This window comes from Phyllobates terribilis, unplaced genomic scaffold (genome assembly GCF_046119375.1).
Source record: "Phyllobates terribilis strain yellow unplaced genomic scaffold, ASM4611937v1 Scaffold_5__5_contigs__length_657084704, whole genome shotgun sequence".
NCBI classification, from domain to species: Eukaryota; Metazoa; Chordata; class Amphibia; order Anura; family Dendrobatidae; genus Phyllobates; species Phyllobates terribilis.
Genome location: NW_027362765.1, coordinates 226,073,345 through 226,133,631, shown reverse-complemented (window position 1 = coordinate 226,133,631; position 60,287 = coordinate 226,073,345). Strand labels below are relative to the sequence as shown.

Genomic DNA, 60,287 nt, shown 5'->3' with positions numbered 1-60,287 from the left:
TACAGTCCAGCCCCTGTACAGCAAAATCTAATTAGCAGAAAACTTCAAGTGGGGATTAAAGAAGAACAACAAAGCAGATTTCTTCACCAAAGCTATCAATGTAATCAGAATTACAGCGCCATTGCAGCCATGTCTTTACTTTACATTACAAAATCGTGCTGACACGGTCTCTTTAAATTATGACTCACAAATAAGTATAAGATTATAATACAGCAAAAGTCATACAGCACAATCTTTATTAGGGTGGGACATTTTTTTACATGATATCTATTGTCACTTTCATTGATATATATGTTAAATGTTTTCTTCAGAGTCGATTATTTGTCTGGGTTACTTCACATATTGAAGATCACATGACATAACAGCGTAATCCTGTGAGACAGGAAAATAATGGAAATGGTTAATAGTGACGAATGTAATAAAACATAATTATTCCAGAAGAAATAAACCTATGTATAATCAGTATCTGACTTGGCCATAGACTTTAGGTGCTTTCCTTGCCTTACCACATGCATTATCGTGTATGTATTCAGACAATTTGGATCTGTAATTACTACTGTCATCTAACAGCATGCATCAGACAACATTGGGCGCAGGCCCAATCTGGCATTTCACACATTTCAGTGACCAGGAGCCATTCACAGGTAGGACTAGAGCAGGACTAGTGTATTTATCCAGAAAAAATGTAGCATACCCTGTTATTTTATAGAAATGACCAGATCATTAGCTCATGCCAAACACAATCTAATAACATGGCTATAATGGGTAGATGCTTCGGAATAAACTATAATACTTACTTCCTTGACCTCCATAACTTCATGGATAAACTGCACATTAGGTAGCGATGGCAGAGCTACTCCAACACTCAGGTCCTCTGCAAAATGAAGGATATTTATTTTTAATCTTTTAATCTGCAAATTTTAAAAAAAAAAATTAGAGTAAAAGGTAAACATTAAGCAGCTTACTGAAGGGGGCCGCAGTTTTGCACCTAGCAATGCTGCACAAGTTTTATATATTATAATTACCCGCCTACTTCTTTTATCATTACTGTACATTTTAATTTCTTAAGAACATTTTTTCAGCCATACATTACATTGATTTAATCAAATAAAATTTTGAGAATGCCCTTCTAAATGTATTTTTCTGTTACAAGGAGTAGTCGATATGCCCATTTCTACTCATTAGACGGAGTGGACTTTCCATCTCGTTACTGACACCATCATGGACAGTGAGCGCTGTTGAAGAAACATTACTTACTATTAATCTGAAGAAGGTAGGCCTTCTCAAACACTGTATGCATGTATCCAGCCAGCAGGGAAGGCTATGGTAGAAGCATAAAGATATATTAGAAATAGTATAACATATTCAGGGTTGCCTATATCTTGCTCACTTTTTCATAAAGCACGTTCCATAACTGGCCAAAAATGAATAAACCCACTTGAAGTGTAATTGCAGCTTCATAAAACTTTTGAAGTATTATGGTGACATGCCAAAAGTTTTGATAGCTGTGTATTTGGGTGTTCAGATCCCCAACTGTTACTACTGACATTAAGGAGAATGCTGCTTTGTGTGATTAAAGGGGATGTCCACTACTCCAACAACCCCTTCTGAATGCCTATGTTTCCCTCCAGTAAAATAATAACACTTATACTCAATTCTGGTGCCATGCCATCAGTGTCAGCACTGGGGCTCCCTTGGCTTGTGTGACATTGGCTGCAGGGCTCTCATGGCTTAATCAGTTCTGGCTTCACTCTCCCCTCCTTCAGACATAATTTACATCCAGAGAAAGTGAGATGGCATCTGGGGATCTCACTTCTCCTGGGGCTGTCTGAGAAGTGGACAACCCCTTTAACTGAAAAGTGTCTCAAAGGCTATGAACTTGGAAAGCATAAACTTCGTCTACTCTACATTTCTTATATTAACTAACCCCTTTCTGACATTGTGCGTAATAATACGTCCCTGTGCCTTGGGCCTTATGGCCAGGTATGTATTATTACGCACAGGCAATCGTGCCCGCACGGAGGCTGTGCAGGAGTGAACACCACGGGGTGTCAGCTGATTCTGACAGCTGACAACCCGACACTCAGTGCCAGGAGCAATGCCGGCACTGCTCCCAGCACTTTAACCTCTTAAATTCTGCATGTGAGCAGAGGGACAAAAGCCACTCTGCTCTTGGATCGGAGACCACATGCTGTCAGGATGGAGTCCCGATCATTGCCATGGTGACCCGGCAATGGTGACATCCGGGTCACCAGAAACCAGCAAGTTAGTTTGATCATGCGCAGAGCATGGTCAAACTAACTTGTGTCTGCAGGGCTGACTAAAAAAACACTCTCGGGGATTGCCTGCCATACACGAGCGATTCCCGCATGTTTTTTTTGAGTGTCCAACAACCGTGAAACACGCGGGGCAAGGACTCGAGCATGTCACTCGAGCACTCGCGATACTTGGTACATACCCGAGTACCCGATGCAAACTCAAGTAGCGAGCACTTGCGCTCAAGACTAATAACAACTTATTCAATATGTTGACCTAATGTTATCAAATTCTGTATCATACCTCTGGGTTCAAAATGTTCAATTTACCCTTTGATAAAATCTTTGCGGGGTCTAGTTTCCAAAACGGGGTCACTTGTTGGGGGTTTCCACTGTTTAGGCACATCAGGGGCTCCCAAAACGCAACATGGTGTCCGCTAATTATTCAAGCAAATTTTACATTCAAAAAGTCAAATAGCGCTCCTTCCTTTCAGAACCCTGCCGTGCGCCAAAACAGTGGTTTTCCCCTACATATGGGGTATCGGAGTGCTCAGGAGAAATTGCACAACAAACTTTGGGGTCCCTTTTTTCCTATTATCCTTGCAAAAATAAAAAAAAATGTGAAAAAAAGTTAAATGTTCATTGTTTTCTTCCACATTCCATAAATTCCTGTGAAGCACCTGAAGGGTTAATAATAGTGTTGGGTGAACCCGAACAGTAAAGTTCAGCGTCCATACCGAACATCTACTGTTCGGTCCCTGACCCCGGACTTCCTCACTTGCATGACAGCACAGGAAACACAGCCTCTAATCCGTGGTAATTGTATTACCGCGATCAGAGCGCTGTGGCATCATGCTGACAGGTGTTTTTAGCCTGGGAAGGGGGTAATACCCATGGAGCGTCCCAGGCTATTAATATCAACCCCCAGCTGTATACATAGCCTTTACTGGCTATTAAAATGGGGGACCTCAAAAAAAAAATGACATGGGGTCCCCTTATTTTAACATCTAGCAAAGGCTATGCAGACAGCTGGGGGCTGATACTAATAGCCTAGGAAGGGTCCATGAATATTAGTCCCATCCAGCGGCGCCTGTGCTCGCTGTTTCCAATGGCATGAGGCGCCGGCTGCTGGTGGTAGTAGTACCATCAGCCGGCGGCTATGACCCACTGTAAGCTTTTTACCGCGGGTCACTGCCACAGCGCTCTAATCGTGGTAAAGAAATTGCTGTTGATCAGAGCCTGTGTTTCCTCCGCTGTCATGCAAATGACAGTGTGGGAAACCAGGTGAGTTCGGGTCCCCCATTCAAATGAATGGGGTCCGTGCTCGGGTTCGGATACTATTCTGGTACTCGAACCCGAACTTTTAAAAAACTGTTCTGTGTTCGGCTATATTACCAGAACAGTGACGGGTTCGCTCATCACTAGTTAATACACTTCTTGAATGTGGTTTTGAGCACCTTGAAGGGTGCAGTTTTTAGAATGGTGTCACTTTTGGGTATTTTCTGTCATAAAGGCCCCTCAAATTGGCTTCAAATGTGATGTGGTCCCTAAAAAAATGGGACCTGCCTCCGAGGACGGTGAAGGAGGATCGGAGTCCGGGGACGACACCGCGGAGGAGGCTGCAACGACCGAGGCAGGTAACGGGGACGTCACCACCCCCAGCACTGAAGCCGCGAGCCTGCCTCAGCCTCCCGTTGCGAGGCCCGAAACCCCGGGGACCGTACCTGTCACCACGCCTCCGCCGCTACTATCTAGGCCTCAGGCTGCAGGCGCTGTTGTCATGCTCCGCCCTGCGCCGTGCCCTTTAACCCCAGGCGCGATAAAGAAACAGACGCCACAGGCCGGGACGCAAGGCCTAGGACTTCTGGGCACCACTACCCCGCCAGCGCCCCTTGCCTCGGCTGTGCCACTCCTGGGCATGACTGGAAGACGACCACCAGCCTGGTTCCAAGGCCAAGTGCCCCCGGGCGCCGCTCCCCCACCAGTGCCCCCTTCCATACAGCCCCTGGGTGCGGACTTGTTCGCCCAGCACACCGGACCAGACGGGCAGCCCTTCATCTGGCCGCCCGAGTATGTCAACCCCCGCCTCCAGAGGAGCCTGTCTGCGGAGGCCGGAGCCGCACCTGAACCCCTGATACCGGTTCCGGAGCCCAGGGACGTTGACCAGCCCCCGCTCGAGGATACCCAGTTTGAATGGGACCCCACCGGAGAAAATCTGATGGGGTTCACCCAAGAAACCCGGGCTGACGCAGCCCGTCGACGAGAGTCCTGCCGTCAACAGTTGGAGATGTTTGAGAGAGAGCGGCGGGAACGGCGTGTCCGGCAAGAGCGGCTCCAGGTGCAAAGTGTGGAGCAGAAAAGGAGAGCCCGACAGAAACCCCGAGCCGCCAGCGGTCCCAGAGTCACCGGGACCGTGGTGAAGTTCCAAATGGAGCGTGGCTGGGGCTTCATCAAGGATCCTGGGACCATCAGCGACGTCTTTGTGACCCGGAGGGACGTCGAGAGCCACCTGCCAGAAGGTCATCGAGGGCGGGATCTGTATCCTGGCGACGTGGTGTCCTACTCCCGACACCAGGGCATGAAGGAGTGGTACGCCCTCCACGTCCATAGAGTAGTAGAGGAGGAGGAACAGCACTACTCAGATCCAGAGTACCAAGAGGGCCCGGACGGGCCTGAAGATGACCAGGAGGAGCAAGGCGCATCAGGAGGACACCGTTACCAGTAAACGGTAGAGTGTGACTGTATATAGTTACCCATCAGGGTAAAAGGAACTGTTGTGGGACTGTTTCCACTGAGAGTGTGGTCCCCATTGAGACTGATATAGAACTGATAAAAAGTTGCCCCACCCCCTAAGTTACGTGGCTGAGGACTGAGAGCAGCCATCACCTTCTTAAACTGGCCGAGGACTAAGAGCGGCCGTCCCTGTAAATAGTTGCGCTTCCTAAAGCGCCCCCTACTGGTTTTATAAAAAGACTGCAACGTCTACCTCAAGACAAATTTGCTGGACTGTTGCACCTTTAAGAAGAAAGAACACCTGGTCGCAAGTTGCACCACGGCCAGTACACAAGAATATATCTTACTTAAAAATGTTTTATATAAAGAGTTTTATATGCTGCTAGGTGATAATGCAAATGTTTTATACAATGTTTTATATGACAAAAGAGTTCCGGTAGTATTAACAGTGACAAAGAAAAGTGTTTCCCATAAAGGGAATTGAACAATGTCGTCCGTTTTCTAATGTGAAAAGTTATTGAAAAAGTTGTGCATGTCTAGTAATCAAAATGTCTTTACTCTTTTCCAGCCCGAGGACGTGCTGTGGTTTACCAGGGGGGAATGTAGCGCCCCGAGGGTTCGGCCGCTACAGGGGTATTGCACCTCTGCCAGAGGTGTGGTATTCCACTCCCGGGTAAGGATGGAGTATGGACCAGGGCTCAGTTAGCTGCATGCATCACACACACCCCATTTCCGGGGGACAGCTCAACAGTGCTCCCATTTATATATAGTAATGCAGGCACGACAGACCATGTCCCTGGCTGGAGTGGGGAGGGGGGAGGAAAACCCAGTGATGTAGGAGCAGAAGGGGACGGTTTCTGTAGCATAGGTAGGAGCTCATTGGTTGCTGGTCACCTGAGCTCACACACTAGGGGAAGGTATATAAGGTGGGCACCATCTTAGTTCTGGGTCGTTCAGTCAGAGAAGAAGCAGAGTGGAGATGTGACAGGGAGCTGTGGCTCAGCCTCAGCCCAGCTCCACGAGGCAGGCCTAGGGTGAAGGCCGGAGCCAGGGGAAAGGAACAGAAACAGAAAGGAACAGAAACAGAAAGGAACAGAAAGGAATAGCAAAGAAAGAGAAGTACCCAAAGTGTAGAAGGGCTCAGAAACAAGAAGGCAGAAGGAACCCTAAGAGCCTAAAAATGTTTTATATAAAGAATTTTATATGCTGCTAGGTGATAATGCAAATGTTTTATAGAATGTTTTATATGACAAAAGAGTTCCGGTAGTATTAACAGTGATAAAGAAAAGTGTTTCCCATAAAGGGAATTGAACAATGTCGTCCGTTTTCTAATGTGAAAAGTTATTGAAAAAGTTGTGCATGTCTAGTAATCAAAATGTCTTTACTCTTTTCCAGCCCGAGGACGTGCTGTGGTTTACCAGGGGGGAATGTAGTGCCCCGAGGGTTCGGCCGCTACAGGGGTATTGCACCTCTGCCAGAGGTGTGGTATTCCACTCCCGGGTAAGGATGGAGTATGGACCAGGGCTCAGTTAGCTGCATGCATCACACACACCCCATTTCCGGGGGACAGCTCAACGGTGCTCCCATTTATATATAGTAATGCAGGCACGACAGACCATGTCCCTGGCTGGAGTGGGGAGGGGGGAGGAAAACCCAGTGATGTAGGAGCAGAAGGGGACGGTTTCTGTAGCATAGGTAGGAGCTCATTGGTTGCTGGTCACCTGAGCTCACACACTAGGGGAAGGTATATAAGGTGGGCACCATCTTAGTTCTGGGTCGTTCAGTCAGAGAAGAAGCAGAGTGGAGATGTGACAGGGAGCTGTGGCTCAGCCTCAGCCCAGCTCCACGAGGCAGGCCTAGGGTGAAGGCCGGAACCAGGGGAAAGGAACAGAAACAGAAAGGAACAGAAACAGAAAGGAACAGAAAGGAATAGCAAAGAAAGAGAAGTACCCAAAGTGTAGAAGGGCTCAGAAACAAGAAGGCAGAAGGGACCCTAAGAGCCTAAAAATGTTTTATACAAAGAATTTTATATGCTGCTAGGTGATAATGCAAATGTTTTATAGAATGTTTTATATGACAAAAGAGTTCCGGTAGTATTAACAGTGACAAAGAAAAGTGTTTCCCAAAAAGGGAATTGAACAATGTCGTCCGTTTTCTAAAGTGAAAAGTTATTGAAAAAGTTGTGCATGTCTAGTAATCAAAATGTCTTTACTCTTTTCCAGCCCGAGGATGTGCTGTGGTTTACCAGGGGGGAATGTAGCGCCCCGAGGGTTCGGCCGCTACAGGGGTATTGCACCTCTGCCAGAGGTGTGGTATTCCACTCCCGGGTAAGGATGGAGTATGGACCAGGGCTCAGTTAGCTGCATGCATCACACACACCCCATTTCCGGGGGACAGCTCAACGGAGCCCATGAAAATAACGGGTGAAGGGTCAGGCAGATTAAGGGTACCGGATCCCAAGTTGGTGGTGGAGAAACTACCCTCAGCCAAAGACCGGAGGTCGTGATCATTTATTGGTGCGACACCTCACCAAACCTGCTAGGAAGGCACCATATAGGACAGCAGGGAACGGGGCCCACGTTTACCCGCGCAGATCCGCGGCAGCTGGACAGAAGTTGGTCACTGGTGGGGCAGGCCAGAGAAAGGATAGAAGGGAGTCCTGTGCCATATTCCTGAACTGCCTGGGGGTTGACCGAGCACCTCACCTGGTGGACGCAGCACGGCTCGGGCGGTCATTGCTGACAGAAGTGACTGGGAATATACTAACTGTGAGTAAAAGACCCTGGACTGCAACACGTTGTCTTTATGCTTTTTTACTTCGCCAGCACTAACGGTACTGGGACGTCCTGCACCATCACCCTCATCATCAACTACACTGCCCTGGGGCTGCACTCTTCCCGTGGGGAGTTACACTACCTCAGCTGCATACACCATCAGCCTCAGCGGTCTGCCTTGCAGCGGCGGTTCATAATAGCAGCAATCCACGGGTGGCGTAGTCGGACATTACCTACAGCACATAGCAGACTACCACTGGTCTGACCACCCTGAGCCACGGAACCGGGTCGCCACTATTACTCCCAGCGTTGCCCTGAAGGCCGGTTCCGAGTGCCCCACGGCCCAGGGGGCGAGTCATATACATGTGGGAAATGTTATTTATTAACTATTTTGTGTGACATATCTCTCTGATTTAAGACTATGAAAATTGAAAGTTTGAAAATTGAGAAATTTTCAAAATTTTTGCCCATTTTCCAATTTTTTCACAAATAATCGCAAGTGATATCAAAGAAATTTTACCACAATCATGAAGTACAATATATCACGAAAAAACAATCTCAGAATCAGTGGGATCCGTTGAAGCGTTCCAGAGTAATTATGTCATAAAGTGACAGTGGTCAGAATTTTAAAAATTGGCCTGGTCATTAACGTGCAAACAACCTTCGGGGGTAAAGGGGTTAAAGGGTTTCTTGCATTTTCATTCTTCAGTAGTGCACTGTTTTTTTGCCTCCTGCTTGCCAGGGAAACGTGCTCTCCTGATGACAGACAGTTCAGACTAGCGGCATGGCTGATCCACTAGCGCAGTGTTTCCCAAACTCCAGTCCTCACGGCCCCCCACACATCATGTTTTCAGGATTTCCTTAGTATTGCCCAGGATTATTATTAAGGCATCAGAAACTTCCACAGGTTCTCTCGCCTGTGCAATACTAAGGAGATCCTGAAAACACGATGCGTTGGGGTCCGTGAGGACAGGGTTTGGGAAACACTGCACTAGCGCTAACTGCTGTCTTTGATGCTGTTTGCAGAGGTATCTCTGTTTCTGCAGCATCACAGGAGTGCAGTTGCACTGAAAGTGACCAGATTCAGTGACCCTGCCAGCTTCAGCACAGTGCTTTGATGCTTTCTAGCAAAGAGCTTGTAAGCACTGCACTCCTTGCTTATTAGTCACTGATACACTGCAGAAAACTATAAAATTATTAAAAGATAAAATACAAAATTGGTTGTTTTTACAAGAGCTTACACACTTAAGAAGATGAGACAACCACTTCGAACTATTAAGGCTTATTTAGATAAGACAATAATTGAGAACGAGCATTTGTTAGAGTGTTTGTTTGCAGATTATTGGCTTATTAAGACCAGGGACAGTTGAGCGTATGAAAAATCATACAAGTTTCATACAGAAAACTCCAGCAATTTTCATCTGTGTCCATTTTAAATGTCCATGTGACATCTAAGGGTGACCAGTATACTATCCATTTTCATAAATCTACATTAAAAAATGTATTATCACATACAGTTTCCAAGATTAAAAGTGGAAATGGATCCGTAAATATAACACCCATTGACTTGAATGGACAAGTCTCATCCGAGGCTCAGAAGAGAATAGTGCATATTGTGATTTGTTTTCTCATGGACACTAGTCTGAACAGCATTACTGAATAACATGAGTCAATGTGCTATCTGGTCACAAATTAGATTAGATAGCACATGTCCATTCATGGGCTCATCTGCACAAGCCCTTACATTGTTCATTTGTCCACTTTATTGTCTTAGTCTCTGTTCACACTACTATCATCATACAAGTCATGAACATACACAGGGGTACAAGTCCACAAGTCCATGGAATAAGGTCTGACTTTAAACTTATATATAGCCAGTCATATACCAAAAGGTTAGTCTTTTTATTAACCAAGTAGAGCACACTGACTTACATTGCATTTTCCAAAAGAAGAAGACTTCATTACCAGATTAAGATCTCTATAATGAAACACAGAAATGCTTATCAAAATGAATTTATAAAGCATAAATACATAAATGACTGCATTAGTGAAATAAATAACTGGAGTCATTCACACCAGAAAACAGATGACACCATATCATACCCTTGCAGTGACACCGACGTCTTGAGATTTCCTCCTTTAACATCCAACTTGGCAAGCAAATTGGCTCCCTAAAGTTTTAAAGAAGTTGAAAACATATTTATTAAGGCAGTGGCTTCAAGAAAAGTTAAACATATTTTATGTATGTGTAAATAATAATAATAAAAAAAAAATTATATATATGTATACAGTATATATCTATATATATAATCGTCTTATCCCGTCTGTCTGTCTGTCTTTCTGTCTGTCTTTGTCTGTCTGTCTGTCTGTCCAGGAAATCCTGCGTCGCTCATTGGTCCGGCTGCGGCCAATCAGCGACGCGGGAAATCAGAAAAAGATGGCGGCCGTTAGCGGCCCATCTGCCGGATAGAGGTCAGCGGCGATGCAGCAGGGAGATGACCAGCACTAGCCGCTCATCTCCCCGCTGCTGGCAGCACAAGTACCCCGACAGGCGGCGCCGCTGACCTCCATGCGGCTAACGTCGGCAGATCAGCGGCTTGATCCGCTGATCTCCCGACAGCAAGTGTGAACGGAGGACCGGGGAGCGGCGTTGCTGGTCGGGATACTTCTGCTGCAAGCAGCCGCTCATCTCCCGGCTTCTCGCAGCGGAAGTAGTCGCACAAGCAGCACCGCTCCCCGATCCTCACTAATACGACGCTGATTGGTCGCAGCCTCCTGCCGCGACCAATCAGCGATTTTGGCGCCAAACTTAAACAACGCTCTGCTGATTGGTCGCGGCCGCCAGCCGCGACCAATCAGCTAGATTGGTGCCAAATTTAAACACTGCTCTGCTAATTCATCGCGGCCGCCAGCCGTGACCAATCAGCGAGATTGGTGCCAAATTTAAACACCGCTCTGCTGATTGGTCGAGGCCACCAGCTGCGACCAATCAGCGATTTTGGTGCCAAATTTATACACCGCTCTGCTGATTGGTCGCGGCCGCCAGCTGCAACCAATCAGCGAGATTGGCACAAAATTTAAACAACGCTCTGCTGATTGGTCGCGGCTGCCGGCCGTGACCAATCAGCGAGATTGGCGGCAAATTTAACAAAGCTCTGCTGATTGGTCGTGGCCGCCGGCTGCGATCAATCAGCATTACGGGCGCCAAATTTAAACACTGCTTTGCCGATTGGTCGCGGTCGCCGGCCGCGACCAATCAGCATTATTGGCGCCAAATTTAAACACCGCTCTGCTGATTGGTCGCGGTCGCAGGCCGCGACCAATCAGCATTATTGGCGCCAAATTTAAACACCGCTTTGCTGATTGGTCGCAGTCGCCGGCCGCAACAATCAGCATTATTGGCGCCAAATGTAAACAACGCTCTCCTGATTGGTCGCGGACGCCGGCCACGACCAATCAGCATTATTGGCGCCAAATTTAATCACCGCTTTGCTCATTGGTCGCGGTCGCCGGCCACGACCAATCAGCATTATTGGTGCCAAATTTAAACTCCGCTCTGCTGATTGGTTGCGGTCACCGGTCGCAACCAATCAGCATTATTGGCGCCAAATGTAAACCCCGCTCTGCTGATTGGTCGCGACCACCGGCCGCGACCAATCAGCGATATTGGCGGCAAATTTAAACACCGTTTCGCTGATTGGTCGCGGTCGCGACTAATCAGCAATTTTAGGGCCAAATTTAAACGAGCTCTCCGGTCCTCACTAACACAGTACGCTGATTGGTCGCGGCCGCCACCCGTGACCAATCACCGATATTGCCGCCAAATTTAAACACCGTTTTGCTGATTGGTCGCGGTTGCTGGCCGCGACCAATCAGCGATTTTGGCGCCAAATTTAAACAACGTTCTGCTGATTGCGCCTGGTCGGCTGCATACATATTCTAGAATACCCGATGCGTTAGAATCGGGCCACCATCTAGTATATATATATATGTGTATATATATATATATATATATATATATATATATATATATATTTATATATATGTGTCTATTTGCATACAGTGACTGAGTGATTGAACAATCTAGTGTGCGTGTGTGTGTACACACACACACACTGTAGGTTGTTCAATCACTCAAGCCCATTCAACTGGAATAGTCACTAGATAATATGCTAAGTTTTTACTATTGGAAGACTAGACCAACAAGTGCTTTTACCTCTGCCACGAGTATATTCACCTTATGAAATCAAAATGTTATCTGTGTAATGCATAGATTAGACTAGTCCTCAAAGGGAAGCCAGTTTTGGGGGTAAATTCAGTTAGGATCATAGGAATGAGCAGTGGTCTATCCCTTAAAGATGCTTCATCCATAGTTATCTAATGCCCCTTGGCAGCCACTAAGGCCAAGAGATACCTCCAGGGATAGGATTATTTTCTGTCTCTTACTTGAGAATTTTAAAAACTTTTGTTACTTTTCATTCTCTTTAACTCATTCCCTATTAGTCAGCAAATGTTAGTGCGAAAACCATTCAGAACACAGAACTTTCAGCTCTCCAGATCATATTCATACTCACCACATTGATGGTCATCAGATTCTCAATACGTAAGTTGGGCTGGACGACAAACATCTCTATAGATGGAGAAATCTGGACTAATAACTGGTTGGACTTGAAAGTGACTATAGGTGTTTGGCTAAGCACAATATTTATCTTCACAGGAAGAGATTGAGGGTATTTCACACTGATCTAAAATAAATAATAATAATAATAATAATAATATATATTACAGATATAACATCACAATTTAAATGTACAAAAATAATTATTTTCACCTATTTTTGTATTTTTCTATACTTGCAATATATACACATATATATACAAACACATATATATATATATATATACATAAACATATACATATACACACACATACATGTATACATACACATGTATGCATATATATCAATGCCATATTGATATTTTTATATACAGTGCCTACAAGTAGTATTCAACCCCCTGCAGATTTAGTTGGTTGACACATGCGGAATTAACTTGGCATTGTGACATTTGTACTGTAGATCAGCCTGGAAGTGGGAAATGCACTGCAGCAAATTTTTTTTTTGTTTGTTTGTTTTTTTTAAAACGTAAAAAGTTAATTCAGAGTGTCATTTATTATTCAACCCCTCAAACCACAAGAATTCTGTTTGGTCCCCCTAAAGTATTAAGAAGTAGTTCAGGCACCAAGAATAATGAGCTTCACATGTGTGGGTTAAAGATCTCTTTTGCCAGCCTTTTCTGACTATTTAAGACCCTCCCCAAACTTGTGAACAGCACTCAGACATGGTCAACATGGGAAAGACAAAGGAGCATTCCAAGGCCATCAGAGACAAGATCGTGGAGGGTCACAAGGCTGGCAAGGGGTACAAAACCCTTTCCAATGAGATGGGCCTACCTGTCTCCACTGTTGGAAGCATCATCCGTAAGTGGAAGGCTTATGGAACTACTGTTAGCCTTCCACGGCCAGGACAGCCTTTGAAAGTATCCTCCCGTGCCGAGGCCAGGCTTGTCCGAAGAGTCAAGGCTAACCCAAGGACAACAAGGAAGGAGCTCCGGGAAGATCTCATGGCAGTGGGGACATTGGTTTCAGTCAATACCATAAGTAACGTACTCCACCGCAATGGTCTCCGTTCCAGACGAGCCCGTAAGGTACCTTTACTTTCAAAGCGTCATGTCAAGGCTCGTCTACAGTTTGCTCATGATCACTTGGAGGACTCTGAGACAGACTGGTTCAAGGTTCTATGGTCTGATGAGACCAAGATCGAGATCTTTGGTGCCAACCACACACGTGACGTTTGGAGACTGGATGGCACTGCATACGACCCCAAGAATACCATCCCTACAGTCAAGCATGGTGGTGGCAGCATCATGCTGTGGGGCTGATTCTCTGCCAAGGGGCCTGGCCATCTGGTCCGCATCCATGGGAAGATGGATAGCACGGCCTACCTGGAGATTTTGGCCAAGAACCTCCGCTCCTCCATCAAGGATCTTAAGATGGGTCGTAATTTCATCTTCCAACAAGACAACGACCCAAAGCACACAGCCAAGAAAACCAAGGCCTGGTTCAATAGGGAAAAAGTCAAGGTGTTGGAGTGGCCTAGTCAGTCTCCTGACCTTAACCCAATTGAAAACTTGTGGAAGGAGCTCAAGAATAAAGTCCACATGAGACACCCAAAGAACCTAGATAACTTGGAGAAGATCTGCATGGAGGAGTGGGCCAAGATAACTCCACAGACCTGTGCCGGCCTGATCAGGTCTTATAAAAGACGATTATTAGCTGTAATTGCAAACAAGGGTTATTCCACAAAATATTAAACATAGGGGTTGTATAATAATTGACCCACACTTTTATGTTTAAAATTTAATAAAATTCAACTGAGCAACATAACTTTTTGGTTTGTAAGATTTATGCTTCTGTTCATAAATCCTACTCTCGTTTGCAGTTTGAAGGCTCTAACTTTTTTGCATCTTATCAAACCAGCTAAATCTGCAGGGGGTTGAATACTACTTGTAGGCACTGTATATAAACTTTTTTTATTAATTCTTATTTTTGCCTCAATTTGTTTTTGCTATGAAAAACAGCCACAGGCAGCCATGGGGGTCTTTAGCAGGTCCCCAGTTGCCATGGTATCCCATTGGCACCCTGCCATTGCATTGTAGGGGGCTAAAGGGAGCTGATGCATGTATCGTATTATTTAAATTCCATTGTCAGTGATTGACAGTGGCATTTAAAAGGTTAAACAGGAGTAATCAGAGCAAGCTACAGTTGGTGCTTATTAAGGAAGGCGCCAGCTGTGTAACACAGCCAGCATCTCCAGAATATGGCACGGAGTCCGCTCCTCAGCCCACTTCATACACTGGCACCTGACATGTTAAGTACTATTATATTACATGTCAGGAAGGGATTAAGCATTACATAGATGTTTTTAAAATGCACAGACATGCCAGGGCACTCCTGTGTAAAAAATCTCTTTATATCCACTTTGCCACACAAATAGATGATGATTCTGAACAGAAGAACACTTAGAAGATTTGGAAATGGGCTTACTTAAGAATAATATTTGTTTTTTGCTTATGCTCACTTAAAGCAAGTTAAATGTCTTTAAAACATGGATTCGCAAGATTATAAATTACTTTTTTAAAGTGAAAAAAGCTGTGAAATTTGTAAATACATAGCTTTGATCTTAGGCTGTGTTCACATGACCAGTAATCATCAGTTAGAACCGATCCAGCAGCAATCCGTTAACAAAATAGTTATGCAGACATATATTTTTTTGTCCAGCTAAAAAAAATGATTTCAGTTGGATCCATTTGACATTGAAGTCTATGGAAAACAGATCAGTTAAATCCATCAGTTTTGTTTAATCTGAAACTGACCCAGTAAGCAAAAACCATGTGAACAAAGCCGTGCTCCATGCTCATTGGTATATAAAGTCTGCACTTTAAATCACCTAGAAGGGCCAGATTGTCTTCAAGCAAACATATTATTGTATGCGATCACATTGTTGAGAATTCAGAAAGCCAACGGTAATGTAAAAAATGAATATGTATAATGAATGAATGAATAAATATATATCTATATATGCATAATAAATATATACCTCGGAGATATAAGATCCCAGGACAGATGTTTTCAGGTAACTACCGACAGTCGCCTACAGAAAAATTAAGCAAAAATAATTATTGGGTTAAAGTACAGGTAACTTACAAGACTTTATATCAATCAGAATGTACTTTAAACATATTTTTTTTCTTTTTACATACAATCTAATTATGATATCAGGTCAGAGATTTTTGCAGTCATCATCATATGGCAACTACTATAGAAGGAAATATTCTTGTTACAAAGCTAAAGGCAATCTGCAGCACAAGATTGACCATTGACCAAATGCAAAGGGGACAGTTCAGCTTTCCTTTTCCCCCTCTAATGGGTTCATTATTCACTAGATCATGGCTAGTTAGTTCACATTTGTAACTAGCTGTAAATACAAACCTATATGATAATTCATCTGAAAATATTCTAGCAGTCTTGTAAATGAGCGCATCAAAATTTAGGGACAGAGGTAGAGGAAGTCAATAATAGGAAATGTCTAAAGAACTTTTTTGGTAGGTATATGCTCTTTAAATTATGTGTGTGACCACCCCCTCCTTACCCCAAGCATTTTTGTTGGGTTGTTGAACAGGTCTAAACTTAAAGTGTTTTGAAGCTGTATTTCCATACATAAAACAGGCTTGGGTAACTGACATAAAGATTTCTATCAGCACTTACAGAGGTAGATAAAATTTCGAGATCGAATCCTTCTGAGGTCTGAAATGCTGCAAACATAGACATGAAGAACTCTTGTGAAAAGCCCATGTTGACCATTGAGTTCTGGTCTCCAGCTCCAGGTGGCAAAGTGAATTCATTCCCTCCGGTTGGGAGGTCAACAACTTTCTCATGCACGGTATATTCCACCTAATCAAACCACAAATGAATATACAGGTGAAAAAATTGACATTTTTGTATTTTTTTCTATCCTAATTATTATTCCTAATGTTAGCTCATATAATATACTGTATTACTGAATGTATTGACCATGCTTGGATTGGCCTACCAGACAATCCTCATTTGGACCTGGGTGTGACACAGTAATGGACTGTAAAGGTTCAGCAGGAGACAATACCACTGGACGCTAACTCTGAGCCAATCACTTGTCACTAGAGTATACTTCTTACCGGTTTATTTACTGATAACCTATTAGGCCGTATTTGATGATGTATGCACAATAAATTTATGAAGTAATAGAAACGGCGTCATAGTGATTCCTAAAATCATTTACTTTGGTGGGCCCAAAAAAAGGATCCTAATCCAACATAGGAAGATAAATTCCGGTTGTCCTAAGGTGGTCCACTGGATTCTATGTATTTTGGGATTATTGCTTGGGTCAATTCTAGCTTCAGTGATGACTGTATGATTGTGAGATTGCCAGTACTATAGAAAAGAGATCTGCTTTCTTAGAGTATGACATTTTCCATGGTTAATTAGATAATGCGCATATCATCCTATTACAATAGCATATGTTTTTGTTGTGGTAACTCAATATGGTATTGATGAATATTTTGTAAACATATTATTGGATTAAAATGACATGATGACATGAATTACATGCAGGCATCAGTGCCATCCATTCCATGTGTTTACATCAGCAGCACTATAAGCATGTAATGTCAAAAATTGGCAAAAATTAAATCACACTACATTTTGTAAAGTAACACATCAACTTACATTCATATCCATGTCCATGTAGTCATTGTTCACTACAGGTGGGGTGGGCATAATGTATTGCATGCCAAGGTCATTGCCGATTGTCTTTGCACCTTAAAAGACAAAATACAAGGACAATGTATCAGCCAAGTGGGGATGCCGTTTTCGTTACTGTATTTGGATGAATCAGTTGGTGGTTCCATAAAATCTTTTTGTAGCGTTCCCTTCCATACTGTGCTACTCACCTACAAGCAGGCCAAGATCGGCATTCCAGCCCAGGAATACATTTGAAGCAGATAAACAAAGCTGTAGAGAAATAACAGGAAATATATGTTTATCATGTCATAGGTAAAATAGTTGGATTAGCTACAAAAACACATTTTAAAATAGAATTTTACAGCTTTGCAGTTTGTTAAAGAGAATGGGGTTGATTCATTAAAGTCAGAAAACTAGTGTAAAAACTTTGAAAAGCCAAACATTTTTTGCACAACGCGGAGCTGGAGCTGAGGAGGAGCCAGGCGGGACATGGCCGCTCCAACCTGTCCCAATTCATTCAAAGTGCTGGCGTTTTGTATGCCAAAAATTATACTTCAGTCTCGTGTTTCTGGCCCTTCATTTAATTCAGTGTTTTGTACTCCAGCAAGACTGGCTGAGCACAAACATGCACTAGACCAGTCTTAATGAATCTTCCCCATTGTTTCAGTAGAAAATACCTAATGTTTAATTGTTTATTTTATGCTAAACATGTTTTTAAAGAATTTTTGCAGATTTTTTTTTATTTTTTATTATCAATCTATAAAAAAAAATAATCCTGAAATCTTTCCCTGTTCTGTAGAGATCGGTTCTCATTAGTCATCTCATTATCATGATAAGCAGGTATTCAATGAAAGTTAACACCAATTCATAAAAAGTCTGTCACACCCAACCTTACCTCCTCTCCCTCCCTGCACAGTGACCTATGCGCAGAGCACAGAGCATGCTTAGAAAACTCTCCCATAGAATTCAATGAACATCTTTAGTGTATGGTTTCCTATGGTCAATGTGGCTGCTGTAAATCTTATCTCTGAATGCTTGTAAGAGCAGTTCAGGTAAGATGCCAGTCACCATAATCATGTTCAAGAGAATTAAAAAAAAACTACAATAAAATAAGAGTAGATTTAAAACATATATATGTACCAGCATATGGTTTAAATTACTTAAAAAAAGTATAAGGACTATATTCCTTTCAAAAACATGTAGATTTTTAAAGGCAAGAAATTAAAAACAGGCTGTAATCTGCACTTACCCTGTCACTGAGAATGGCTTGTATGTGTCCTTTAATTGTGTCAACTATTCCTGGAATTAAACTAGGGAAAAGAAAAGTGATTAGTTAATTACTGTAAAAAGTAAAATAACTGAGAAAAGTTGAACTTGATGGACCCATGTCTTTTTTCAACTTGATTATAAATGATTTAGGATTACTAGATTATCTATAACCCACAATGCTATCTGTTGTCAGAAAAGCATCCAACATTTTTTGAAATGCCGGTATAGTGTCTGTCATTACCACTTCTAGCGGTGGGACATTCCACAATCTGACTGCTCTAACTGTAAAGAACTCTTTCCTATTTAGATGCTGGAATCTACTTTGCTTCACATGTAATCAATGCCCCCTGGTCCTTTGCAAAGTCCAAGGCAGAAATAATTGATGTGTATTATATTGTACAATAATTATAGTAAAAATCAATTATTCCTATATCGATGTTCTCGTGACATGGATATATATGAATTCTATTTCTACATTCTGAAAGCAGGAAAAATAGCAAGCAGTATCTGACCTAGGGGCACTTTAGTTCACATCACTGTGCAGGATACTGCTGCTCAGCTTCGGCATTGTCATACTGAGTTTTTCTACAAAGAAAACTTTATCACTTCTCCGCATGACAGATAATAAATGTTCAATCACCTTATAAATCGGACTGAGATCGGATCGCAATGTACGGACTGGACGGCGGGTCTCCCCAACAGAGTGTGATAGCTTCATATATTTCTATGAAGCTGCCATGCTCGAGTCGGGAAACCCGTCAGACAGTCCGAGCATTGCGATCCGATCTCAGTCCGATTTATACGGCTGTCTAACTGCGTCCTTATTACCAGAGTATCAGTTGAATACTGTGTTCCAGATTGGTATCTAATGTTTGTTAAATTAAAGGGGTTTTCCCATGAACAAAAGTTGCTTTTAATCAACAGATCTTGGAATAATAATAATTTCCACAAATGGATCTGTTTAAATAAAATGTTCCTGTGCTGAGATAATCTTATAAATGTGTCCCTGCTGTGTTCTGTGTAATGGCTGTGTCTGACCGTACAGGAACATGGTCTGATCATACCACATCTCCTGGGCAGGAGGTGGGGTGGGGGGGGAGTATACATACATTACAGCCGGGGAAAATGAATGACTATTTCTTTGAAGTAAAACATTGTTTAAAAACAAGTGGGGAAATGTTTTACCTCACAAAAGGAATTATTTGCAATTTCATGCTGTAATGTCTGTATACGCTTTTGCGTCCTCCCCTGCCCAGGAGATGTGGTATGATCAGACCATGTTCCTGCACGGTCAGACACAGCCATTACACAGTACACAGCAGGGGCACATTTATAAGATTATCTCAGCCCAGGAACATTTTATTTAAACACATCCAATTGTGGAAATTACTACTATTCCAAGATCTATTGATTAAAAACAACTTTTGTTTGCGGGAAAACCCTTTTAAAGAGAACCTTTCAGGTGATTTTTTTCTTATTTATTTAAACTGAGTACATCCTCCAAGTTCCGCTGCTCCTCTGACTCAAGAACAGTTTCTCTTTTTTTCTGTGCCCCTCCATTCCAAAGTTAGGCCCCCAGTAATAAAGAAGAAAATTTTCCTTTTAACCAACTGGGCATATTCCACAGAACTTCTGTCAAAGAGGAGAAAAAGCAAACACCCACAGAAAAGTTAGTGTTGGCTAAAAGGAAAATTTGCTCCTTTATTACTGGGGGCCTAACTTTGGAATGGAGGGGCACAGAAAAAAAGAAAAACTTACAGAATCAGTGCAGCAACACAAATTGGAGAAGGCACTCAGCTAACTTTAAAAAAAATCGATGAAGGGTCCTCTTTAAACAGTCTACATAGAGGAAAAAATATTAAGACTGATCCTGTTCACTGACTTTACTGCCCTTATCTCACATAGCCTCAAGTATTATGAACAATTTGTATTAAGACTATGATGTCTGTCTTGTACCCCATTCCTCCTGCAGTGATCTGTATGCCTCCTAATAAAGACTTGCAAGCAGAAACTTCAAGAATAGGGAATCCTTTGGCTGTACTCATGACCTTCAGTTCTGCGATTACTCCTGCTCCTGCTTTGATAGCAATTTCTCCAACAACGATTCTGGTAAAATAATAATAAAAAGAGGACATAAATAAATGTAGTACAATATTAGAAGTGAGCGCAGATAATGTAAGACATGTACTTAACTGTTTGTATTTTTTCTTATAAACTTTTAGGTTTAGATGGCTGCCAGCTTAATGAATTTATAAAATGCCTACAGCAGATGAAGTTTGTCACTGTATAGAAGTATTGTGACGATAGCACTTCTAATCTTAATCAGCCAGACGTCTAGATTTGTTAGGCCAAGAGAAATACACTATGGTGTTTGTGTTGACTTGTGAATGTATGTGTATTTCTGTGGCTGGTCAAGGACATACGATTATTTGTAGAACCCTGATTGTTGTCTTCTCTTGGGTCTGTGAACAATGAAGATTGTTAATACGCTAATTACATATTATACTATAGCCAGCTGAATGTTGATTTAAAGAGCCTTCCTGCTATACCAACCATGTAAATTGATTAGCTCAAACAAGGAGACATGTATGAGCCCTGCACCTTTATCTCTGACCTGTGACTGATGACCTTAGCCACATATGTAAATATAAAAAAGGGGTTTTCTATCCTGCTGCAGGGATTTGAAACAGAGAATTGAAAGAGAAACTTTACAAGGAGAATCAAAAATATCAAACTCTCTCAGACCATCAGCTTGGAAGCATGGCTTTAACCAAAGAGACACAGATTTGGATTTTACATGATTACGGCCTAAGGGTATATGGCCCTGACTGGATCTTCTCCATTGATCATCAGAGAGCCCATGGATACATTTGGGGAGAACAGGTTGGGATGATGAAGTCACCTGGCCCCATGGATATGCTGTTTGGGGTTGCCGGGTGGGACCCTCCGGTTGCCTGCAACCCATGGAGACATTCGGAGAAGCCAGATTGGGACCAGCCAGTTATCTAGCCCCAAGGAAACTCTCAGAGGCCAGGGTGGGATCATCAGGTCTCCTATTCTTGTACCTCGATGGACTGCTAGCTTCCTAAGCTTTCCGCTACCTTCTCTCTGTGGGAGCCCGCCAGAAGCGGGGGGCCACTGCTTGAGGTAGTTGGCCCTGGAAGTCCCAAAGTCGCAGCTGTTCTATTCCAGGCCGGCCAGCAGAAGGGTGAGGACTGTGTAATGTTGTACCATCTTGGGTATTAGCTGGGACTGTTCTGTGTGTATATTGCCCATTTTGTGGTTCAATAAAGTTTTCCACACTGTTTTACCCTCACCGTGTTGTCTGAGTAGTTGTACGCCCACGGAAGACCCCATGTCTTCACAAGTATTAAGCCCATAGATCATGCTCAACCTATTAGCACATAAGAAACCAAATAAAGTCTCATAAGCTCCATTTACCATGTTTCCCCACCCCAAATACACCTCTAGAATTACATGAAGGGATAGAAGGATTTGTATTGGCCAACATCTAAAGATCTGTGGTTAGTTCTCCAAGACACTTGGAACAACTTCATTATGTATACATATAAAAATATATATCAATATATCTGGTGATATATATACAGTATTTGCATATAAATGCAAAAAAACAAGCATCAAACTGACAGTTTGTTCATTTTTTTGATATTCCTACAATTTGCCATGAGTGCAAAAAAAACGTTTCTGCTCCAAAGAGCTTGACAAAGACTCTTTGGAGCAGAAATGTTGCTTTTTTGCCCACATGGCAAATTAAAAGTTTGTTCACTCTTCTGATATTCCCACAGTGTGGTGCCCGTTTTTTTTTTGTATTTATATTATTAGGTTACTGGGTTGTAACCTGCAGGCTGCAGTTTGTGTATGCTTGTGTTGCCTCATCTCTTGCTTTAATTATATACAAATATACATACATGTATATACACATACTGTATAATATAATATAATATATATATATACATATATATACACACACACATGTATACATACATACATACATCTCAAAAAACACGACATAAAGGATCACTAAAAATACCACATCCTAGATATCACTGAATGAAATATTCCAGTTGCAAATCTTTATTACATAGTGGAATGCATTGAGAACAATAAAACATAAAAATTATCATTGTAAATCAAAATTAATATCCCATGAAGGTTTGGATTTGGAATGATACTCAAAATCAAAGTGAAAAATCTATTTTCAGGCTGATCCAACTTCCGTGGAAATGCCTCAATACAAAGAAATAATGCTCAGTAGTGTGTGTGGCCTCCATGTGCCTGCATGACCTCCCTACAATGCCTGGGCATGCTCCTGATGAGTGGCGGATGTTCTCCTTAGGGATCTCTTCCCAGACCCAGATTAAAGCATAAGTCAACTGATGGACAGTCTGTGGTGCAACTTGCCGTTGTCGGATGGAACAAAACATGATGTCCCAGATGTTCTTGATCGGATTCAGGTCTGGGGAATGGGCAGGCTAGTCCAAAGCATCAATGCCTTTATCATGCAGGAACTGCTGCCACACTTCAGACACATGAGGCCTAGCATGGTCATGTATCATAAGGAACCCAGCGTCCACTGCACCTGCATATGGTCTCACAGTGGGTGTGAGGATCTCGTCCCAGTATCTAATGGCAGTCAGGGTACCTGTGTCTAGCACATGGAGGGCTGTGCAGCCCTCCAAAGAGATGCCTGCCCACACCATTACTGACCCACTACCAAACCGGTCATACTGGAGGATGTTGCAGGCAGCAGAACATTCTCCACGGCGTCTCCAGACTCTGTCATGTCTGTCACATGTGCTCAGTGTGAACCTGCTCTCATCCGTGAAGAACACAGGGCGCCAATGTGGAATCTGCAAATCTTGGTGTTCTCTGGAAAATGCCAATCGCCCTGCACGCAGGGGTGGGATTCGGCCGGTTCTCCCTGGTTTGATGGAACCGCTTGTTAGAAGAGCAGCCGGTTCCCCAAACTGGGGAAATTCAGAGCCATCATCCGGTTCAGTGACTTCGAGTGGGGCCCGTGAGCCGGGAAGGGGGACCCATAGCAGCGGGGGAACGAGGAGGATAGGTGAGTATTGGGGCGGAGGGGAGGTTGCGGCGGTGGAGGAGTGGGCACACGCGGTAGCCGCTGCTGCAGTTACAACGTGTGCCCGCTGCTAAACAGACATGAATATTCCCTCTTCTCCACACCCATGGGCGTGGAGACGAGGCAATATTCATTCTCTTTAGCAGCGGGCATGCAGGGGCGCTGAGCTGCGGACCCTGCAGTTAGTGCCCGCTACTAAAGAGACTGCATATTCACGATTCTCCACGCCCATAGTCCCGGCGTGGAGAAGAGTGAATGTGCCGGCATCTCACCTGCTCAGATGCCGACATGAGCTGCTCGCAGACAGGACACAGCAATGCTGAAGCAGAGGTGAGGAAGGAAGGTGAGTATAAGTGTTTTTTTTTATGTGTAAAGTGATTGGGCCACAAATATCAGGATTGGGGGTTTAGGGGGCCACACATACCAGAATTGGGGGATGAGGAGGCCATACATACCAGGATTGGGGGATGATGGGGGCCATGCATACCAGGATTGGGGGATGAGGGAGCCATACATACCAGGATTCAGGGGATGAGGCAGCCACGCCTACCTGGATTGGGGGGACGAGCGTGGCCATACATATCAGGATTGGGAGGATGAGGGGGGCCATACATACCAGGATTGGGGGATGAGGGGGCCATGCATACCAGGATTGGAAGATGAGGGAGCCACGCATACCAGGATTGGCGATGAGGGGGGCCACACATACTAGGATTGGGGGATGAGGGGGGTCATGCATACCAGGATTGGGAAATGAGGAGACCATGCATACCAGGATTGGGGAATGAGGAGACCATGCATACCAGGATTGGGGGATGAGGGGGCCATGCATACCAGGATTGGGGATGAGGGGGCCATGCATACCAGGAATGGGGGATGAGGAGACCATGCATACCAGGATTGGGGGATGAGGAGACCATGCATACCAGGATTGGGGTATGAGGAGGCCATGCATACAAGGATTGGGGATGAGGGGGCCAAGTATACCAGGATTGGGGGATGAGGAGATCATGCATACCAGGATTGGGGGATGAGAGGTGCCATGCGTACCAGGATTAGAGGATGAGGGGTGCCATACATACCAAGATTGGGGATGAGGGGTGCCATACATGCCAGGGTTGAGGGTGAGGGGTGCCATACATACCAGGATGAGGAAATTTACTAGTAGCTGCAGCATTTCCCACCCTAGGCTTATACTCAAGTCAATACGTTTTCCCAGTTTTTTGTGGCAAAATTAGGTACCTCGGCTTACTGTTTGACTGCGCCCTTACTTGTATATGTTTGAGGAAAGGGTGTGTGTAAATGGGTATGGCTTAAAAGGGTGTGGCTTGAAAAAATGGGTGTGGTTTACCAACACACAAACACAGAACCTGTTGTTAAAAATTTGAATCCCACCCCTGCCTGCACGGTGTTGGGCTGTAAGCACAACAACAACTTGTGGACATCGGGTCTTCATACCTCCCTCATGGAGTCTGTTTCTCACAGTTTGAGCAGACACATGGATGTTAGTGGCCTGCTGGAGGTAATTTTGGAGGGCACTCCTCCTCCTTGCACAAAGGAGTAGGTAGCGGTCCTGCTGCTGGGTTTATTGTCCTCCTATGGCCCCCTGCATGTCTCCTGGTGTACTGATCTGTCTCCTGGTACCAACTCCATGCTCTGGACATTGTACTGACAAACACAGCTACCTTTCTTGTCAGAACTCGTATTGATGTGCCATCCTGGATGAGCCGCACTACCTGTGGGTTGTACTGTAGACACCGCCTCATGCTACTGTACCTCTAGAGGTGAGAGCAATGGCAAGATGCAAAAGTGACCAAAAGTGACCAAAACAACAGCCAAAAAGGATGAGAACAGAAAAATGGTCTGGGTCACCACCGGCAGAACCACTTCTTTATAGGGGTTGTCTTCCTAATCATTTCTACCGTTTGTCTGTTCCATTTGCACAACAGCAGGAGAAATTGATTCACAATCAGTGTTGCTTCATAACTGGCCAGGTAGATTTCACAGAAGTGTGATTGATTTGGAGTTACATTGTGTTGTTTAAGTGTATATACATAAATTAATGTAGGGATGTGTTTTACAGTTACAGGCACAGTTTTCAAGTCTTTTTTTCAATCTTTAAAGAGGCTGTCCAGCCTTGAGTACAAGTCAGCAGTCGCTCTATGTGACTGAATACAGACAAGAAAGTGATTTGGACAAATGCGGTCAGTTGTTGACTAGAGATGCGTGGTCATACACATCTAGTCGCAAATCGCACACTTGCGGTCTCATGGCCTCCCGATCCCAGCACCAGCACTGGAGAATCCTCACAGCATGCAGTGTGTGCACTGTGAAGATTCACAAATCTGCAGTCACATAGAGTGACTGCAGACTTGTACCACAAGACAGAATAACCCCTTTAAATTTGATTTTGAAATGATTTCGCAATTGAAAGGGAACATTTTTACATATAAACTATAGGGATTGTAACATTTTATAGTAAGAAGGCTTCTCTACTGTACAGTAAAAATGTGAACAATTTTTGAATATACTTTAATCAACTGCTGACATTGAATAGGAACAATTTTGCTCATCAGAAGCTGAAAACTCATCTTATGGTCTGTTCAGTTAGGCAATGTTCGGATCAGAAAAGGTAATGCATCCCTGATTTAGAGTAAATGTAATTTGTAATATTCAACACAGGATGGCACCATTTCATTATCATTTTTACATGGTTCTGTGTAAAAATTATAATGAAATGGTGCCCTCTTGTGTTGTAATGTCTCGTTACACTTCATAGTTCGCACAATGTAACACGACAACCTTACAGATTGGTTTTAATCTCCTTGGTGGTTTTGAGCAAGACAAGACGTCTTATATTCTCCTGCTTTCTTGGTGTATTAAAGCATTGTATAGGACATCATGATTTTTATCTATAGTGGATCTTAGCTACTTACAGTTTTGCACTGATGTGTAGATTAGTGTCTATGGAAACTTGTACTCCAGTATGTGGCATAAACTTCATATTGATTTCTGGAAGCTGGACATTATGAATTTTTATCCTGTATTTGTATGAGAAATTCAATAAAAGATAAATAATAAAGTAAATAATCGTGCACTTTTTTTCTTAGGACTTTTATAAATGGTATGTTTTTGTAAATCACAGCATAGAGACATGTTATATGGTTGCAGTTTACATCTAATTAAATGTTATGAGCAAAATTGATACACAATATTATGCCCAGTAGAGGGTTAGTTTTATGTAGGATATATCTTTAAAGGGAACCTGTCAAGTTCCCAAATGCAATTAACCTGCAGTTATAGGGTTAATCTACAGAATAATAGCGTTCCTAAGATGTCCGGCCGCCTTACTAAAAGTGCAGTTACTGTGAAAAAATTAACTTTATTTCTCCATATAGCCGCCGGCTTTCAGGCGTAGAGACGTGCACGGACTGGCTACAGTCACCACTCATAGCATGGTAAGCTGCGACTGTAAGTACGCTCCAGCAGCGCATATGCGCAGAATGAGCTGTCAATCAAAATGCTTGGGCGTGCTTACAGTGGCCAGTCACTGTATACCGAGCAATGACTGTACCAGCTCTGTGCACACCTCTATTACTGAAAGCTGGCAGCTCCCAGTAGGAATAAAGTTCATTTTTCATGGTAACCATACATCTTTATGACTGAAAGCTGGCAGCTCCCAGTAGGAATAAAGTTCATTTTTCATGGTAACCATATTTTCAGTAAGGCAGTCAGACATCTTTGTAACGCTATTATTCTTCAAATTAACCCTGCATCTGCAGGTTAATAGCATTTCAGTACATGTAAGCATTTAGTGAGTCCAGTTGAAGCCAGGAACCCCAAAAAAATGTAATTTGGACAAAAATAAATATTTTTGACCATAACAATACCGGTCATAGATGGACCAGGAGACTGGTGCAAAGTGTTTTCCCTGTGGGAAGAATGTGTAGGCGGCGAAATTCTAGAATTGTACATCCCACTATAATTTGTGTTTTCTTGAAGATAATATATGACAATGTCTTAGCTGTCTGCAAGACCAAAATGTTGGAGATCTTATGATGTTGAAAAGCCAGACAAGGTATGGTCCTCCATTGTGCCACATGGCAATGAGGTTGGTCCTTTTTTAAGTGCTTAGCGCCAAATCACAGGTAAAAAAAAAAATCACTTGGGTAGTATCTGCAGATTAAACTTGCCATTAAATAGTAAAGTTGTTGGTATTACTTGAGTGTAATGGTGTTATTGGTATTACAAAAGCAAATCATATAAGGTTATGTGCCCACGATGCAGAAATGCTCCAGATTTTTTCCTGAGCGTTTCTGCATCTCCCTGGCAGAAAAAACGCATGCGGATTGTACATGCGGATTGTACATGCGGATTGTACATGCGTTTTCCTGCCAGGACATGCGGATGTGAAGTGTTCTTCACATGCATTTCCGCATGCGGGTTGTCAAGAGCTTTCCAAGCAATTTTAGCATCACATGGAAAGTGCTTGACAACTTGGTTACACTATATAAATCCATGCAACCGGCATGGATTTATATAGTGTGACCGAACGAATGGTAAAAAATAAAAAATAAAGATTATACTTTCCTTCTGATGGCCCCCAGTGTCCTTGTCTTGGCTTGCAGGCAGCTCGCAGTAGACTAAAGGACCTGCCGACGTCAGCGGTCGCGTGACCCGTCACATGACTAAATTACGTCACCACAGGTCCTTTAGTCTACCGTGAGCTGCCGGCAAGCTAAGACAAAGACACCGGGGGCCATCAGAAGGAAAGTATAATCTTTATTTTTTATTTTATTCTTTTTTTTACAGGTACTCTATTACCCGGGTCCGGAGGAGAGTCTCCTCTTCTCCAAACCCGGGTACCATCCACACATTGAAACTCATGGAATCGGCATCTGCAGATTCAGTGATGCAGATTCCATGTGTTCCAATGCAAGTCAATGGCAGCGAAAACGCAGCACTTACGCAAAATTAATGGACAAGTGCGGATTTTTCCGCACTGATAATCCGCAGCGGAAATATCCGCAGCATGTGCACAGCACATGCGGATTATCATTGGGGACCATGGGGCACGTATTACCAAGCGTTTTTCTAGCGTTTTCATTGAGGAAATTCCACGGCAAAAACACTAGAAAAATGCATAGTGGGCACGCAGCCAAAAGGTGATAGGATGGGCTTTTGGTAATACTATTGCTTTGTAATTGTGAGCATGACTATTTCTCTACAGCAATTACTTAGTTTTAATGTACAATATATACATTATTCAATTCGTGTTGATATGTAATTATCTGGAGCTTTAAATACATATAATACCTACCCTACAAGGTTAAGGACATTGCCCGCAAGTGATTGTCCAAAGCCAAGTAGACCTCCATTTCCAAACAGTCCTGTCTCTTTCTTCTCTATAACTGATGGAATTGGTATGAGTCCAAATGCATTCTGGAAAGATCTTCTTTGGGTCTGACAAGCTGTAAACAAGAAAAAATAAAGGTTTATTATACCATAAAAAGAATTTAATCAGTACATTTATCACCTATATGATAAATCTATTATTGCCAGGGGTTCGACGTTTGGGTAGGATCAATTGTAAGAATGGGTGTCCTTGAGACCATTGGTCACTCAAGGATGGTTCGATAGTGTGCATAGGATCACACATTCATCACCTATCCTACAGATAGATATATTTAATGGAAAAAACCCTTTAATTATGTGACGAGTGTGTCCCTTATAGTTATGGTGAGTTACAGCAATGAACTACCTATATAACATTTAAGAGCTGATACTTCAGACCTTTCAAGGATAGTCAAAAGAACAGCTATGAACAGTATCAGGATGACCAAGAGCCTCATGAAGATCCCCACATCAGGTTCCATATAAATGTTATAAATTAGGGTAGTAGGGTAAGAGTATAAACAAAAATGTTGATCACCAACCTCATTAAACAGAATAAAGGGCCAGAAACAGTGTTAAACATGTCTATGTATTGTGTCGCGTATTGTATATAACATATGGATAGAAATACCAGTGTCTTAGGAGAAGAGCAGGCATGTTTTTCTAATCATGGACAGCCCTCATTATAAGCAGTACACTACTTGGTAATTATTGTTAAAAGTGGATTTCCCAACTTTAAAAATAATTCTCAGTTGACTCAGTGTGAGTTACTAAAAAAAATATTACATTACATTCATCGTCAAGACAGATGCCAATCTTCTGCACTTGCTGTTTTGTTCCCCTGATGGTTTGGCATCAACAACAATTGGGGAGCATCATGTGACTGCTGCAGCCAGTTATAGGCCACTGAACAGCTGCAATCATCTCATTCTGTCCAAACACGAAGAAACTTTTCAGACAGAATGAGAACATTACTAGGGAATCATCCCAGAAATCTTTGAGGTTCCCCTTAGAATTTGTAGTTTCAGAGTTTAATGCTCCTTTTGGACCCTTAAAGGGAACCTGTGTGCTGATTCAACATCAGGCACAACAATCCAGAGACCAGGTCTATTATTTACAAATTGTCATAAATAAATAATCCCCAACTAAAGACTCATTCCCTGATGAAGCCGGTTATTCTGGTGAAACATGTTGGGGAGGCTTAGGACTGTATATTAATGGCGTCAGGCAGTTATAATGGTGGACAATGAGCAATAGGATAGCGGCCACACCAGCGCTATCCTCAAACCACTAGATAGATAAAATTGCAAGGACACTACATAGTGTTTAAGAAAAATAGTGTCACCCTCAGTATATGAATGATCATAGGTGTCCGAATGTACTGACTCATGCACAAGTTTTAAATGATTCCTTTAATAGTGTGAGTACAAGTTAAATTTTAAAAGTCTTTAGTTAGGGATTATTTGCTTATGACAATTTGGTAGTAAATTTCGTTGACCCTACTCTGACTTATATGAACAGCAATTATATGGTGTGTTACAGTTTTATTATTGGAGACCTGAATGTTTTATTTGGAAACTCTGACATTTTAGAGAAAGCATAATTTATAGGAATGGCTGGGGATGGGGTGACTAGGATGACAGATCATAGAGACAGGTCTACACCGGATTCTCCCTGATCCTCCTAGCTAGATTGATAGGTTTTACCTATACACACATAGGGAGAGACCAGTCAGTTTATGGAAGCGGGGCAGGGACCTGCCTCTGTGATTACCTACCTCTTACAGTAAGACACATGGTTAATAATTAGCAATCAATACTAATAATTAGTAGTATATGAAATAGCATGGACTGATAGGTAAAATGGAATCAGCAGACATATTCAGAACCAGGGTTACTGATCACAATGCTACTCTTATACTGTATGTGCTAATTACTCACGGACAAGTACTACCCACCATATTGCATAGCTTCTTGCTTTACACGGACAATTGTTTTACAACGTGTACTTTTCATTGGAGGGATCCATACTATCAGCAGTGCGGTTATGAAAAGTAGCTTCATGTTTTCTACTGTGAGATCTCTTTCGCCTTGAGAAAAGTAAGAATTAAAAATATAATTACAGACGTGCACAATTCCAATGTAATAAACTTAGAATATAACCTTGCATTGAGTTTACATAGTTCATTTGCTTATCATGTATTCAGATGGGACAACCACTCTTCTGTATACAGAACAAGCAACATTAAGGTCTATGTACCCATTTTTCCGTATCTGCTCAATCAAATAGAGTGTAAATAAAAAGGAACTATGCAATGGATCTTAAAAGGTATCTGTCACCGTTTTTTTGCCTCCTAATCTGAGAGTAGCATAATGTAGGGGCAGAGACCCCAATTCCAGTGATGGAACACAGCCCCTCCTCATATCTACTCAACCTTCCTCCTCCAAACCCCACTTCTCCACCATTACAGAAGATCAAGTCTCCTCTTTACTCTCTAAGTAACACATCACCACCTGCGAACTTGACCCAATCCTGTCCCACCTCATCCCTAACCTTACCACAGTCTTCATTCCAACCCTAATCCACCTCTTCAACCTGTCACTAACAACCGGTGTCTTCCCCTCATGTTTCAAACATGCCTCGATCACACCCATCCTCAAAAAGCCCACCCTTGACCCATCCTCTCTGAGTAGCTACCACCCCATATCACATCTCCCCTATGCCTCAAAACTACTGGAACAACACGTCAATCTTGAACTGTCCTCCCACCTCTCCTCATGTTCCCTCTTCGACCACTTTCAATCTGGCTTCCGATCGCATCACTCACCTGAAACTGCCCTGACAAAATCACCAATGACCTACTAACCGCCAAATCCAAGCGACACTACTCCGTCCTCCTCCTCCTGGACCTGTCATCTGCCTTAAACACAGTAGACCATTCCCTCTTGCTACAGACTCTCTCATCGCTTGGTATCACGGACTTGGCCCTATCTTCGATCTCCTCATACCTAACAGATAGGACATTCAGCGTCTCCCACTCACACACCACCTTCTCATCTCCCCCCCTATCTGTCGGTGTCCCCCAAGGTTAAGCTCTAGGACCTCTGCTATTCTCCATTTGGCCTGGGACAGCTCATAGAGTCTCAAGGCTTTCAGTATCACCTCTATGCTGATGACACACAGATCTACCTCTCTGGACCCGAAATCTCCCCCCTACTAACCAAAATCCCACAACGTCTGTCCCTATCTCATCCTTCTTCTCTGCTAGATTTCTAAAACTTAACATGGATAAAACAGAATTCATCATCTTTCCACCTTCTCTTTCATCCCCCCCATCTGACCTATCCATCAACGTCAATGGCTGCCCACTCTCCCCAGTCCCGCAAGCTCGCTGCTTCGGGGTAACCTTGGACTCTGATCTCTCCTTCAAACCACATATCCAAGCCCTTTCCACTTCCTGGCGACTCCAACTCAAAAATAGCTCCCGCATCCGCGCATTCCTCAGCATAGACTCTGCAAAAACACGAGAGCATGCCCTCATCATCTCCCGCCTCGACTACTGCAACCTCTTGCTCTGTGGCCTCCCTTCCAACACTCTCACGCCCCTCCAATCTACCCTAAACTCTGCTGCCCGACTAATACACCTGTTCCCCCGCTATTCCCCGGCCTCTCCCCTCTGTCAATCCCTTCACTGGCTCCCCATTGCCCAGAGTTCAAAACCCTAACCCTGCCATACAAAGCCATCCACAACCTGTCTCCTCCATACATCTGTGACCTAGTCCCCCAGTACTTACCTGCACGCAACCTTCGATCCTTACAAGCTCTCCTGCTCTACTCCTCTCTTATCTCCTCTTCCCACAATCGCATACAAGATTTCTCCCGTGCATCCCCCCAACTCTGGAACTCTCTACCCCAACATATCAGACTCTCTCCTACCACGGAAACCTTCAAAAGAAACCTGAAGACTCACCTCTTCCGACAAGCCTACAACCTGCAGTAACCACCGCTCCACGACAATGCTGCACGACCAGCTCTACCCCCACCTACTGTATCCTCACCCATCCCTTGTAGATTGTGAGCCCTAGCGGGCAGGGTCCTCTCTCCTCCTGTACCAGTCACTGACTCGTTTTGTTAAGATTATTGTAATTGTTTTTGCTATGTATACCCCCTTTTTCACATGTAAAGCACCATGGAATAAATGACGCTATAACAATAAATAATAATAATGATGTGTCACTTACTGGACTGATTGCTGTAGTTTTGTTAAAACATGCATTATCAGAAGGAGACTATCACTAGAGGACTAGTGAATATGCTGTCATGTACGCCTCCATATTCATGAGCTCTGTATAACTCCACCCGCACTATTGGTTGTCCGCTTCTGGCTATGCACAGTGCACACAGAAAGTTGTCAATCAGTGGTGAGGGCAGGTGTATACAGAGCTCAGCATTCAAATAACCAGTAGATCTGCAGCAGATAAAACAGTGATTTTATCAAAATGACAGCAGGCAGCCCAATAAGTGACACATTGCTTGAATCAGGGTCTCTGTCACTAAAACATGCTGTTCTCAAATGGGATAGTAAAAACTGGTGACAGATTCCTTTAAAAGGGAATAGGTTTTGCTTTGTATTCTGACAGCAGCATGATGTAGGAACCGAGACCCTGATTCCAGCTGTGTCATTTAGTTTACTGGGCGCAGCAATTGTAATAGAATCACAGTTTTCTCTGTTGCATTTAGCAGGGCTGAGATGTTGAGCTCTTTGTAACCCTGTCCACACAACTAATTAGTAGCATTAAGTGTACACTGTATAGTGACAGAGAGCTGCTAATCAGTGCTGGGGGTGTGGCTGGACTAAGAGGCATGAGGCCAGTTGTCTTGTAGTTATAATCTCCTGTTGATAGAATACTGATTGTATTGAAACCGCAAAACACAGCCTAGTAAGTGACACACCACTGTAATCAGAGTTTCTTCCCTCTCTTCATGCTGCTCTCAGATAACAGGAAAAACCTGGTGACGGATTCCCATTAATTAAAGAAGCACTCCCGTTAAATTTCATATTCATTACATGTGTGTATATGTGCATGTAATGTAGTGTATGTGTTAATATCCTCACCTGCCGCTGCTCTCTCCGGGATCCAGTGCTGTTCTGCTCCTCTTATCAGTGATGTTACTGCAATTGTGAATATCCAGCTCACTCTATGCTCTATGCGTGAGCCGTAAGTCTCTTTTACAATGTAATCCAGTGGTGCCTTGTTCTGACACTCAGTAGGCTTACATTGTAAAGTCACTTCTCGGTCACACAGAGCGCAGCATGACCTGGAGAGTCTGCAGAGCGGTGACGTCACTGAGGAGAGGAGCAGAACGGCACTGGATCCCGAAGCGGTAGGTGAGTATATTAACACAACATTACATGCACATATACACATTTAATCAAAAAAAATATTAATGGGAGTAATTCTTTAAACCTTTTTCTGTTGTTTTGTTTCTGCCATTTCTCTGCAGATTATGCATCTCCACAGTAGCAGACAGCAAACAAAATGTAGTCTGATCTTGTAGTCCTATTGCTTCTGTCTTCTACTTCTAACATATTAAATGTATAGTTAAACAGTTGGCAACAAGGAAGAACGCATGATCCTGCAGAAACACAATCTGCTTTGTCTGTCATCATGTAGATGCTTAGTCTACAGAGGAGACGTAGAAAGAAAATAGGATTTATTACAATGTTTAATTTTACTTCAACTTGAGACATTAAAAATGCAGTTGCAAAGTTGGACTTAACATGGTCCACATTTCCAGTACTGTCAGTCCTCAAGAGTCCAATATATAAATCTGTATACTATTTTTTTAAATCAAGTTAGCTTTACATTTTTAATAAGATTTTCTTTATATATTTTTTTTAAAGAAAACTATATTATCAAACCGTAAGGATATTGTTTTACCTGTAAATGGTTGTTCAGAATCAGAACCTTCTTCTAACTATTGATTGTAGCTTTGTAGCTGAGATTGAGCAGAATGGAAATTTATAAGAGGTTTCAGAAGTATTGACATAAGAAGTAAATATGTAAAAAAGCTTCCAATAAACTAAGGTTTATGCCTGGGTGTAGCTTTCTAAACATTTATTATGTATTTAGTTGATAGCAAATAGAATTGATGCCAACTTCATGTTTCTCATAACATCTAAATCCTGTGAGGAAGCTGTACTGTTGCAGTCTGAAGATGCCAAGGGACAAGTGGAATTGTCCTTCTATTATATATATTTTATAGAATAGAAGATACATTTTTCTAGAATATTCTGTTAAAAAAAATGTTGTGCAAAAAAATCATATGATATCACATCCCATCATTTTGCATTCGACCTCACACCAGACTGAGGTTGATTCTAACTTTCTGTGCCATGCTTGTAAAGCAGGTAAAGATCACCAAAACATAAAGGGTATCTATCACCCAATTTCAGATTATTATTATTATTATTATTATTTATTTACATAGCGCCATTGATTCCATGTATTACAACATAGAGATATCACTTACAGTATCAAACTAACAATGACAGACTGGTACAGAGGGAAGAGGACCCTGCCCTTGTGGGCTTACAGTTTACAGGATGATGGGGGAGGAGACGGTAGATGGGGGGTTGCAGCAGCTATGGTGGTGATACAGCAGCAAGGAAGGTCATGCCAGGTTGTAAGCTTTCTTGAAGAGATGGGTTGTCAGGTTCCGTCTGAAGGATCCAAATGTGGAGGCTAATCGGACGTGTTGGGACACAGAATTCCAGAGGATGGGGGATATTTGGGAGAAATCTTGAACTGAACAGTATACGTTATTAGATAACTTGTTCCAGGTACAACTGGTTACCTGTTACAGCTGGTGTACTTGCTTTGAAAATATATTACAAAATGGTTGTATAATACTTTTTGAAAGTTTTCTTACCTGATAATTACAACAAATGTTTTCTATCAGTATATACAGCCATTCTGACTTGGATCTTTAACGGTAACTATTAGTGTTGAGCGAGCACTAAAATGCTCGGGTGCTCGAAGCTCGGGCCGAGCTCACCGTGATACTCGGGTGCTCGACCCGAGCAACGAGCCCAATGTTTGTCTATGGGAGACTCGAGCATTTTTGCGGTGGCACCCCCGGCAGTCTTTTAAAAGCCTAACAAGTGCCCAAAACGATAGTGACAGTGCTCAAATGACATGGGGACAGCATGGGAATCGCCCCAGGAAGCATTTCTGACCCCCAGGTCACTGCTGTTAACAACGTGGTCAGAGGTATTAAGTCACTTTTACGGGCTCACAATAAAACGTTCAAAAACGAAAGTGAAACTTTTTTCCTGTGAAATATGTTAAGGAACATCCTTTCCAGGGAAAAGACTTGTGTATAAGTTAAAATAAATGACCAAAAACAAAAATACTCCTCCACACCTTCGGCTATGTTCACAAGTAGCATTTTTTATGCGTTTTTGCACTTTTGTATTGCTTTCAACTATGACAAATGCATTCACCGGGAAATGTCATTTTAACATTTTACAACCTTATCTGGCCATGTGCTGTGTGACACATGAATAAAGTGCTGAAAAGACATGGGAACAGCATGGGGAAGACCCCTGGAAGCATCTCTGACTCCCAGGTCACTGTCTAAAAGTGTGCCCATCATAAGTGATCCTTGCCGCATCAGAAGATGCAGACTTGCAACTATCCCCATGCAAGTTCTAGTCCCAGGGCAGTGTTCAATTGTACCTCCCCCATTCCTTGCAATACAAGCGCAAGTATGCAGCCTGCCACCCACCCACCCCCAGGCTGCAATACCATACTGCTTGCTTGCTTGAACTTGAAATTGGGCCTTTTAGGCATGTGGAGGCAGAATCTGGCCACCACGCCATGGCTGTGTTGGCGGCCTGGAATCCATACTCAGTCCCCAGCCACCCGGCGGCCGGGTGTCCATACTCAGTCCCCAGCCGCCCCGGGGCCGAGTGTCCACATGGTCCCCAGCCGCCTGGGGGCAGTCGGGTGTCCATAAACGGTCCCCAGCTGCCCCCATTTCTCCTTGGAACATCCCCCCACACACTTTTCTTAGCCCGGCCTGCTTTAGGCAGCATTGGACGAGCCCACCAGAGAACCAGACTCCTCCGGTGGGCCCTGACTTCTCCATCGGTGGAGTTGAGAGTGCCAAGGTGAGGAGCATGATGATGATGACAGAAGTTAGCATCTGCTATGTTTTCTTTTAATGCAAGTGTAAGTGTGCAGCCTGCCACCCACCCACCCCCCAGACTGCAATTCCATACTGCTAGCTTGCACTTGAAATGGGGCCTTTTAGTTTAGAGGAGGCCGAAGCTGGCCACTACCTCATGGCTGCTTCGGCAGCGAGGTATCCATACTCAGTCCCCAGCCGCCCCTATTTGTCCTGGTGTGCCTTATACATAAGATTAAGCGCGTATACCAAAACATTACCTGTGCCCTCCCCAGTGCATTTAGTGGGAAGGAGAGCCTATTCCGCTGTAGTGTGTGCATGCCAAACCCCTGTTCATGGTACATGCGAAGATGCCTCCCACCTTGCACCTGTCGTTGCAGACTTGCAACAATTCCCATTCAAGTCCTTGTCCCAGGGCAGTGTTCAATTGTACCTCTCTCATTCCTTGCAATGCAAGCGCAAGTATGCAGCCTGCCACCCACCCACCCCCAGGCTGCAATACCATACTGCTTGCTTGCACTTTAAATTGGGCCTTTTAGGCATGTGGAGGCAGAATCTGGCCACCACGCCATGGCTGTGTCGGCGGCCTGGTATCCATACTCAGTCCCCAGCCGCCTGGTGGCCGGGTGTCCCCGCTTGCTCCCCAGCCTCCATGGGGTGGCCGGGTGTCCATATGACTCGCCCCCTGGGCCGTGGGGCACTCGGATCCGGGCAATAGGGAAACGGTGGGAGTAGTAGTGGCAACCCGGTTCCGTGGCTCAGGGTGGTCAGGCCAGTGGTAGTCCGTTATGTGCTGATGTTTATGTCCGACTACGCCACCCGTGGATTGCGGTTATTAAGAACCGCTGCTGCATGCAGACCGCTGGGGCTGATGAGGTGTGCAGCTAGGGTAGTGTGACTCCCCACGGGAAGAGTGCGGCCCCAGGGCAGTATAGTGGATGGTGGGAGTGATGGTAGTGAGAGTCCCAGTGCTGATAGTGCTGGAGGAGCAAGGAGCACACAGACAACAGGTTGCAGTCCAGGGTCTTTACTAAAACAGGTAAACTGACCCACAAACAGTCCCGGCTAGGAGGGGACCTGGATGTCTGAGAGTAACGGGGAAATTGGCCCTGGTCAGGGTGAGGGTGTAGGCCTACCGTGCTTTCTGCGCTCCTTCTGACTATCTCCTCCTGATAGGGTAACAGCCCACGGTTCCGATTTTTCCGTGCTTTCTCGCTTGTATGGCCTGCGACGTGGGTTCTTTTCTGCTCCCAGCCTTGTACGGCTTTACTGGTCCCTTCGGTCGTGGCAGGGTCTCCAGGCTTCTTAGGCCAAGGAATGTACAGTCCCTTGTGGACTGGTTCTCTGCTGGGGGATGTGGAATTCTTCCAGCCTCAGTCACCAAAGTCTGGTAAAAATAAGTCTTTTCTCTGCCAAGACAGGCTCTCTTCGCCTCTCGTCTCTGGCTGGTGGCTCTCCTCCTGCCACACTTCCTCTTAGGTGCAATCAACTTTCTGTCCCTGCTCCACTCTGGGACACGTCTCAGTGCTGAGACAGGCAATCCAGTTCTCTCTAACCCTGCCCTCAGTACCAGCTTTTATAGGGGCAGCCAGCTCCCCCTACCGGCCTGAGACAGGAGGCATTGCATGCTAATGTTTCCCTGACCAGAGAACCTCCCCCTTGCTCTCAGACACAGCTTTAATTACACTTGTGGCATCCAGGTCAGGGTGACACACATACTCGGTCCCCAGCCACCCCTATTTGTACCGGTAACCTTTCCCACACTTTTCTTAGCCTGGCCTGCTTTAGGGCAGCATTGGCCGAGCCCACCAGACTATCAGACTCCTCCGGTGGGCCCTGGCTTCTCCATCAGGGGAGTTGAGAGTGCCAAGGTGAGGAGCATGATGAGGATGATAGAAGTTAGCATTTTGTTTTGTTGTAATGCAAGTGTAGCACCCTGAGGATTCGGCTGCTACAGGGGTATTACACCTCAAGCCAGAGGTGTGATATTCCACTCCCGGGTAAGGATGGAGTGTGGACCTGAGCTCGGTAGGCTGCATGCACTACACACATCCCATTTCCGAGGAACAGACCAACGGTACTCCCACTTAGAAATGTGCAGGTACGACCGAGTCTGTTCCTGGCTGGAGTGGGAGGGGGGTGGTACATCCCAAGTAGTGTAGGGGCAGATAGGGGGAGCAGCCTGGGTAAAGATAGGAGCTCATTGGGTGCTGGTCACCTGAGCTCACACATAGAGGGAGTATATAAGGTGGGCACCATCAAAGATCAGGGTCAGTCTGTCAGAGTAAGAAGCAGAGGTCCAGATGAGCCTGCAGAGAGAGAGTGGAGCAGAGAAGGAAAGACCCAGAGGGGACAAAGAGAGGACTCTGAGAACCCAAATTCAATCCCCGGGTGAAGAGTCGGCAATAGGGTACCGGATCCCAAACTGGTGGGGGCAAAAGCACACCCTAGCCAGAGACCGGAGGCCGTGGGCAGCGTCTGCCACGGCCACCCACCACATCCACCCCGAAGGCAAACCACGTGGAGGGTCAGGGAACCCAAGGCCAAGGGTCTCCCAACAGAAGGCCCGAGGGAGCTGGACCTAGGTGGATCACTAGTGGGGACGGCCAGAGGAAAGGACAGAAGGAGAGCTCAGGGTCACGCTCCGGACTTGTTTGGGGATTTGCTGAATCCAGGACCTGGTGGACGCAGCACGGCTCGGGTGGTCACTTGAAGCTGGAGTGACCGGAACATCAGCAGTGAGTAAATACCCTAAACTGCACAACCCGACTCTGTCTTCACTTAACATCTATGCTGCACCACCACAACCACCATCCTCTGCACCTGACCCCCTGAGGCTATACCCCACCCGTTGGGGGTTATACTACCAAAAGCTGCACCAACACCATCAGCCTCAGCGGACCCTGCTGCAGCGGCGGCCATAGTGACCGCAATACAACGGGTGGCGTAGTCGACATTAAGAACTTTATAACATCTGTAGGACTGCCACATACTCTGAGCTTGACACCCTGGGCACGGACCGGGTCACAGCCACTCGGAAGACTACAACTCCCATCTGATCCGGCTCCGGGTATTCCCCTAAAGAATATGGCCCAGGGGGCGCGTCAACTTTGGCGTAGTCGGCAGGATTACGTGCCCACAACAACCGGGTACTGCGTGCCTGAAGAAAAGAACAAGTTTACCTCAAAAAGAAGTCTCCTGCCGGTTCCGGAGGGTCCCCGCCATCGGACTCCATCACAGATCGATTCCCGCCGGTTGTCCGCCATTAACAGCTTTTTCCCGCCATCTGCAGAGTTTCCCGCCACTGGGAGACGATTCCCGCCATTTCCAAAGGTTTCCCGCCTTGGAAGAGCGGACGCCATTATGGGCGTGCCAGAGGGTGGCAAGAGGCCACCTCCCATCGTGGGCCAGGACCGAAAATGGCGCCAAAAGTGGAAACCGCCCCCACCAACAGAGACTGTGATGCTAGAGGTGTCTGTCAGCGTGAAAGAACTGCCCCTGGAGCTGACAATCACCAAGTGGCCCCGGGACCGCCCTCGAAGTGGGAGGACTGAGAAGAAGAGAGCAAAGATGGGTGTCGCTTGGAGCAGTCTGGAGCGAGCGCACCCGGAGGCAAGAAGCCTGGAGAAGAGTATCGGAGGAGCTTACCCGGAGATGGCGAGAAAGCAGAGCAGCACCGGCCCGTTGGCCAGGAGCCTGCTAGAAACAGAGGAGGGAGAGCAGAGCAGCACCGGCCCGCTGGCCAGGAGCCTGCTGGAGACAACAGAAGGAGAGCAGAGCAGCACCGACCCGTTGGTCAGGAGCCTGCTGGAAGCAACGACCCCACTAGGCCTAGTGGAGGTCCTAGCACAGCTCCCCCGAGACCGGGAGTGTGCGCAGACCGCTCTGGAGGGCCTCGCAAGGAGGATGGCCCGGGTGCAGCGAGAGACGTTGGCGGAGTGGAGCCGTGAGATGGCCCAGCAGACCGAGACCCGTCAGCGGAGCACGCCACCCGAGACGAGGAGACAGACCGCCTCTGAGGATGGCGCAGGAGGACTGAAGGCCGGAGACGGCGCCGAGAAGGGAGCCGAACGAAAGGAGGCAGGTAAAGGGGACGTCTCTACCCCAAACCGGGAAACCGCGTGCCTGCCCCAGCTCCCCGTCGCAGAGCCCGAAGTATCCCCTGCCGTGCCCGTCGCTGCAACGTCACCGCCGCAGACTAGGCCTCAAACGGGAGCCGCGACCCCTGTGACGTCACACGCCTCGACCCCGAGCGTGACCAAGCAGGAAGTACCACCAGCCTGGTCGCAAGGCCTAGTACCCCCGGGCGCCGCAATACCAACAGCGCCCCCTACCTCCGCGGAGCCCCTGGCCTGGTCGCAGGGCCAAGTAGCCCAGGGTGCCGCCGTCCTTACGGTGCCCTTCACCTTCCAGATACCCCAGGCCTGGCCGCAAGGCCCGGGCAACCCGGGCGCTAACACCACTGCGCCCATAAGACCAAGGGTGCCGCATCTGGGAGAGGACCAGTTTACCCAACACACGTGCCCGGATGGGCAGCCTTTCATCTGGCCCCAGGAATATCATGAACTGGAACGGCAGAGGAAGGCAGGGGCCATGTGTGCACCCCTGATCCCGGCTCCAAAGCCCGTAAAGAGGATCTCGCCCCCGCTAGAAGAGGCCCAATTTGAGTGGGACCCCACCGGAGAAGATCTCATGGGGTTCACTCAGGAGACTCGGGCAGCTGCAGCGGAGCGTGCTGAGTGCTGCCGCCAACAACTCGAGGTCTTTGAGAGGGAGCGGAGAGAGAGGCGGGTCCGGGAACAACAAGCCCAGATAAGGAGCGCGGAGCAGAAGAGCCGGGCCAGGAGAGACCCCCGTGCAGCGCACAGTCCCCGCACCACCGGGACTGTGATCAAGTTTAACATGCAGCATGGGTGGGGCTTCATCCGAGACCACCGCACCCCAGGCGACGTCTTCGTAACCAGGAGAGACGTTGAATCCCACCTACCGGAGGGACACAGAGGTCGTGACCTTTACCTCGGGGACGAGGTCACCTTTACCCGGCACAAGTGTGCCAAAGGACCCTACGCCCTCCATGTGCATCGCCTGACGGAGGAAGAGCTGCGGTGTGAGGAGGAAGAACAAGAGGACCCGGACGGATCTGAAGCTAAAGGAAACCATAAAGAAAGAGCAGGAGGACGTCGTCGTTAAGTACAGCGAAGCAGAAGCTGTATATAGTTGCCCGTCGGGGCACAGTGAACTGTTACTGCTGCTATTATAGTCCCCGTTGGGACCAGCAAGTGTGAACTGTTTACCCGTTTAACCCTTAAATCCCACTGACCGAGGACTGAGCGGTCATTCCTCCCTAGTGCCTGGCCGGGGACTGAGAGCGGCCACCATCCCTTGTAGATAGTTGCGCGTCCTAAAGCGCCCCCTACCGGTTTTATAGGAAAACCATTTTTCAAGAAAAGACTGTCGCACTTTACCCGGTCACGCGTTGCACAGTGACCGGAGGGAGGAGCCAGAGGCGACGAGAATGTTATTTATACGAAAAGTTTATTTGATATATATATATATAATGTTTTATATGATGTTTTATATGTTTATGGAAAAAAAAATGTATGTTTTGGTGTTTCATATCTTACAGCCCGAGGACGTGCTGTGATTTACCAGGGGGGAATGTAGCACCCTGAGGATTCGGCTGCTACAGGGGTATTACACCTCAAGCCAGAGGTGTGATATTCCACTCCCGGGTAAGGATGGAGTGTGGACCTGAGCTCGGTAGGCTGCATGCACTACACACATCCCATTTCCGAGGAACAGACCAACGGTACTCCCACTTAGAAATGTGCAGGTACGACCGAGTCTGTTCCTGGCTGGAGTGGGAGGGGGGTGGTACATCCCAAGTAGTGTAGGGGCAGATAGGGGGAGCAGCCTGGGTAAAGATAGGAGCTCATTGGGTGCTGGTCACCTGAGCTCACACATAGAGGGAGTATATAAGGTGGGCACCATCAAAGATCAGGGTCAGTCTGTCAGAGTAAGAAGCAGAGGTCCAGATGAGCCTGCAGAGAGAGAGTGGAGCAGAGAAGGAAAGACCCAGAGGGGACAAAGAGAGGACTCTGAGAACCCAAATTCAATCCCCGGGTGAAGAGTCGGCAATAGGGTACCGGATCCCAAACTGGTGGGGGCAAAAGCACACCCTAGCCAGAGACCGGAGGCCGTGGGCAGCGTCTGCCACGGCCACCCACCACATCCACCCCGAAGGCAAACCACGTGGAGGGTCAGGGAACCCAAGGCCAAGGGTCTCCCAACAGAAGGCCCGAGGGAGCTGGACCTAGGTGGATCACTAGTGGGGACGGCCAGAGGAAAGGACAGAAGGAGAGCTCAGGGTCACGCTCCGGACTTGTTTGGGGATTTGCTGAATCCAGGACCTGGTGGACGCAGCACGGCTCGGGTGGTCACTTGAAGCTGGAGTGACCGGAACATCAGCAGTGAGTAAATACCCTAAACTGCACAACCCGACTCTGTCTTCACTTAACATCTATGCTGCACCACCACAACCCCCATCCTCTGCACCTGACCCCCTGAGGCTATACCCCACCCGTTGGGGGTTATACTACCAAAAGCTGCACCAACACCATCAGCCTCAGCGGACCCTGCTGCAGCGGCGGCCATAGTGACCGCAATACAACGGGTGGCGTAGTCGACATTAAGAACTTTATAACATCTGTAGGACTGCCACATACTCTGAGCTTGACACCCTGGGCACGGACCGGGTCACAGCCACTCGGAAGACTACAACTCCCATCTGATCCGGCTCCGGGTATTCCCCTAAAGAATATGGCCCAGGGGGCGCGTCACAAGCGCATGTATGTAGTAGCGGCTAGGCCTGAGGAGGTCATCGTTTTGGCGCATATCCTACCTCCTCCGAGGATAGCTGGATGTTTTCCTGCTACTATCCAAGTTCTATGACTCCCGTTAAAACAAAGCTTCAGGTGATAAATGATGGATGAGGTAGTGGCAAAGGAGAAAGAGCAGGAGGAACAGGGACCATTCACATCAATATCAGGCCAGTCAACCAGATATGTCTTGTAGGATATGTTTCTGTAACAAAAGGAGCGGTTCGGCTACACAGTTATAGGGCATACAGTGAGTGCAGTGCCTACCAAAAATTTCGAGGCACTCCAATGCCCCTTGGAAATGACATGGAGGTCAGAGTGCATTAACTAAACCTTTTTTCCATTTATAGCAACTGGGTCTCCTGTGCAATGTTGGCCTAAGCAGTGAATGGAAGGCTTTCCAAAAATTATGAGGTACAGCAATGCCCCTTACAAGAGCCATGTGTGGCACCCCAGGGGTCTGGTCACCACAGTAATAGAGATTACGTCGGAGAGCAAGTGGGAGGTTTCCTGGTCAGGATCCCTTAAACATGCAACATCCTCCTGCCCCAGTCCTGGGAGGGGAGAATTCTGCCCTTATAAACTGGATCTGGGGTGGGGTTGAGTGAGTCAGAGAACAGTCAGAGTCAGAGTGAGAGCAAGGGAAAGTAACAGCAAGGAGCTCTGTAGGAGCTAGGAGCTAAAGACGAGGGGCTGGAAGCTGAGCAGAGCTCGCCCTGGCAGAAGACAATAGGAACCGGACACAGGAGTCCGAAGCTGTGAGGACTTATATATCCAGCAGCAGAAACCAGCCGGCAGGGGATTTCAGGTCCTCTGGTCATAGAAGCCCGGAGGCTCAGTCACAAGCAAGGGACCAGCACCGCCGTCGTGGAGCGGAGGCTAACAGAAGGCCCCAAGTCACCAGCCATACGGGTGAGCACTACACGGTACACTCAGGGACGTGGGCTACTTCTACCCGCTTACAGCAAGGTAGCCAGGAAGAGTGCAGACAGACGGGGAGGCCTACAACTCCACCTGGCCAGGGGAACTCCTGCTTGCTCACAGACTGACCAGGCCTCTTATGCTAGCCAGTACTCCCGGGAGGGTCTACCTTATAATCATCAGTAAAGACCCTGAACTGCACTGCAAAGACTCTGAGTCATTCCTGCTGCGCTCGTGCACCATCACCCCCATCATCCACACTCACTGCCCTGAGGCTATACTCCTCCCGAGGGGAGTTATCCCATTTTATGCTGCGCACACAACACCAGCCTCAGCGGTCGGCCTCGCAGCGGTGGTACTCCCTGACCGCAATCCACGGGTGGCGCAGTCGGACAATTAACCTCAAAACCTAAGAAAGATTGCCACTGGTTTGACCAGCCTGAGCCACGGGACCGGGTCACCGCCACGGAGACTACAGACCCCAGAGACCCGGCACTGGGTATCCCACACATGTGTACACACGGCCCAGGGGGCGCGTCACATGCAGTACAGCATATTACAAACATAAGTCCCATTATTGGGGAGTGGGTGTCCCATAGTATTTGCTTATGCCTTGCAAGCAAAAGCTGCCAAAAATTAGGACGGAGCAACTTGCAATGCCCCTTACAAGAGCCATGCAGTACAGCATATTACAAACATAAGTCCCATTATTGGGGAGTGGGTGTCCCATGGTATTTGCTTATGCTTTCCCAGCAAAAGCTGCCAAAAATTAGGACGGAGCAACTTGCAATGCCCCTTACAAGAGCCATGCAGTACAGCATATTACAAACATAAGTCCCATTATTGGGGAGTGGGTCTCCCATAGTATTTGCTTATGCTTTCCCAGCAAAAGCTGCAAAAAATTAGGACGGAGCAACTTGTAATGCCCCTTACAAGAGCCATGCAGTACAGCATATTACAAACATAAGTCCCATTATTGGGGAGTGGGTGTCCCATGGTATTTGCTTATGCTTTCCCAGCAAAAGCTGCCAAAAATTAGGACGGAGCAACTTGCAATGCCCCTTACAAGAGCCATGCAGTACAGCATATTACAAACATAAGTCCCATTATTGGGGAGTGGGTGTCCCATGGTATTTGCTTATGCTTTCCCAGCAAAAGCTGCCAAAAATTAGGACGGAGCAACTTGCAATGCCCCTTACAAGAGCCATGCAGTACAGCATATTACAAACATAAGTCCCATTATTGGGGAGTGGGTCTCCCATAGTATTTGCTTATGCTTTCCCAGCAAAAGCTGCAAAAAATTAGGACGGAGCAACTTGTAATGCCCCTTACAAGAGCCATGCAGTACAGCATATTACAAACATAAGTCCCATTATTGGGGAGTGGGTGTCCCATGGTATTTGCTTATGCTTTCCCAGCAAAAGCTGCCAAAAATTAGGACAGAGCAACCTGCAATGCCCCTTACAAGAGCCATGCAGTACAGCATATTACAAACATAAGTCCAATTATTGGGGAGTGGGTCTCCCATAGTATTTGCTTATGCTTTCCCAGCAAAAGCTGCCAAAAATTAGGACGGAGGAACTTGCAATGCTGGCACCCTGGTGGTATAGTGGTGGTGGAAGCTGAGGATAAGGAGAAGAAGATTAAACAGCCAAAAGGAGGAAGCGTATACCCATGTGTAGGTGTGAAGCGGTGCATGTGAATACACCTCCCGAAATAACACAGTGGATTTGACTTTATGTTACTCTGCTGTCATTTGGTGGTGATGAGAAGTCTGGCCCAATCCAGCCCTTGTTCATTTTGATAAGGGTCAGCTTGTCAGCATTGTCAGTTGACAGGCGAGTGCGCTTATCAGTTATAATTCCGCCAGCGGCACTAAAAACACGCTCCGATAACACGCTAGCGGCAGGGCAGGCCAGGACCTCCAAGGCGTACAGAGTGAGTTCATTCCAAGTGTCCAGCTTGGATACCCAATAATTAAAAGGCACAGAGGAATCACGGAGGACGCTGGTACGATCGGCAAGGTACTCCCTCACCATCTTTTGAAACTTTCCACTCCTTGTGAGAGTACCTCGCTCCTCAGGGCCTGTAAGCTGGGCGGGTGTCAGAAAACTGTCCCAGAACGTTGACAGTGTTCCCCTGCCTCTGCTGGATTGGAGTTGCATCTCTCTCGCCTGTACGCCTTGGTTGGGCAACGAACTGTGACCTCTGCCACTAGCGTGTTCAGATGGGAATTTTTTTAAGAGTTCTGCAGCAAGGGCCTTCTGGTATTGCCCCATTTTTGTAGACCTCTCCACCTCAGGAATAAGAGAATGAAAGTTCTCCTTGTAGCGGGGGTCTACAAGTGTCACCAACCAGTAATGACTGTCACCCAACATTTTGACAACGCGAGGGTCACGGTTAAGGCAGCGTAACATAAAGTCAGCCATGCGTGCCAGACAGGTAACGGGCAAGATTTCCATGTCCTCACCAAGATGACGACTGACCATGCTCTCCTCCTCCTCCTCCTCTTCCTCCTCCCCCCTGTCCTCAGGCCACCCACGCTGAACCGATGGTATGACACTTGTACAGGTACTACCGTCTACAACGCATGATAGCAGCTCCTGTTCTTCCTCCTCCTCCTCCTCCTCCTCTCCGTCATTGTCCCCCAATGCACGTTGGGATGAGATGAGGCTGGGCTGTGTGTAATCGCCCGCTACGGCTTCTTGATCCATCTCATCATACTCTGGCTACAATGCCTCCTCTTTAATTCTCTGCAGAGAGCGTTGCAAAAGACAGACAAGTGGGATGCTGACACTAATGATGGCGTCATCGCCACTCACCATCTTGGTGGCTTCCTCAAAGTTTGTCAGGATGGTACATATGTCAGACATCCAGGTCCACTCCTGAGGTCTTATGTGTGGAGTCTGACCTGAATATCGACGGCCTTGTTGCAGCTGGTACTCCACAACTGCTCTCTTCTGCTCACAAATCCTTTGCAACATGTGGAGGGTAGAGTTCCAACGTGTGGGGACATCACACACCAGTCGGTGTGCCGGAAGCTGCAAACGCTGCTGCAACACAGCAAGGGCGGCGGAAGCTGTAGCCGACTTGCGAAAATGAGCTGACAGGCGGCGTACTTTCACGAGCAGATCTGGCAACTCGGGGTACGATTTAAGAAACCACTGAACCACGAGGTTAAGCACATGAGCCAGGCATGGTACGTGTGTGATCTCACCTCGCCTCAGAGCCGCCACCAGGTTACGGCCATTGTCACACACGACCATGCCGGGATGTAGGTTCAGCGGTCTCAGCCACAGATCTGCCTGCTCTTTCACAGCTGCCCACAACTCACAAGCAGTGTAAGGTTTATCACATAAGCTTATGAGTTTCAGCACAGCCTGTCGCCGCTTGGCGGAGGCAGTACTGCAATGCTTCCAGCTTGTAACTGATGTGGTGATATCTGAGATGGAGGCTGAACATGAGGAGGAGGAGGATGCACAGGAGCTGTACACTGTGGGGGCAACTCTGACTGACATAGGGCCCGCAATCCTCGGTGTGGGGAGGATGTGTTCCGTCCCAAGGTCCGACTGGGTCCCAGCTTCCACTATGTTTACCCAGTGTGCCGTCAGAGAGATGTACCGTCCCTGGCCACAAGCACTTGTCCACGGGTCCGTTGTCAGGTGGACTCTCCCAGTAACTGCGTTGTTGAGGGCACAGCAGATGCTTTGGGACACGTGCTTGTGTAGTGCGGGGATGGCACACCGGGCAAAATAGTGTCAGCTGGGGACCGAGTACCGAGGGATGGCCACCGCCATAAGATTGCGGAAGGATTCCGTCTCCACCAGCCTAAAAGGCAGCATTTCCAATGCAAGCAGTTGTGAAATGTGCGAATTTAGGACTGTGGCCTGTGGGGCGTTAGCAGCGAATTTCCGCTTTCGTTCAAAGGTCTGGGATATGGACAATTGAACGCTGCGGTGGGACGTGGACATGGACGTTGATGCTGTTTCTTGAGAAACTGCCATAACAAGTGAAGACTGAGAAGATGGGGCATCTTTACATGCAGTATGGACAGGGGATTGCCTTGCACACACAACAGGGGGTTCTATTGCACGCACAACAGTGGAAGAAGCAGTGGTGACACCCGCTGACACTGGTCGTGGACCCTGGGTTTCGCCCCACAAAGTCGGGTGCTTTGCTGCCATGTGCCTGATCATGCTGGTGGTGGCCAGGCTGGTAGTTTTGTCACCCCTGCTGATGCTGGCATGGCAGGTGGAACATATGGCCTTTTTGGGGTTATCAGCAGAGTCTTTAAAAAAATTCCAGACTCTGGAAAACCTACCGCTTGTACTGGCAACGTCTCTCGTGTTGGTGTTACGGGGAACGGTTGCCTGCCTTCTGTCTGCGGCCACCACACTGCTTCTTCCTGCCTGTTGGGGTACTCTGCCTCCCTCCCCCTGTGTGCTGCTGGCCTCACTCTGCATGTCCTCCTTCCACGTTGGGTCAGTTACTAGATCATCCACCACCTCCTCCTCTTCCACTTGCGCACCACGATCCTCCTCCTCACTTCCTGGCAATTGTGTCTCGTCATCGTCCACCTCTTGTGACAGATTGCCAACGTCGACTTCCTGTGGCCGTGGCTGTTCAAATATTTGGGCATCGCAACTTGGGATCTCCTCTTCCACCACTTCAAGCGTATCAGGCGAGGGGCCCAAATATGGAAATGGACCAGTGAACAGCTCTTCAGAGTGTCCAAGTGTGGGATCACTTGCTGTCTGACGACACTCGGCATGGTGGGAGGAAGGAGCATCAGGGTGAGGAGGAGTATGCGGTCGAGACTCACGGCTACTAAGAGTTAACCGTGTGGAAGACAGACCGAAGGTGGTGGTGCCCAGGTAACTGGAAGTATTGTCTGCTATCCAATTAATAACCTGTTCACACTGATCAGTTCTCAATACTGGTGTTGTTCTGTCCTTCCCTAGTAATTCGGTCAAGAAGTGGGAGCGAGAAGATGTGGCTGTTGGTTGTGGCACATTTTCACCTTGGCCATGGCCCCGTCCTCTGCACGAACCATCACCAGAACGTTCACTTCCACGTCCCTTGCCACGCGCCTTGCCCATTGTAAATGAAGTAAAATAGCTTACACTTGCACTATCGATGGAAAAAGGGTAATAAAGAGTAGATTAGAACCGTGGAAGAGGAAAACCACAGTTATTGCTTACTGGGGTATACCACACTTTTTTAAATAGAGATATTTGCGGCTGAACAGTGAGTGACACACTCAAACTGCTTTTTTTTTAGATACCAAAGGCCCAAAACTGGATAGTACAGCGATTTGACCCGTGGAACTGCGAAACCACACTGGGATGTCGGGCCTTCACAAGACTATTTTCAACAGATATATTTTTGTGTCACAACAGTCAGGAGACACTACTGTTTTTCTTTACGGAAAAAACTACCAAAACCTGAATAATAGAGATTTTTTACCGTGGAACAGCAAAACCACAGTTATAATTTACTGGTGTATACCAGGCTTTTTAAAATATATATATATTTGCGGCTGAACAGTGAGCGACACACTCAAACTGTTTTTTTTTAGATACAAATGGCTCAAAAGTGGATAATACAGAGGTTTGTACCGTGGAACTGCAAAACCACACTTGTATTTCTCGGGCCTACACCACACTATTTTCAACAGATATATTTGTGTCTGAAAAATCAGGGAGACACTATTTTTTTTTTTTACAGCAAAAAATGCAAAAAGCAGGATAATAGAGATTTTTTACCGTGGAACAGCAAAAGCACACTTCTGTCTCTCTGGCCTACACCAGACTATTTTCAACAGATATATTTGTGTCTGAAAAATCAGGGAGACACTATTATTATTTTTATACAGCAAAAAATGCCAAAAACAGGATAATAGAGATGTTTTACCGTGGAACATCAAAACCACAGTAATAATTTACTGGTGTATACCAGGCTTTTTAAAATATATATATATATTTGCGTCTGAACAGAGAGCGACACACTCAAACTCTTTTTTTTAGATACAAATGGCCCAAAAGTGGATAATACAGAGGTTTGTACCGTGGAATTGCAAAACCACACTTGTATTTCTCGGGCCTACACCAGACTATTTTCAACAGATATATTTGTGTCTGAAAAATCAGAGGCACACTTTTTTTTTTGGGGGGGGGGGACACCAAAAGGTTAATAAGATGGGTATTTGTACATTGTGAAGGAGGAAAAAAAAAAGAGGATTTAGATTAAAAAAAGGATTTTTCCTGGCCCTCGGGACCTGGAGCTAAGTCCAGCAATTTCAGCAACAGGAGCAGCACACAGGACTGTAATGCAGCGTTTGCTGGTATAACCACTGCGTCTCCTATACAGCCTGCCTGCCTGCCTGCCTGATATACCTGGGATGGATATTAGTCCTGAGAAGGACTGTTTGTTTGTTCTGGCAGCCTTTACAGACCCTACACTAACTATTTTGCAGGATATATCTCTCCCTAAATCAGCAGCGCTGTCCCTACACTGTCTGATCCGGAGCGACTGTGTCCAAGATGGTGGCGCCCGGTTTTAAATACTCGAGGTGACGCTGTGCGGCCAGCCAATCACTGTAATGCCCACAAACAACATGGCTGCGGCATTACAGTGACTGGCTGGCAATCCCTGCATGTTCATTGGCTCTGTAAAGAGCGCCAAACATGCAGGGCGGAGACCCGAGCTCCCGCCCGAGTAACCCGGAAATGCTCGGTGCTCGCCGAACATCCCGAGTAGCGTGATGCTCGGGCGAGTACCGAGCAGTGTCGAGCATGTTCGCTCAACACTAGTAACTATTAGAGATGAGCAGATCTTTTGAGATTTGAATTCAGCTAATTTTGTTAGAACTCTCCTGTTTGTTTTTTCCATCTTGTGTTTTGCGGTCACGTGACCATCTGCCTTTATATTCCAGCTACGCCCTTTTGGCTGTGCTGGACTTTAGTGTTGTTTGACTGTTTTGCTAGCCAGGTGCTTCTGTGCCTTTCACTTCACTTGGTCCTTCTGGGACCTCTAGTACCTTTTTGTCAGTTTATCTTTTTGTGTTCTGCAACAACTTCTCTGTTTAGGAGGTGTCCCATTTTTGTTCCAGTCCTTAGTTCTTTTAGGGACCCCTCCCCTTTATGCTTTAGGTCTTCCTTCAGACTAGCCGAGGACTAAGGCGTGTCTGTTCGCTAGGAACAGGCAGCCCGCTACATCGTAGGGATTCAGCTTAGTCTTACTGTAGGGATAGCTTTCCCCTTTCTTTCCTTAGTAGTTGTTGCAGATCATAAAAAAATTTCTCCTAAAATTTGATTTGCGCGATCTCAATACTAGACTAATCATAAAATCTTACACTTTACAGCTGAAATAGATGACCCTCATTGATCATTAGAGCTTACACTCTCCAAGAGAGAGAGAACCACATCGACCATAAGAGCTTACACTCTACAGGAGAGAGAGGACCACATCGACCATAAGAGCTTACACTCTACAGGAGAGAGAGGACCACATCGACCATAAGAGCTTACACTCTACAGGAGAGAGAGGACCACAATCGACCAAAAGAGGTTACACTCTACAGGAGAGAGAGGACAACATCGACCATAAGATCTTACACTCTACAGGAGAGAGGACTACATCGACCATAAGAGCTTACACTCTATAGGAGAGAGAGGACCACATTGATCATTAGAGCTTACATTCTACAGGAGAGAGAGGACCACATTGATCATAACAGCTTACACTCTACAGGAGGGAGAAAGGACCCCTTGTGAAACCGTGGATTTCAGTAAATTTGTCTCTTCCTCAATCCTCCTCAGATTGATCCATTCATCTCTAGTAACTATATCAGTCTCATCAGATCTCAGATATCTATAAAGTAGTGTATACAGTTTGCTTTGAGAAGATTGGTGACAGATGTGCGTTAATTTTATATCTATATGTATGTATCTTTTTCTATTTTATTGCATTGTTTTGAAGTTGCTTGGTAGTATAAGTAGAGTAAGAAATGGTATAAAATATCATGTAAGGTGTACATAATATCTTCTATGTTTAGGTGTTCTGCGTTGTTGTCTACCTTGAGGGCTGACGTTTGGTGAACCGGCTAAGGTAACAGCAGAGATGGAAGTTTCCAAGCGTTAGCATAGGTCCATGAAGAGTCTGACAGGTGTGTGTGTTGTGTCATGGGGATATTACTCCATAATTCTGATAAGATGGGACAAAAGTAGGTGCCTATAAGAAGTGAACTGGCACCAAGCACAAATAGTGTGGTTAGAATAAATGAGGTGTCTAGAGAATCTGCATTGATCTATGTAACTGATGGGCATAGACATGTTCATTGTTAAGGGGTAAAAAGCCTGGAGCCAGAGCAGTATTGTTTATGTTAAAGGTATATGTGGGCTGGAAGCTGGAACAGGTGAGTGTGCCTGAAAAATGGCTGCAAAGAGGGTCTCCTAAAGTTGTTGGGACCAAAAATACAAAGTTTTTAGAGTGGTGATGCAATAGCAAGGCCAGAGTATGGTGACAGGATGGGACATACCATTAGTATAACCTGTGCAGAGATACAGGGGCCCAAGAGGTAAAAGGGCTAACTTTCACTTCCAAATTGATTGCAAAGGGTCCATGTACTGGAGCTTACTTCTGTCTGTCAGCTCCTGTATTGGAAGCTGACAAAGGAAGTAAAGCCCCAGTCACACTAAGCGAGATCGCTAGCGAGATCGCTACTGAGTCACAAGTTCTGTGACGCAACAGCGACCTCAGCAGCGATCTCGCTACGTTTGACACGTAGCCACGACCAGGCCCCTGCTGTGAGATCGATGATCGTGTCGGAATGGCCTGGACCATTTTTTTGATCGCTGAAATCCCGCTGGGTAGCATGCATCGGTGTGTTTGACTCCTTACCAACGACCTCGTTAGCGACTCAAAACTGTGACACATAGGCGTGCATTTGCGTTGCCTTTTCCGCGCCCCCTCAGCTCCGATTGGTGGTCGCTACTGCGTTGTGATTGGCGGCCTTGCCTTAAAAGAAGGCAACATATAGGTGTCAGAAGAACCGTTGAATAATAGATAAATCGATGTGGAGTCGAAGCCCGGAGAACTCTACTACGATCTGCAAACCAGCACGCGGTCAGGAACAAAGGATGGAAGCGCTACTGGGTTGCCTTCTTCTAAGGCAAGGCCGCCCAATCAGAACGCAGTAGCGACCACCAATTGGAGCTGAGGGGGCGCGGAAAAGGCAAGGCAAATGCACGCCTGTGTGACTACAGCGTCACACAGTACGTCCCTCATCGAGATCTGCATCGTCACAGTAGCTGCTATGTGACAGGGTCCCAATGACCGCCGACATTGTTTTACAGGTCGCTACGGGTCGCCGTATCGTTGCTGCGTCGCTGGGAAGATCTGACTGTTTGACATCTCACCAGCGACCACATACCGATGCAGCAACGATCCCTGCCAGGTCGTATCGTTGTCGGGATCGGTGTAGTGAGTAGTGTATGTGTAGCTTACCACGGGCCTAGGTGGTCTGAAGTTGGGACCCGGTCCTATTTGTCTACCCTTTTATATGCATTACTTCAACTTTGATATACAGTAAGGTTTTTAATATAGACAGTGTAGGTACCGTCCCAATTTAGGGTCACCTTGCCGCTGGTGGGACAGCTTGTATACTTTTTTTGATCAAAAATAGTTCACTAAGTACCCTATATTTAATATGCAACTTTGCTTTACATTTATATATAATGATAGTAGGGTATGAGATATATATTTTTTGTCTTTTGTAGGTTTTGCTTCTTTTTGCTAGTGTGAACATGCTCCTATTTCTTGCATGTGTTCCATCTTAGACCTCAGTTCACATTGCTTGTTTTTTTGTCTTGTTTGCATTCTGTGCAAATTAAGGGTGTGGCATCCCCTTTGTTGAGCTGGGTAGTATATGTGTAGCTTACCACGGGCCTAGGTGGTCTGAAGTTGGGACCCGGTCCTATTTGTCTACCCTTTTATATGCATTACTTCAACTTTGATATACAGTAAGGTTTTTAATATAGACAGTGTAGGTACCGTCCCAATTTAGGGTCACCTTGCCGCTGGTGGGACGGCTTGTATACTTTTTTTGATCAAAAATAGTTCACTAAGTACCCTATATTTAATATGCAACTTTGCTTTACATTTATATATAATGATAGTAGGGTATGAGATATATATTTTTTGTCTTTTGTAGGTTTTGCTTCTTTTTGCTAGTGTGAACATGCTCCTATTTCTTGCATGTGTTCCATCTTAGACCTCAGTTCACATTGCTTGGTTTTTTGTCTTGTTTGCATTCTGTGCAAATTAAGGGTGTGGCATCCCCTTTGTTGAGCTGGTTAGTATATGTGTAGCTTACCACGGGCCTAGGTGGTCTGAAGTTGGGACCCGGTCCTATTTGTCTACCCTTTTATATGCATTACTTCAACTTTGATATACAGTAAGGTTTTTAATATAGACAGTGTAGGTACCGTCCCAATTTAGGGTCACCTTGCCGCTGGTGGGACGGCTTGTATACTTTTTTTGATCAAAAATAGTTCACTAAGTACCCTATATTTAATATGCAACTTTGCTTTACATTTATATATAATGATAGTAGGGTATGAGATATATATTTTTTGTCTTTTGTAGGTTTTGCTTCTTTTTGCTAGTGTGAACATGCTCCTATTTCTTGCATGTGTTCCATCTTAGACCTCAGTTCACATTGCTTGTTTTTTTGTCTTGTTTGCATTCTGTGCAAATTAAGGGTGTGGCATCCCCTTTGTTGAGCTGGTTAGTATATGTGTAGCTTACCACGGGCCTAGGTGGTCTGAAGTTGGGACCCGGTCCTATTTGTCTACCCTTTTATATGCATTACTTCAACTTTGATATACAGTAAGGTTTTTAATATAGACAGTGTAGGTACCGTCCCAATTTAGGGTCACCTTGCCGCTGATGGGACGGCTTGTATACTTTTTTTTATCAAAAATAGTTCACTAAGTACCCTATATTTAACATGCAACTTTGCTTTACATTTATATATAATGATAGTAGGGTATGAGATATATATTTTTTGTCTTTTGTAGGTTTCACTGTATCATGAGTATTCTAAAATTGTTTGCTCCACCCTGTTAGATCAGGGATTAGCTTGATTTTGGGAACATTATAATGAACCAGTTGTCTACGCCATAAGTAAATTATATCTGTTTATTTATTAAGAAGGTCTGCAATGGGAAGTATTTCACCAAATAAACATTGGTTCTGGCAATCCGAAAAGCTAACAGAACGTGCATAATGTTAATTCTATGGGATTTAGTCTTCATAGTACCTGTCTTCAATCTGCAGTATATCAGTGTATAAAATATTATGTTATGTTTGTACTTTTATCTCTTTATATATTTCTGGGGTTGTGTTTCATAAAACATATAAGCCGAAAGCTTGTCATTTATATGGTCTACCTAAATGTGTTTAATTTAAATTGAATAACATGATGGCTTTATTAATTTTGCATTTCATTCTATAGGCAAGAATGAAAATTTGGATCTCGTCAAAAAGAATCTGCTCGACACAGAACCACTTTATACCCCAACTCGTCTATGAGAGATTATTTTACTAGCCTCCAGGATGATTATTAGACTAAGGGAACTTAACAACCCAACGTGCTAGCTGGAAAGAAATGTTACTACATTTGTCCATATATTTATTTGTTTTAAACCCTCCGAGCCTCTCACTTGTCTTAGATCTCCAGCAGTCCTCCACTTGCTTCTTAGGTCTCTGACGCGCCCCCTGGGCTTGTGTTGTGCGGGGAATACCCGGAGCCGGATCGCTGGGGGTTGTAGTCTCCGTGGCGTTGACCCGGTCCGTGCCCAGGGTGGTCAATTCAGTGGCAGTCTTAATAGTGTTATAATTGTCCGACTACGCCACCCGTGGATTGCGGTCAGTGGGGACCGCCGCTGCAAGGCAGACCGCTGAGGCCGGTGTTATGTGTGCAGCTAAGAATGGGATGACTCCCCACGGGAGGAGTACAGCCTCAGGGCAGTTAACGTGGGTGATGGGAGTGATGGTGCAGATAGTCCCAATACCAATAGTGCCGGAGGAGCAAGAAGTCACAGACAACGTGTTGCAATCCAATGTCCTTTACTCACAGTTTGTATTCTCCAGGTCACTCTCGCGAAGCAGTGACCACCCGAGCCATGCTGCGTCCACCAGGCAGGGGACTTGGTCAACTCCCAGGTCTTTCTGGAGTATGTCTCAAAGCTCCTTTCCGTCCTTCCTCCGGCTCGTGCCCCACCAGTGACCAAGCTTATGTCCAGCTCCCGCGGGCCTTCTCTCGGGAGGGCTACGTGCCCACGTCCCTGACCCTATATGGTATGCCTTCCTAGCAAGGTGTAGCGAGGGGTCGCACCAAGGGCTGGTCACGACCTCCGGTTCTTGGCTGAAGATGATTTGCTTCCACCAATCTGAGATCCGGTACCCTGTTCTGCCAACCCGTCACCCGCAGTCTCCTGGGTCCTTAGGGTTCTCTCTTCCTTCTCGTTCCTGAGCCTTTCTGTTTCACTTGTTACTTCTGTTCTGGTCTTGTTCCCTTTCCTTTCCATTCCTGTCTTTTCTGCTGGCTGTGTCCTCACAGGCTAGGCCCGCCTCCGGAGCAGAGCTCCACAGAGGCCCTGCTCTGTCACTTCCTCTCTCAGACTGAACTTCTTCTCCTTTCTCCCAGAGCTAAGATGGTGCCCACCTTTTATAACTCCCTCTGACCATGAGCCCAGGTGACTAGCAACCAATGGGCTCCCTCCTATGCTCAGGAACCAACCCCTACCTGCCCCTACAGCACTGGGAATTCCACCCCCCTCCCCACTCCAGCCAGGGACAGATGCTGTCGTGCCTGCACTTCTGTCTAGTGGGAGCACCGTTGAGCTGTCCCTCGGAAATGGGGTGTGTGTGCTGTATGCAGCCTACTGAGCCTTGATCCATACTCCATCCTTACCCGGGAGTGGGATATCACACCTCTGGATGAGGTGCAATACCTCTGTAGCGACCGAGTCCTCGGGGCGCTACATCTCCTTTTCATTGGTCACCTGTGCTTCCAGTTCGGCTAGGCCACAATGGACGTTGTGATGTACATCGAATGCCCATCCAGGCCTTGCCATCACTTTAAGGCTATGTACCCATGATGCAGAAATGCTCTGGATTTTTCCTGAGTGTTTCTGCATCTCCCTGGCAGAAAAAATGCATGCGGATTTTACATGCGTTTCTCCTGCCAGGTACAAGCGATTTTGCATGCGGGTTGTTAAGCGCTTTTCCAAGTGATTTTAGCATCACTTGGAAAAGTACTTGACAACTTGGTCACACAATATAAATCCATGCAACCGGCATGGATTTATATACTGTGACCAAGTTACGATGACTGCAAATGCAGCATCAATAGTAAAAAAAGAATAAAAATGGTGAAAAATAAAAAAAAATCATTATACTCACCTTCTGATGGCCCCCGGTCTCCTTCTCTGGTGAGTCCGGTGTCTTCGGCGGCTCATGGTGGTGTAAAAGGACCTTCCATGACATTGTTTAGTCATGTGACAGGTCACGCGACCGCCGGCGTCAGCGGTCGTAAGACCTGTCACATGACTAAATGACGTCATGGAAGGTCCTTTTACCATCGCAAGTGGCCCAAGAGCCAGCAGCACTGCCGGAAGCAGACAGGGGGCCATCAGAAGGTAAGTATATGTTTATTTTTTATTTTAATTCTTTTTTAACTACAGGTACTATGGTACCCAGGTCTGGAGGAGAGTCTCCTCTTCTTCAGACCCGGGTACCATCCATGCCATTGAATCGCATAATATCCGCATGTGTACATGCGGATGTTATGCGTTCCAATGTAAGTCAATGGCGGCTACAACGCCATGATTACGCAAAGTTAATGGACGTGCTGCAGATTTCTCCGCAATGATAATCCGCTGCGGAAATTACCCCAGCATGTTCACAGCACATGCGGATTATCATTGGGGACCATTGCAGACCTATTACCAAGCATGTTTTAAGCGTTTCTGCGGTGGAAATTACGCTGCGGAAACGCTTAAAAAACTCATATTGGGCACACTGCCTAACTGACAACAGAGAGTGAAGAGGAATTTGGTGCTGCAGTGAAGACCTAGGAAGGTAGCAGAGGACCAGCATGGGGCTGGGGCAGGAGGGACTGGTGAGGAAGAAGGAGAGTATGATTTCTATATTATTTTTTATTATCTTCCTGACTCATCTATTATGCTTTGCAGTTAGGAAACCTCAGAGCATAATAAATAGCTTTTTAATTGTATTTGGTGCTCATTGAATTCAAAATCGAATTTCCAATCTGATTACCAAAATCTGTCAGATTCACTCACAAATTCTCTCATTTCTACACTGTGTGCACAGTTATTAGGTAATTTGTATTTCTGATTATTAAGTTTATTATTGAACAACTACACTGCGGTCGGTAAATCCAAAAGGTTAATAAACTTAAAACCAGAATATTTAAGTAAAAGTAAGGTTTTGTCTTTCTTTGGAGAATATTTGTGTGAAGAATCTTTGTGCAACTAATACTGTTAAGAATTATTATGCAACTAAATGAAAAAATATAATTTTCCCATCTCAATTGTTTACTTTCATCTGTTAAAGTAAAAATAATAACCAAACAGCTCAAAATGTACAAAAATATATTTCTGCATTTCAAAAAAATATCAGTGACCATTACAGACCCCCTTCTTTTCAGTAAGAGTCATAAAACTTTCATCTATAGTCTGTCAGTTTCTTAATCTGTTGACGATCAACTTTTTGGGCAGCACCAACCACAGCCTCCCAGACACTGATCAGAGAGGTGGACTGTTTACCTTCTCTGTAAATCTTTTGTTTAAGAAGGGCCCACAAGTTCAGGTCAGGTGATAAAGGGGCCATGTCATTATTTTTACATCTTTAAAGCACATCTGTCAGTAGGATGAACCCTCCTAACCCGTCTATATGGGCATGTGGGTCATAGGGAGCTGAATAAAATGATACCTTGATATCTATGATCCAATGTCTTATTCCAGAGAAATACATGTTTTTCTTATATGTAAATGAGCTGTTAAGATATATGGGCTGGATACTTATCTGCATGAGAATCCGTCTCCAGAGCTTATTGTAAAGGAATGGGCTCATTACCAGCGTGAGGCATGTAATCAGACACAGCTGAGCTTGATTATAGACAACAAAGTACAGCAGAGTAAAATCTTGTCTCATTGCAAACAGATTTGCAATGTTGTCAACTCTGCTGTACTGCCCCTTCCCCCACACACTGTCTGTGAGATGGACGCTGAAGTACTATGAGAGGACACCTGCAGTGCAAATGTCAACCTCTGTCTGATGATAATCATCATAACACAATAATTATGCTAGCTCTGTTGTGTTATTTATCTCACTGTTGAGC

General features: G+C 45.6%; 1 protein-coding gene and 1 long non-coding RNA gene across 2 annotated transcripts; one reads left to right on the top strand and one right to left on the bottom strand.

Moving 5' to 3' along the window:
• Positions 1 to 219: 219 nt before the first annotated feature.
• On the bottom strand, positions 220 to 34,958 carry LOC141272789 (BPI fold-containing family B member 2-like). The gene is made up of 16 exons (XM_073683856.1): positions 34,808 to 34,958; positions 30,823 to 30,954; positions 28,792 to 28,942; positions 26,408 to 26,512; positions 20,324 to 20,473; positions 18,348 to 18,408; positions 17,308 to 17,368; positions 17,084 to 17,175; positions 16,088 to 16,273; positions 15,420 to 15,473; positions 12,337 to 12,507; positions 9,866 to 9,933; positions 9,695 to 9,740; positions 1,258 to 1,321; positions 798 to 874; positions 220 to 372 (listed from the first exon to the last, which is right to left on the bottom strand). The coding sequence occupies exons 2-16, from the start codon at positions 30,926 to 30,928 to the stop codon at positions 331 to 333; spliced, it is 1,434 nt and encodes a 477-aa protein (XP_073539957.1). The 5' UTR covers positions 30,929 to 30,954; positions 34,808 to 34,958; the 3' UTR covers positions 220 to 330.
• Positions 34,111 to 57,019, top strand: LOC141272790 (uncharacterized). The gene is made up of 3 exons (XR_012322029.1): positions 34,111 to 34,254; positions 52,914 to 53,024; positions 56,376 to 57,019. It is a non-coding gene; the product is annotated as an uncharacterized lncRNA (long non-coding RNA).
• Positions 57,020 to 60,287: the final 3,268 nt, after the last annotated feature.

What these genes read in the sequence shown, in the direction of transcription:
- LOC141272789 (XM_073683856.1), bottom strand. Translation starts at nt 30,928, where the DNA reads ATGAAGCTACTTTTCATAACCGCACTGCTGATAGTATGGATCCCTCCA. An exon ending in TCGAAATTTTATCTACCTCT is followed by an intron (nt 15,474 to 16,087) that starts GTAAGTGCTGAT and finishes ATTTTTCTGTAG; the next exon opens with GCGACTGTCGGTAGTTACCT. An exon ending in ACGTCGGTGTCACTGCAAGG is followed by an intron (nt 9,741 to 9,865) that starts GTATGATATGGT and finishes GTTTCATTATAG; the next exon opens with AGATCTTAATCTGGTAATGA.